Source organism: Scyliorhinus torazame, chromosome 19 (assembly GCF_047496885.1).
Source record: "Scyliorhinus torazame isolate Kashiwa2021f chromosome 19, sScyTor2.1, whole genome shotgun sequence".
Taxonomy (NCBI): domain Eukaryota; kingdom Metazoa; phylum Chordata; class Chondrichthyes; order Carcharhiniformes; family Scyliorhinidae; genus Scyliorhinus; species Scyliorhinus torazame.
The window spans coordinates 50,028,601-50,100,689 of record NC_092725.1 but is presented as its reverse complement, the minus strand read 5'-3'; positions in this window follow the sequence as shown (position 1 = coordinate 50,100,689).

Below are 72,089 nucleotides of genomic sequence, written 5' to 3'. Positions count from 1 at the left end.
TAAAGCTATGTCCCCTCGTGTCAGCCATTTCCATCCGCGGGAGAAGGCTCTCACTGTCCACCCTATCTAACCCCCTGATCATTTTGTATGCCTCTATTAAGTCTCCTCTTAACCTTCTTCTCTCCAACGAAAACAACCTCAAGTCCATCAGCCTTTCCTCATAAGATTTTCCCTCCATACCAGGCAACATCCTGGTAAATCTCCTCTGCACCCGCTCCAAAGCCTCCACGTCCTTCCTATAATGTGGTGACCAGAACTGTACGCAATACTCCAAATGCGGCCGTACCAGAGTTCTGTACAGCTGCAACATGACCTCCTGACTCCGGAACTCAATCCCTCTACCAATAAAGGCCAACACTCCATAGGCCTTCTTCACAACCCTATCAACCTGGGTGGCAACTTTCAGGGATATATGTACATGGACGCCTAGATCCCTCTGCTCATCCACACTTCCAAGAACTTTACCATTAGCCAAATATTCCGTATTCCTGTTATTACTTCCAAAGTGAATCACCTCACACTTCTCTACATTAAACTCCATTTGCCACCTCTCAGCCCAGCTCTGCAGCTTATCTATGTCCCTCTGTAACCTGCTACATCCTTCCACACTGTCGACAACACCACCGACTTTAGTGTCGTCTGCAAATTTACTCACCCACCCCTCTGCGCCTTCCTCTAGGTCATTGATAAAAATGACAAACAGCAACGGCCCCAGAACAGACCCTTGTGGTACGCCACTTGTAACTGAACTCCATTCTGAACATTTCCCATCAACCACCACCCTCTGTCTTCTTTCAGCTAGCCAATTTCTGATCCACATCTCTAAATCACCCTCAATCCCCAGCCTCCGTATTTTTTGCAATAGCCTACCGTGGGGAACCTTATCAAACGCTTTACTGAAATCCATATACACCACATCAACTGCTCTACCCTCATCTACCTGTTCAGTTACCTTCTCAAAGAACTCAATAAGGTTTGTGAGGCATGACCTACCCTTCACAAAGCCATGCTGACTATCCCTGATCATATTATTCCTATCTAGATGATTATAAATCTTGTCTCTTATAATCCCCTCCAAGACTTTACCCACTACAGACGTGAGGCTCACTGGTCTATAGTTGCCGGGGTTGTCTCTGCTCCCCTTTTTGAACAAAGGGACCACATTTGCTATTCTCCAGTACTCTGGCACTATTCCTGTAGCCAATGATGACATAAAAATCAAAGCCAAAGGTCCAGCAATCTCTTCCCTGGCCTCCCAGAGAATCCTAGGATAAATCCCATCAGGCCCCGGGGACTTATCTATTTTCAGCATGTCCAGAATTGCCAACACCTCTTCCCTACGTACCTCAATGTCATCTATTCTAATAGCCTGGGTCTCAGCATTCTCCTCCACAACATTATCTTTTTCCTGAGTGAATACTGACGAAAAATATTCATTTAGTATCTCGCCTATCTCTTCAGACTCCACACACAACTTCCCATCCCTGTCCTTGACTGGTCCTACTCTTACCCTAGTCATTCGCTTATTCCTGACATACCTATAGAAAGCTTTTGGGTTTTCCTTGATCCTACCTGCCAAATACTTCTCATGTCCCCTCCTTGCTCGTCTTAGCTCTCTCGTTAGATCCTTCCTCGCTATCTTGTAACTATCCATCGCCCCAACTGAAACTTCACACCTCATCTTCACATATGCCTCCTTCTTCCTCTTAACAAGAGATTCCACTTCTTTGGTAAACCATGGTTCCCTCGCTCTACGCCTTCCTCCCTGCCTGACACCGGTACATACTTATCAAGAACACGCAGTAGCTGATCCTTGAACAAGCTCCACTTATCCAGTGTGCCCAACACTTGCAGCCTACTTCTCCAACCTATCCCCCCCAAGTCACGTCTAATGGCATCATAATTGCCCTTCCCCCAGCTATAACTCTTGCCCTGCGATGTATACTTATCCCTTTCCATCATTAACGTAAACGTCACCGAATTGTGGTCACTGTCCCCAAAGTGCTCTCCTACCTCCAAATCCAACACCTGGCCTGGTTTATTACCCAAAACCAAATCCAACGTGGCCTCGCCTCTTGTTGGCCTGTCAACATATTGTGTCAGGAAACCCTCCTGCACACACTGTACAAAAAACGACTCATCTAATGTACTTGAACTATATCTTTTCCAGTCAATAATTGGAAAGTTAAAGTCTCCCATAATAACTACCCTGTTACTTTCGCTCTTATCCAGGATCATCCTCGCCATCCTTTCCTCTACATCCCTAGAACTATTTGGAGGCCTATAGAACACTCCCAACAGGGTGACCTCTCCTTTCCTGTTTCTAACCTCAGCCCATACTACCTCGGAAGATGAGTCCCCATCTAGCATCCTCTCCGCCACCGTAATACTGCTCTTGACTAGCAGCGCCACACCTCCCCCTCTTTTGCCTCCTTCTCTGAGCTTACTAAAACACCTAAACCCCGGAACCTGCAACATCCATTCCTGTCCCTGCTCTATCCATGTCTCCGAAATGGCCACAACATCGAAGTCCCAGGTACCAACCCATGCTGCCAGTTCCCCTACCTTATTTCGTATACTCCTGGCATTGAAGTAGACACACTTCAAACCACCTACCTGAACACTGGCCCCCTCCTGCGACGTCAAATCTGTGCTCCTGACCTTTATACTCTCATTCTCCCGTACCCTAAAACTACAATCCAGGTTCCCATGCCCCTACTGCATTAGTTTAAACCCCCCCAAAGAGCACTAACAAATCTCCCCCCCAGGATATTTGTGCCCCTCAGGTTATGATGTAGACCATCCTGTCTGTAGAGGTCCCACCTTCCCCAGAAAGAGCCCCAGTTATCCAGAAATCTGAATCCCTTCCGCCTGCACCATCCCTGCAGCCACGTGTTTAATTGCTCTCTCTCCCTATTCCTCATCTCACTATCACGTGGCACGGGCAACAACCCAGAGATAACAACTCTGTTTGTTCTAGTTCTGAGCTTCCATCCTAGCTCCCTGAAAGCCTGCCTGACATCCTTGTCCCCTTTCCTACCTATGTCGTTAGTGCCAATGTGGACCACGACTTGGGGCTGCTCCCCCTCCCCCTTAAGGACCCGGAAAACACGATCCGAGACATCACGTACCCTTGCACCTGGGAGGCAACATACCAAACTTGAGTCTCTCATGCTCCCACAAAATCTCCTATCTGTGCCCCTGACTATCGAGTCCCCAATTACTGCTCCTCTCCCCCCTTCCCTTCTGAGCAACAGGGACAGACTCCGTGCCAGAGGCCCATACCCCATGGCTTACCCCTGGTAAGTCCCCCCTCCCACAAGTATCCAAAGCGGTATACTTGTTTCTCAGGGGAACGACCGCAGGGGATCCCTGCACTGACTGCTTCTTCCCAGTCCCTCTTACAGTTACCAGCATGTCCACATTGACTCTTACCAATATTTACAGATACATCACGGAAAACATCCTATCTGGCTGCATCACAGCTTGGTATGGCAACTGCTCTGCCCAAGACCACAAGAAACTTCAGAGAGTCGTGAACACAGCCCAGACCATCACGCGAGCCCGTCTCCCATCCATTGACTCTGTCTACACCTCCCGCTGCCTTGGGAAAGCGGGCAGCATAATCACAGATCCCTCTCACCTGAGTTATTCTCTCTTCCAACCTCTTCCATCAGGCAGAAGTTACACTAACAGATTCAAAACAGCTTCTTTCCCACTGTTACCCAATTCCTAAATGACCCTCTTATGGACTGAACTGATCTTTCTATGCACCTTCACTGTTGTAGCACTATTTTCCGATGCTGCACTCAATGTATATGTTTAAGTATTTACACTGTGTATTTATAGCCATGATGTGGAGATGCCGGTGTTGGACTGGTGTGGGCACAGTAAGAAATCTTCCAGCACCAGGTTAAAGTTCAATAGGTTTGTTTCGAATCACTGAGAAAGGAGCTGTGCTCCAAAAGCTAGTGATTCGAAATACACCTGTTGGACTTTAACCTGGTGTTGTAAGACTTTTTACTGTGTGTTTATAGTGTGTCCTATGTTTTTCATGTATGGAGCAATCTGCCTGGACTGTACGCAGAACAATACTTTTCACTGTATCTCGGTACACGTGACAATAAATCTGAATCTAAATCGTAGCAAAAGGCTGAGAGAACGTGGCTGATGACCCTGAACGTACCTGAGTGCACCCTTTCAGAAACAGCAAAGAGTCACCTGCGGAAATGACCATTGATTGTTCAGATGTAGATTCTCTCATCGAAACAGAAATGTTCTCAGTACCACTGGAGATAAAGCATTGACGGAACCTCACTCACCCAATCTCTGCAATGCAGAAAATGTGAGAATGTGTCAAACCACTGAAACTTGTCATGACTTTTGAGCCTTACGGAAAGACACCGGACGGGGTTCTCCATTATGCCGACAGTGCACTCATGCTCATGGATTCCCCTACGCGTGGGGGTGCCCACAATGGGAAACCCTATCGTCTGGCTGGCAGGACAGAGGATCTCGCTGCCGGCAGGGTGCGCTGCACCAGAAAAACGGTGCAGCGGGATGGAGAATACTGCCCACTATTTAATGAATGCTGTAATGGGTGGCACGGTAGCACAGTGGTTAGCACTGTTGCTTCACAGCACCAGTGTCCCAGTTCTATCCCCGGCTTGAGTTACTGTCTGTGCAGAGTCTGCACGTTCTCCCTGTGTCTGCGTGGGTTTCCTCCGGGTGCTCCGGTTTCCTCCCACAGGTCCTGAAAGACGTGCTGTTAGGTAATTTGGACATTCTGAATTCTCCCTCTGTGTACCCAAACAGGCGCTGGAGTTTGCCGACTAGGGACTTTTCACAGTAAATTCATTGCAGTGTTAATGTAAGCCTACTTGTGACAATAATAATAAAGATTAGAAAGATTATTTTATGTCCTATTTGGAGAATGCTCATTGGTTCTCACACAGCAGCAAAACCGCATGTGATTGCCGGCACAAATGCGATTCCTATTACATGCCAACAACACTCTCGAAAACACATGTTGACCGCTTCACTGGTATCGGCAGCCCCCCACCATGTGTGTGCATTAATGGTGACGAATGCCATTTCATTTCGAGAACCAGATTAAAATGTACTTGAACATCTCGTTGACTTTGACATTATTGGGAAAGTTGGTGCAAAGTTTACTCTTTATGTCTCTCTCACACGAGTAGTCAAGAAACCCAAGAATGAGAATCTGCACTGATACGTGGCCATTAAACCAAGCCACGCAACGAGAAAGACAATTGACATCGGCAACTGATGGTATCATAGAGAAATTGAACAGCACTGAACACTCTGCTAAACTTGATCACAATGCAGGATACCATCAGACTGAGTTTGCAGAAGAGCCAATATGCTTTACAATCACATCAACTGTGGAGTCAGTCCAGCAGCTGAGGGATTTCAGCACATGTTTCAGTCTGGTACTTCAGGTCTTGAAGGCAGGTTGAACATCAGTGATGATATTCTCACCTAGGATTGCACTTAAAGTAAACTCGGAACATGTACATCCATGCCTACAAAATGTGGCCAACCAGCTGGTGTAGGAGGGAGGGTTTCCGTTATCTGGACCACTGGGAGCTCTTCCGGGGCAGGTGTGACCTATATAACAAGGACGGGTTGCATCTAAACTGAAGAGGCATAAATATCCTGGCCGTGAGATTTGCTAGTGTCACATGGGAGGGTTTAAACCAGTATGGCGGGGGGGGGGGGGGGGGGGGGGGGGGTAGGGGGGCGGGGCACGGGAGAAATAGGTCAGAAGGTGAGAGCATTGAGGGAGAACTAGGGAATAGGGACAGTATGGCTCTGAGACAGAGCAGGCAGGGTGAAGTTGCTGAACACAGCGGGTCTGGTTAAGAAAAACTTAAAATATATCTAAATCTCCCTCGGCATTTTACCTATCAAGCACTCCCAGAGAAGGTACAGCACGGGGTTAGATACAGAATAAAACTCCTTCTACACTGTCCCCATCAAACAGTTCCAGGTCAGGTACAGAATGGAGTCACGTACAGAATAAATCTCCCCCTACATTGTCTCATCACTGTCTCACCAAGCACTCCCAGCACAGGTACAGCATGGAGTTAGATACAGAGTAAAGCTCCCTCTACTCTGTCCCCATCAAACACTCCCAGCATAGGTACAGCATGGAGTTAGATCCAAAGTAAAACTCCCTTTCCACTGTCCCCATCAAACACTCCCAGGGCAGATACAGCATGGGGTTATGAAGGACTCATCTTTCTGAGGCAGGATTGTGGTTTTTAAATAGGAGCTGATAAATTCCACTTGTTCATTGGTGGTGGGGGTAGGGAATAGTTCCCTCTCAGTATTTGCAGAACGGAAACATACAATAAGTCCACAGCTGGTCAGAGAGATCAATATTTATTCTTTCCCCCCTAATCCTTCAATGTCCTTTTCCCTCTCGTCATTCCTATTCCATTAGATTTGTTTTTTTTGCCTTTTGCCTGTTCCTGATTCTTTCACTAATGAATGTTTCTTTTTATTTTTGGAATTCAAGTCTGATGAGGAGTTTTTGTTTTCGTTCCCGTCGCCCTGACCTAAGTCGAAGTCAGACCGATGTAGGATTTTTATGGTTATTAATGTGGTTCTTCTGGACAATTGCAATGACACTGCACACCTTCCATGACCCCATCCTCCTCCGCCAGCCTGCCTCAGTCCAGCAATCCCCGTAGTTACGAGTCCATCGCGCAATCCAGTTCTCCACTAATTGGGCCCTGGTTCGCCCGGTTCTGTTCTGAGGCTGGCTGGATGAGAAGTGAAAATGTCAAGCTTGTGATCTTTGGAGGTGAAGGTCAAAACTGAAGATGACATTCTCCGAGTGCACTGAACCCAAAAGCTGATTAACACAATCATTTAGAGTGAAGGTGTGAGCAATTTGTACCGCCTGGGCAGCTTACAAACTGATGCCGGTTTCTGTCAGACAAGTTAATTCTTAAAATCATTTTTTGTGCTGTGCTGAGCAACCGGATATTTTTTCTGTGTTTCCCACCCACAGGATTATTACAGCGCAGATGGAAGCCATTTGGCCATCATGCCTGCACCAGCTCTCTAAATAAGCTACTCACCTAATGCCATATCGCCTCTTTCTCTCCGTAACCCTGCACACTCCCCCTTTTCATTTAACATTTGGCACGGTAGCACTGTGGTTAGCACAGTTGCTTCACAGCGCCAGGGTCCCAGGTTCGATTCCCAGCTTGGGTCACTGTCTGTGCGGAGTCTGCACATCCTCCCCGTGTGTGCGTGGGTTTCCTCCGGGTGCTCCGGTTTCCTCCCACAGTCCAAAGATGTGCAGGTTAGATGGATTGGCCATGATAAATTGCCCTTCGTGTCCAAAAGGTTAGAACATAAGAACTAGGAGCAGGAAAAGGCCACTTGGCCCCTCGAGCCTGCTCCGCAATTCAATGAGATCATGACTGATCTTTTGTGCACTTAGCTCCACTTTCCGGCCCGAACACCATAACCCTTAATCCCTTTATTCTTCAAAAAACTATCTATCTTTATCTTAAAAACATTTAATGAAGGAGCCTGTACTGCTTCACTGGGCAAGGAATTCCATAGATTCACAATCCTTTGGATGAAGAAGTTCCTCCTAAACTCAGTCCTAAATCTATTTCCCCTTACTTTGAGTCTATGTCCCCTAGTTCTGCTTTCATCCGCCAGTGGAAACAACCTGCCCGCATCTATCCCATCTATTCCCTTCATAATTTTATATGTTTCTGTAAAATCTCCCCTCATCCTTCTAAATTCCAACGAGTACAGTCCCAGTCTACTCAACCTCTCCTCGTAATTCAACCCTTTCAGCTCTGTGATTAACCTAGTGAATCTCCTCTGCACACCCTCCAATGCCACTACGTCCTTTCTCAAGTAAGGAGACCAAAACTGAACACAATACTCCAGGTGTGGCCTCACTAACAACTTATACAATTGCAGCATAACTTCCCTAGTCTTACACTCCATCCCTCTGGCAATGAAGGACAAAATTCCATTCGCCTTCTTAATCACCTGTTACACCTGTAAACCAACCTTTTGCGACTCATGCACTAGCACACACAGGTCTCTCTGCATAGCAGCATGTTTTAATAATTTATCATTTAACATTTAAATAATAATCCCTTTTGCTGTTATTCCTACCAAAATGGAGTTACTGGGTTACTGGGTTGCGGAGATAGGGTGGAGGTGTGGGCTTAAGTAGGGTGCTCTTTCCAAGGGCCTGTGCAGACTTGATAGGCCGAGTGGCCTCCTTCTGCACTGTAAATTCTATGATTCAAACTTCCTTCTGAGTGTCACGATTGGACCTGCCTTCACCATACAATGCTTCCTTCAATTGCATCTGGTAGAGTTACAATATAGAAAATATTTAAGGTCACATTCTCTTTGTATTACTCCATAATGTGTACTCTTGCAAACCTCAGAAGAGCAATTCACGTCACATAATAAACTTCTCCTATTCCAGCCACCTGGTGAATTTTTCAATCGGAATTAGGGCCCCATGCTTTCTCTCTATTAGGTTGGAGTATGAATACTGCTGCGTGACTGGTCCAAAACCGGTCATGTGGACCACAAACCCCGCCCTCTTAAAGGGACCATGCTATCACATCCCCCCACCCCCTTAAGTCCATCATTACATTTAACAAAGTAACGTATATACAAATGCTCTATACATGGTCGAGAGTCATAAGGGAAAACAGCTCATCACAGAGGTCAGTCTGTCTGGGGACCTTTCTGGCCTTAGTCCCCCAGATGGCTCCCCCCTTCCCTGAAGTAGTCTTGTTGTCTGCAGAAGACGGTCCAGGTGACTCCACCTCTTCTTTAGGGTTGTTCGACTTGCCAACTTCCACTTCGACTGCTGGCGGGGTGGACACTGAAATTCCCGGCTCCCTCTGCTCAGAAACAGCCACAGGAGTGCCAGTGGCACTAGTTGGACCCATCTGATCTGGAAGAGAGGTTACCATCCCCCACCTCCTCACATAGTTGACTGGCCTCTGCACAGTTGTGGGCAGCCTGTGGGCAGCACGGTAGCATAGCGGTTAGCGCAATTGCTTCACAGCTCCAGGGTCCCAGGTTCGATTCCCGGCTGGGTCACTGTCTGTGCGGAGTCTGCACATCCTCCCCGTGTGTGCGTGGGTTTCCTCCGGGTGCTCCGGTTTCCTCCCACAGTCCAAAGATGTGCAGGTTAGGTGGATTGGCCATGCTAAATTGCCCTTAGTGTCCAAAATTGCCCTTAGCGTTGGTTGAGTGGGGTTACTGGGTTATGGGGATAGGGTGGTGTGGGATTGGGTAGGGTGCTCTTTCCAAGAGCCGGTGCAGACTCGATGGGCCGAATGGCCTCCTTCTGCACTGTAAATTCTATGAAATCTATGAAAGTTCTGCCATTGACATCGACCACATATGATACAGGTCCTGATTGGGACACAATCCAACCGGCTAACCAGAGTGGGCCTGAGGTGAAATTCTAAACTAGGGCCAGGTCACTCACCTGAAATGATCTTTCACCCTTTTGTGAAGTATATTGATTTTTCTGGAAGGCCTGTTTTGGAAATATCAAATCCAAACAGGTTCTGAGGTGATGGCCTCTAAGCAATTTAGCCGGTGTGATTTCTGTGGTGGCGTGGAGGGTCATGTTGTCGGACAATAGGAAGTTGGCCAGCCAATGGCACAATGGCCGGTCTGATTACATCCTCAGAGCAAACGTCTACACAGGCATTTTTGCCAACCTGTTGGATGCAGGGTGATATGGGGCTGTCCTGGTATGCCAAATTCCATTTGTCTCATTGAAGATTCGGAAATCATCCTCAATAAAAGGGGTGCCATTATGGGACACAATGGTTTCTCGTATGCCATGTATGGTGAATGAAATGAAAAAATGAAAATTGCTTATTGTCACAAGTAGGCTTCAATGAAGTTACTGTGAAAAGCCCCTAGTTGCCACATTCCGGCGCCTGTTCGGGGAGGCTGGTACGGGAATTGTACCGTGCTGCTGGCCTACCTTGGTCTGCTTTAAAAGCCAGCTATTTAGCCCACTGTGCTAAACCAGCCAATGGACTGTAAGGTGTCCACAGTAGCTGCCGAGGTTGTAGCCCCCATCTCTTCTATGGATAGCCATTTGGATTGATCATTCACCAAGACATGGAACATCCTGCCCAAGAAATGGCCTGCATAGTCGCCGTGTACTCTGGTCCATGGGTGATCTGCCCACTCCCAGGAGTAGCGATTGACCAAAGGAGATAATAGTTGTGGAGTCTGGCAGAGAATGAATTGCTCAATGGCTTTATTGGTTCCCAGGCACCAGATATAACTGCGGCCCAGAAACTTCATCTTTGTTTTGTTCTGATGGGCACTGTGTAATCTTGTAAGAGGGGTTCCCTCGCTGGGGATGGAGTGACAACTCGAGAGCCCCAAAGTATTACTCCAAGCTCGCAGGTGAGTTTGTCTCTGCTCGTTAAGTAGAGCCTCAACTGTTTGGACTTCTCATGCTGCCATCCTGTTTGTATCATGCGTTTCACCTTGGATAATACCTGATCTTGCTCAGTCCAATTTTGTATGTGTTTGGACAACAACAGCAAGGCGTCCAAGAGGTTCAGTGGCTAAGATAATTTCTTGGGGTACTGGCGATGGTGTCAAGTTCTTAGGCAAAGGAAGTTGACACACTGCATCTACATTGGAGATTTGGGTGCCAGGCCTGTGTTAGAAATTATAATTATCGGCCACTAGCAGCAAGGCCCAACTTTGGACCCTGGTGGGGTTTTGGCTTGTCCTTTTTCAATAGACCCAATAACAGCTTATGGTCGGTTATTGTAACAAATCGCTTTACGTAAACATATTGGTCGAACTTTTTAACACCATAGATGACGGCTAGCCCCTTCTTTTTGACTTGAGTGTAATTTCGCTCAGCTTCTGAGGGGGTCCTTGAGGAAAAGGCAATTGCCCGTCCTGATCCGTCCTCCATCTTATGGTATAGAACCTGTATGGCGGCACGTTAAATTTGAGAACAATTAGTTTCTCTGGGTCAAAATGAACTAAATGTTTGACGATTGCAAAGCTTGTTTTACTGAACGGAAAGCTTCCTCTTGCTGCTCCTTCTCTTCCCAACGTTGGTGTTTCTTGGCAAATGGTGTAGTGGTGCCAATGTCGTGGCCAGGTTTGGGATGAACTTGCCATAATAGTTCACCATTCCCAGGAAAGATTTCAGCTCAGCTATATTCTTGTGCTTGGATCTCCCATATGGCTCTGACCTTTTCTTCGAGTGGGTGTAGACCTGTGGCATCCACTCAGAACCCCAAGTACGTGACTTCTATGGCCTGGACGGTACTTTTTTTCTGGCCCTAAAAAACGTTTGTGTCGAGTCTGGATTGACATAAATAATGGCTTTAATGCTCTTGATCCGGCCTAACTCATTACGGAACACTTCCTCGTATCTTCCCCGGACATCTTGGAAACCAATGTTTGAGATGTTAAAGATTTCCAGTCAATTTAGTTAAATCCTCAAACCAGCCCCTTCCCATCAGGCTTGGTCTGTGCTGCTCTACGACAATCTCAGGCAGCTGGGATTCATGTTCTTTGTAAGTTACTGGCGTACTTGTGCTCCCAAGAATCTTCAGGGTTTTCCCCACATAGGTTGACAGCGTGGGCATCGTGCTACCCAAATTCAGGGTCTGAACCCCTTTTCAAATATAATCAAACATCTGCTCCCCCAAATCTGTATCCAATGCCTGGTATTGACCTCCATCTTCAAATGTCTTCCATTCATTTACAGATTTATTTTGATTGGGGCTGTCTCCTTTACTTTGACAACACTAAGTTGATACATTTCATACATTGATAAATGTGAAGTTATCCATTTTGGTAGGAATAACAGCAAAAGGCATTATTATTTAAATGATAAAGTATTAAAACACGCTGCTGTGCAGAGAGACCTGGGTGTCCTTGTGCATGATTCTCAAAAAGTTGGTTTACAGGTGCAACAGGTGATTAAGAAGGCAAATGGAGACTAGGGAGGTCATGCTGCAACTGTATAAGATGTTAGTGAGGCCACAGCTGGAGTATTGTGTTCAGTCTTGGTTTCCTTACCTGAGAAAGGACGTAAGGACAAAGGAGGGTGTGCAGAGGAGATTCACTCGGTTAATCCCAGAGTTGAGGTTGTTTGGATTACGAGGACAGGTTAAGTAGACTGGGACTGTACGCGTTGGAATTTAGAAGGATGAGGGGGGATCTTATAGAAACAGATAAAATTATGAAGGGAATAGATAGGATAGATGCGGGCAGGTTGTTTCCACTGGCGGGTGAAAGCAGAACTAGGGGGCATAGCCTCAAAATAAGGGGAAGTAGATTTAGGATTGAGTTTAGGAGGAACTTCTTCACCCAAAGGGTTGTGAATCTATGGAATTCCATGCCCAGTGAAGCAGTTGAGGCTCCTTCAATAAATGTTTCCAAGATAAAGTTAGATAGTTTTTTGAAGAATAAAGGGATTAAGGGTTATGGCGTTCGGGCCGGCAAGTGGAGCTGAGTCCACAAAAGATCAGCCATGATCTCATTGAATGGCGGAGCAGGCTCGAGGGGCCAGATGGCCTACTCCTGCTCCTAGTTCTTATGTTGTTATGCTCCTCCTCAGAGCTCGTCTCCTCTGGTTTCAGTCATGTTGTGGATTGCCACTTCTGTTGCTATCTTTGCCCCATGTGGACACGTGGATATGACTCTTCGCTTGCAATGAAAACAGACAAACTTGCAACAATCTTCCTGCAGATTGGGATTCAGTTTGGGGGAGGGGGGGAGGCGGGGGGGGGGGGGGGGGGGGGGGGGGCGGGGGAGAGAAGCCCCCAAAGCCAGACGAAAATTTGGAACCATCGATGGTAGCACCCAAAAAGTGAATGAAAATACCAATGATCAGGTAGTTGGACCTATTCGACCAGAGAGTTGAAGACTGGAGCCAGAACATCGAACGTCCTGGGGGTAATCTCCCCAACACTGAAAGCAATCCACCTCTGTCTTGGGCTGCCAACCTATTCTTTTCCTGGTTCTCCAACTTGGATCCATTCCCGATGACCTCTCTACTGTGCTTGTTAAAGTCGTCATGTTCCATAGCGCCCCACAGCTGATTCACTTCCTCTTCCGGCACGCTTTGGATCTCAGATGCTAATTTTTCAGTGCACTCCCGCACCTGAACTGTCTTGATCACTTTGTCTAATGTGATTTCAGTTTCAGCCAGGGGGTTTTCTGGATGCTGAGGTTGTTAATAGCAAACTAGACGGTTGCGCAGCATATCACTGAGCACTGCACCAAACTCACAATGTTCAGACATTTGGAGGAGCTTGGCTATGAAGGCGGAGATGGACTCTTCTGGGTCTCTGACAGCAGAGTTGAATTCATACCTGTGAAGGATGATTGAGCGCCTGGAGTTAAATGTTCCTTGACGGATGCGACTAACTGGTCGAATGGCTTTGAGTCAAGCGCCTCCGGGGACGTAATGTTTCTTATCAGGTTGTAGGTTTGAGGCCCACAAACTGTCAAATGTATCACCTCTGCTTGTCTTCCGCTGCTATTGCATTCGCTGGGAAGAAGTAGTGGAGTAGTTCGATGTTCTGGCTCCAGTTTTCAACTCTCTGGTCGAATAGGTCCAACTACCTGATCATTGGTCTTTTCATTCACTTTTGGGTGCTACCATCGATGGTTCCCAATTCTCGTCTGTCTTTGTGGGTTTCTTCCCGCCCCCCCCACCGAATCCCAATCTGCTGAAGGTGAACAATTGAACCATTTACCTCATCCCCAATGTGGTGGCACAAGACAATTCGCTGGGGACTTCCACTGCCCACAAATGGTGTTTATTATCAGTTGGCAAAAGCAACTATACGTAGACATAGAGCGATGCTTGATCGGTCTTGACTCTCCAGCTCTGGTTTCCACACTGTCCGGGGCCCTGCTACCCGTGTCCCACATTTTCTCTCTATTGGTTGGGGTTCGTGCGCTTCCACACGATTGGTCCCTTACTGGTCACGTGGATCGCAAAGACCGCCCCCTTGAAAGGGGCTGTGCTACCTCACTTCCTGTATCAATAACCTCGGCATTTAGCAAAACTCCTCTCTTCACTCCCCAGGGTGTTTCTCCCTCTCCTATTGGCTGTTCTGCAGGATTCTCATCAGTGGCAGCCTCCGCTTCACTGGCAGCGCACCCCCACCCGGGGGTTTCCCGATTGGCTGGCTGAGGGAATGGAGAATCCTGCCCGCACGCCATGCCGGAAAATGTGGCTGGCGGGTGGGAAAATCCCACCCATTAATTTTACAGAGCTTCAGACCTGCCAATATGTCGAGGGGTCACTATTGAGGCCAGCAGGATGCATTGTCAAGATGACTGACCAGAGGCAGCATCACAACCAAAATGCGCCCTACAATCAACCCACCTGCAATTTCAGGCGGAGGCCACTTGATGGCGATACCCCTGAGCGATTTTGCCCTTCTTGGCCCCGAGACATTGGGCAAAACGTTCTGACTGTTCCCACCAGCAGGATCTTCCAGACCTGCTGACGTCTTGAGCAGGTCAACCGTCAATCTTCAAGCTCAATTCACATGTTCTGCTGAATTATAAACCAGAGACAATGAGTGATAAATTCGAGAACCCCCCCCCCCCCCCCCCCAACATGGCCATGGGGATCATAATTGGGATGCCGACTGGAAGCATTGGAGGTAGCACATCATCTTGGTGCTGCCTGCACATTAGTGTGCACCCAATGCTAACCACACTATGTGCACCAGTAAGGGAAGGCAAATCAACACTTACTCAAACTACATGAAGCTATTCTGCACCTTTTAAAGGGGAAGCGCATTGTATCTGGGGTAAGTGTGACGAATGTGATATAAAATAGTTACTTGAGAGATATTAGTTACTGTAATGTAGAGATAGGCCAGTCTCATTCTGGTGAGTTCACAGACAAAGGATTTCAGACCGCATGGCAAAGCAGGAAGAGGTGTGTCCACCAAAGGAGGAGAAAAGGATGCTGGGTAATAGGGGCCAGAGGAAGGGATAGGAAGTGAGCCAATCAGAATGTCTGACCAGGTCAGGAGGGGTATAGGGTGACCTATGGGAATCGTGTATGTGAAACCTGATACCATTTGAATTGATTTGCAGAGATCCCTTTGTCTCTTTGTTCATTCGCTTTCTGGGGTGTAGGAGACTGGATGTGTCTTATGCCTCTGAGATGAATCAGGCTTGCAAGCCAAATAAAATAACTAATGCTGTACCTGCAAATCCATCTCGACTTTTATTGAGGCCAGACTGACGGGTAAAGAATTTTGGGATTTGTCATTTGGTGCCGAAACCCCGGGATTTCTCAAGACGGTTCTGACCAACTGCGAAATCAGAATTAGACTGATTATGAACAGGGAGAGTGGGAAGAAGGGGCCCACAATGTATAGCTGGAAAATCACCGCGCATTGCTTTTTCCCCTCTTCTTATCGTCTGATTAGTCTGGTCACTCGCGGTTGGTCCGGAAAGATCGTCTCGACGAAATCAAAGGTCAGTCTGGGGATTAGCAAATTAAACTGATGGGATATCATAATTGATAGTTCAGTTTTGGGTTAATTGTGTTGTTGACGACTGATGTGATTTCAGCAGATGAGGGGTCAGTTAAACAAGTGTTTTTAAATCTGAAGATGGTTCAACTCCATGTGTGAGTTCTGATTCGGCTTGGATTAGGTTATGGGTTGATGTGACATCCAAAACAGATGGTTCAACTCCATGTGTGAGTTCTGATTCGGCTTGGGTTAGGTTATAGGTTGATGTGACATCTAAAACAGATGGTTCAACTCCATGTGTGAGTGTTTTAAATCTATAGTTGATTAAGCTAAAATTGTACCCTTGGACTGTGGTGGCGAAGGGCGCAGTTCTGAGGACTAGTTGAGATTGTGGGGAATGCTGCATATTGGTTGAAGCAGAAGTCTCTCAAAGGGTTAACAGCAGCAGCCAAAGTTAAAGACGACAGACAGTGCTTCTCACTCAGGCCTTGAGATAACAGCAGCAGCCTGTAGTGTAATCGGATACCTTTCCTTTGAGTCAGTGAACTCCAGCAAATTTACGTTTTGAATTAATTAAAGGAAACCAGTGGGTTTCTCCACCTCTTTGATAAAAGTTATTATTTTCGAAAGCAATTGATTGAAATTGCCAGAATCTTAAGTTTTACTTACTTGAAATAATGTTTATCTCATTTTATTTGTGAATTAATAGAAACTTAAAGAAGATCCCTGACACCATTTTAAAAAGTGTAAATCTGGACATGACAGTTGACTTTGCCAACATTTTTGAGAATGTAAGAAAAACTTGTTGAAAGAAAAATTGTTAAGAAAAAGAATTAATTAAGTTGTAAATGTTATACAAGTTTGTGTTAAGCAAATCGTAAATTTAGTTCTGAGTTGAGATCAGAGCTAAGCTTGCAAGTTGCAGTAATTCAATTTGAATTTTCAAACATTTTTAAGTTTTAAAAGAACACTGTTAGAACCTTTTCAATCGTTTTGCCAAGGGGGGAAAAAAAATTGCCATTGGTTATAAATAAGCAAATAAATATATATATATATAATTAAAAAAAAAGAAAGAGCCAAAGTATTAAAGCTAAAGAATTAATTGGATTATGGAGACAATATTGTCAAGAGGAAAAAGATAAGATCATGTTATCAAGTTGGCAGGACAATGCTCTTAAAATGGGAATTCCAATTAGTGAACAGGGTAACAAAAAAAACATTACAGGTCTTGAAAAAGGAATGTGCATTCAAAAAAACGCGCAAGTAGAGACAGGAAAGGCTCGGGTCAAACAAAAGATGAGCTACGTAGTTCAATGGCTGGCCTTGAATTGACAGAAAATGATCAATTCAATAATTTAAAAATGTCAGTAAAAGTTTCGACTGCACCTGTAGCATTGTCTGCACTAATTCCAGAACCACAAGAGTATAATAATTTATATCCAGTCACTGCTCCCCAGATTCCAACCATGCCAGTAACTCCAGCCCTTTTGGTTGATAGTGTGGGTCCCGATTTACCATCTTCACGATCAGTAGAGAAAGAGGAGCTCTGTTCCGCAAGCCCAGTTAGCTCTAGGACCAGATCTCGGACAGCGAGAGAAGGGCTTGATCCTAACCAGAAACAATTAAGCATACCACCTAAATCCCTCCAGACCAAGGGGAAACCGCAAATTTCGAGAACAAAGGGAGCTGCAACAGATGATTTTGAAGAGAAAGAACTCCCTCTAGTGACAGCGAGGGACGTTGAAGTCTTGGAAGAACCAGAGGAAATAGCTTGAGTGCCCCCTGGTGAGACTCGGAGACAGTTGCTGATTAGGAAGATACCAAACCCGGACGCGGTGACTGCCGGGGCGCAGCCCACGATAGACATTTACTTCCCATGGACACCCAGTGAGATGATGGCTATTCTGGCTACAATCCCAGATAGAAAAAAATCTCCTGCTGCTTTCGTGGATTCCTTGAGAACTACCATCTCAATTTATCACGCTGATTCTAGGGACCTCTGGGCCTTAGTCCAGCAGGTTTTAACCCCAGCAGAGTACCGCAATTATTTTAATCACTTGAATTATGCTAGCCACGTCGCACTTCAGCAAGCCCATGCGTTAGATGACGATAGACGGACACAGATCCTGAATGCGTTGAATAGCACATTTCAAAAGCCCATAAATATTTCTGCTATCTTAGACCTAAAACCTAAGAAGACTGAAGAGCCAGAGGAATTTCTGGAGCGTTTTAATGAAATCTACCATGGGCAGTCAGGCGACTTGCCATATCAAAATGGTCAGAATTCCCCTCAATATTGTGCTATGTTAATGCATTGCCTACCACCTTCTGTGGCTACTGCTGTGAAATGTAATAACATGAATTGGACAGAGAACGACCCTTCCCAGGTGGCAAGGGCAGTCAGATTTTATTGGAAGGAGGGTGTAGGCCAGGAAGGAGGCTCAGTTACAAAGGTTAAGACTGAGTATGTAATGAAAAAGGATGATCTGCGACCCCAACAAGCAGCAGAAATGGTAGTTTACCAGCAGGAGCCCCAATATTGTGACTTTGGGTGGGTGGATCAGCGAGGGGGAGGATATCAAACCCACCCAAAGGGACCCTCAGCTCCTTTTTATGGCCCACCGTATGCATCAACAGCTTTACAACCGCCGACCCTCTGAGGGGCCATTGGTCTACTGGAGACGAGGACGGGGCAGATATAGAGGGAGCAATGCATGTTTTAATTGCGGCCGTGCAGATCACTGGCAACAGGAATGCCCCTTTAAAAGACAGGCAGCAGAAGGAGATTATCCGACCCAAAGGAGGGGATACCCACCAAGGGGAGGACAGACGAGATACACTGACTTCTCCCAGGCAAACCCTTTCCCAACACAGGATTGACTAGCTAATTTAGTCATAAGGACTCTCCAATCGGACAGGGAACCTATTATCTCTCTGCAGATAGGAGATTAACATCACTCATTTGTAATCGACACTGGAGCAGCCATGTCTTCTATGCAATCAGAACTTCGACTACCATTATCCGACCACACGCAGCAACTGTCGGGGTTCCAAGGACAGGTGTGTGAGTATCCTATTTCTGAACCTGTGACAGTCACTTACGAGAATAAGTCTGCAGATCATCAGTTTGTAGTGACTACTGGATTGGACTGTAATTTGTTGGCCCGAGATTTACTGTGTATCTTCCAGCTACAGCTAGAGTACGGAGACAAAGGGGTAACGGTCCAATCATGGAGGATGAGACAACAGTGCTATATTTCTATCACCCCCAGTGGTGGACGTTAGACATTGAACATTCACTGCATCACGTTACCCTGGCCTATGACAGAACCGGACAAAACAGGGAGTTGGAGGACAAATACCGGCCATTAATTGGGACCGAATGGCCAGTCAAAGTTACAGCCACAGTCACGGGAAAAGAAGGTACAGCCGATTTTGTTACAATACCACCACATTTATGGCCACAGTCAGCTTCGGTAAGCCCTCATATTACACGTCAGGTCCACGGCCAGTACCATGCCAGGGATCTGGGGCAAATGGTAAGGAGGGCAGTGGATCATTCGGATCCAACAGAGTACGCACTTCAAGTCATGCCTGACGGCACTGCCATAAAATATTTTGAGGTCCCTGAAACAATTAACACTCGACTGCAGCATCACTGGGGACATGATGTTTTGGAATATGTCAATCCACAGGTCTGGGCGAAATACCCATCACAAGTGGGAAAGACAAATGTTACACCTATAAAGGTAACGATTAAGGATCATGTAAAGCTACCTTCCATTCGGCAATACCCCCTGAAATCCCAAGCTGCTCCGTCTATAGACAAATTAATTCAAGAGCTGTTGCAACAGGGTATTTTGGTCCCTTGCCAATCAGACCAGTACCGATTAGTACAGGATTTACGTTCAATCAATGCCATCGCATAGCCGTTACATGCTCTCACCCTCCAACAGGATATTACGGTGTATAGCTTCCACTCGGTCATCGCACTACTGAGGCAACTGCAGACTCAGCATCTTACCGCAGCTCGTCAGAATAGGTATGAGATATACCTTTTGAATAATCCACGTCTGACATTTAAACACTGTACCACTATCAATCCAGCCTGTTTTCTTAGTGGTCCCCCTGTCCATGAAGATGCACCTGGCCACGACTGTTTAGCCTTGATTCAGGAAACTACCACAATAAGGGACGATTTGAGTGATATTTCGTCAGAACAACCTGACATGATTATGTGTGGTCAAATATCCCACCGGGGTTTAGTTAATGACCTACTGCAGGCCCTTCTTATGCCCACGCAGATTTCCGTTATTAACTGCGCTGCCCACACAAATGGTAAGACCCTAGTCGACGTTGGTAATGAACAAGCAGATTGTGCAGCGCGGACAGCCGCGCAAATTCAGCAAGTGATGGTGCCTAAAATGGTAAGTCAGACTAAACGATCTACTATAAATATGTCTGCTTCTGACAAGTCAATGCCAACCATCCAAGACGTCATAAGGTTACAGGAGGACGCTCCTGAGAGTGATAAACAAATGTGGAAACGGTTAGGTTGTACATATGATTCTGTTTCCTCTTTATGGACCACGCCAGCACATCAGACTTGTATGTCTGATGTACTGGCTTTATGGGTCATCGAATGTGTACACTTTGCAACTCATTGTGGGGCTCGGGGGACTAGTGATTGTTGCTGGACACTTGGTGGCACCCTAAAATGCAGGGGTTGGCCCAGAGTATCAGTAATCAGTGTTTGATTTGTCAGCAATATAACACCGGAAAAGGTATCCCTTGTGGGATGGGGCAAACCCCGTTGCCCAGTGGTCCCTTTGAGACGCTACAAATGGATTACATTGAGTTGGAAAGGTGTCAATGTTATAAATATGTTTTGGTCATTGTGGATGGGTTCAGCATATGGGTTGAGGCGTATCCGACTACCGATAATAAAGCTGCTACTGTGGTTAAAGTTCTGATGCGGGAAATCATTCCCCGGTACAGTATACCAGCTCAGTTGAGTTCTGATAACGGACCTCATTTTCTTGGACAGATTAACATGCCTCCCTTCCCCAGTGCTATTTTACAGGTGTGGAGCATGATGGGGTGGCTACGCACCGTCTGTGTGATATTCGGCCTCACCTCGCTTGGAGTGTTATTGGCGACGGACATGGAAAAGGGAAATATTATCTACATTTGTAACCCCAACCAAGCTACAAGGATATTTCAGTATGCAAAGGTGATGTTCTTCGCTGCCCCCATATACGAGGACATGGTATCGACTCATGGAAGGTCGTCAAAGTTAAGGAGAATGCAGGACTCATGAAGCAATTGCACCGGTCCCGGCGATGGGAAGGGAACATTATATGGACATTGCCTTGTTTTTGGAATACATGTAAATTTGATTTTGGATGTGTTAAGATTGGTGCAATAAAGGTAACATCAGGCCGTCAGGAGAGCGTAGGAAGAGGCTGTGAGAGAGAGAGAGGGACTAGAGAGAGGACGGGGCGTGTGAGAAGGGAAGTACAGCTAGAACGTAGGTTACCGGGAGATACACTTAATTTAGTTAAAGGCCAAACTGAGGAAAACCTGGGTAGTATGAATATCTTCTACCAGATTTACCACCGCTTGTATGGCCACGGACGGGTTGTCTGCTACCCGAACCCCGCAGCGGTGTCTAGGTTATTTTCTGTTTCACCGCTTTGGGGCACTCCCCAAACGGTGGTTCATTGTCAGCGTTCCGAGCCACCGCCCGAGCAAGTCACTCTTCCTTACGATCCGGGTTCAGCACCACCGGCTATTTGCCCTCCCCTTCCTCGGGATAATTCCCATTCACAGTATGATAGGCTGCAACGGTGGAGGGCACATATACCTAGCCACTTCACTCCCAATAGGGATTCCCGGTCGTACGAGAATTGTTTCAGTAGTGAAGGATACGGCTGTTTGCTTGTAGAGGTGGAAACGAATATAACATGTCTGTTCCCCCCCTGTACGGACAGGAGGTGCCATATCACCCAGGCGTCTGACCAATGCGTTTGTTACAACACCACTTGCGTTCCATTGAACGCCGGCCTCCAGCTCCTTTGTGGCTGGGCGAATGTCTCTCATATCACTGTTGGGACTAGGGCTTTCAGCATTGCTAGGTGGCTCGAATGGGCGTTTCGAAGCTAGATAACCTGGGGTACTGGGGGGTTCCTTGGCTGTCAGCAATAGGAATTATTTTATTTGTGGCCTTACCATCTTGGGAAATGAAACCTTGGGAGCCCTCGGGGCAATAACCAAGGAATTGTCTCAGCTACGGTTGTTTGCAATGCAGAACCGGTATGCTCTTGACTATCTTCTGGCCCGTGAGGGTGGGGTATGCGCCATAGTGCAGGGCAAGTGTATCATGGGAGTTCAGGACTTGACCACTAACATCACTAAATTTATGGATCACATACGGGATCACCTGGACGGAATGCAGGATCCTGGCGCTTGGGGTAACTGGGGATTTGGAGGTTGGAAGGACTGGTTGATAAATATGGTCATGTATTTAGTGGTGGCTATCGGCTGCATTTTTGTGGGCCTAGCCATCCTTAAATGTGTGATGGGTAGAATGCGGGGTGCACTGGAACAGATCAACGCCCCTAAAATCTTAGCTGTCAAAATCCATGAGGGTGCAGCAGATGAAGGGGGGCTACGCCAGGAATTGGATATGCAGTGACGGATCTTTTTAGATGAGGGACCGTAGCTATGGATTGGATAGTTCGGTTATCATGGAATGATAAAAGGAGGGAATGACGAATGTGATATAAAATAGTTACTTTAGAGATATTAGTTACTGTAATGTAGAGATAGGCCAGTCTCATTCTGGTGAGTTCACAGACAAAGGATTTCAGACCGCATGGCAAGAGGAGGTGTGTCCACCAAAGGAGGAGAAAAGGATGCTGGGTAATAGGGGCCAGAGGAAGGGATAGGAAGTGAGCCAATCAGAATGTCTGACCAGGTCAGGAGGGGTATAGGATGACCTATGGGAATCGTGTATGTGAAACTTGATACCATTTGAATTGATTTGCAGAGATCCCTTTGTCTCTTTGTTCATTCGTTTTCCGGGGTGTAGGAGACTGGATGTGTCTTATGCCTCTGAGATGAATCAGGCTTGCAAGCCAAATAAAATAACTAATGCTGTACCTGCAAATCCATCTCGACTTTTATTGAGGCCAGACTGACGGGTAAAGAAATTTGGGATTTGTCAAGTGCAAGGTGCATCCATAGAATCCCTAAAGTACTGAAGGAGGCCATTCAACCCATCAAGTCTGCACTGACCCTCTGAGAGCACCCAAACTAGGCCCACTCCACCGTTCTATTTACCTAATCCTGTAACCCACCTAACTTGCACATCCCTGGACGCTAACTAAGGGACAATTTAGCAAGGCCAAACACCTAACCTGCACATCTTTGGACTGTGGGAGGAAACTGGACCCAGAGAAAACCCATGCAGACACGGTGAGAATGTACAAACATCACAGTCACCCAAGGCCGGAATTGAACTCGGGTCCCAGGCGCTGTGAGACAGCAGTGCTGGGCAAAGCAGCACTTTGTATGCAGAATGTGACCAGCCGAAGGAAGATGCAAACTGTAGTCACCATCATCCTCCCAGAGAGTCCGGCCAATCGCTTTAGCCCCCTGCCAATGAATTAGACACCATCAAGAGTCCCACCGCTGGCACCGCAGTAATGATGAGATGTCACACCCCATGGTAGGAAGCTCTTCACTCCCTAGTCCTGCTCAAATCAAAAGGCTATGAGGACGTCCCTAACACTTCATCTCATGTTTGCCCTGGCAATGGCCCAAGCTCCGTCCTCCTCCTCCATGGATCGCCCCTCGCCTTGCTCCTTGACCTCCTCCTTATCCACACTTCCATCTCCTCCGGGTCCAACTGGTCTCCCCTCTGCAATGCCAAGTTGAAGAGAGTGCAATCCTTCGCAGTTCATGAATTGCAGCTTATGCCGCGATAGTGACCACAGGGCCACATGTGTGCCGTCTATCACACCGTGCCCTGGGGCAAGCCTGCTAAGTGGACGAAACCCATGTCTCTGCCGTCCTGGCTTATCTGGTCCCAGTCATAGAATCATAGAATTTACAGTGCAGAAGGAGGCCATTCGGCCCGTCGAGGCTGCACCAGCTCTTGGAAAGAGCACCCTACCCAGGCCCACACCTCCAACCCATCCCCATAAACCAGTAACCCAACACTAAGGGAAATTTTGGACACTAAGGGCAATTTAGCATGACCAATCCACCTAACCTGAACATCTTTGGACTGTGGGAGGAAACCGGAGCCCCCGGAGGAAACCCACGCAGACACGGGGAGGACGTGCAAACTGCGCACAGACAGTGACCCAAGCCGGGAATCGATCCTGGGACCCTGGAGCTGTGAAGCAATTGTGCTAACCACTATGCTACCGTGCTGCCCAAGTTTATATACAGTCCAAGTTTATATACATGTGGGCCCTCACATGAAGGGCGCGATTAAAAAACTGAACCCGGACACGAGTTGAAGTTATCCATGCCCCACACTTCCTCTTCGGTGCACCCTGAGCATTTAACACTCTGGAGCGCGATGGTGGACTGAGAGCGCACCCCGAAATCCTCCTCGAAGGTGAGACCCCCAGGTTCACGCTTATGTAAACCTGTTGTAAATGGTGTCAGAGTGTCGTCGTCTGCGCCCGCCGTATATTCCGTGAGGGGCAAGTCCCGGAGTGAGTGCTCTCTAATGACATGCTACTGTATTAAAATGAGGTTCCCGGGCTCCTGCGGCGAGTTTCACATTACTCGGTGAGGGTGGTTCCAATCAGAGATTGCGATCCAGCCGGAGAAAATCCCGTTTTCCGATTCTCTTCGGATTTTGTACCTGCATCACTGACCTGAGTGATGGTTAACACAGGTTCAAAATCAACCCTGATAAGTTTATGCCTACACTTTAGAAGCACCTACTGAATTTTACATATCCATGTCCTAAGGAATTCTCCTCTTTGTCTGTCTGAAGGGCTTCTAGTCCTAATCCCTAACCCCAACACTAATCCCAGAGTCCATTTTGGAACAATGCAAGGTTTACAATCGGTGACCTGGAAAACAGTTTTCCTGTGGACAGTAACAATGTCAAAGTGGACAATATGCCCCAGCAACAATACGACAGGCGACATCAGATCAGTTTATAAATGTGTATATGTGCAGACATTGAATAGAAGTAAGAACAGCAGTAGGCCAGCCTGCTCCTCAAGTTTATTCCACCAGTCAATTAGACTCCGTGTTAAAATCCCGATCAAGACCCCAATTCACGTAGGAAACCGCACGAGGCCCCAACAATATTTTAATTTATAAAACTGTGAGGCAAGGATGCTTCACCCCAGAAAGAAATTCCAGTGACAAATAGGGATCTTTTATATTTAAACAAACAATATTAACCACATTACCATCACAGAAAATAGCTTTTCAATTCATAGTTAAACAATTAAAAGGAAACACTTTAACTACAACCTTATACCTTCACTGTTTCCAATTAAGCAAAGCCTATTATAGATCAAAAGCCACATACAAATAAAGTTGGAAAACACAGGGTTACTTTTTGTGTGCTTGTGTAGAGACTTCCTTTCTGAAAAGTAGAAAGAGACACTTTCAGGAACAGCCTGCAGATCCTTCTGCCTTTATCAGACTAAAACATCCGACAGCCAAAACTGATTGCTACAGACCTGACTCCTCCCATTAATTAGATCATCTCTATCCAATAAGATCCCATGATCTGCTTACTTAATTCAAAACACAATGTCTCAAATTATTTAATTTCCAGGCAATTTCCAACAATCATTAGAAAAGTTCCATTAGGCATCTCTGTGTAAACAAGTAAATAGCTAAAATTAATAATTATCACACTTATACACATCTTAATTACATCATTAGCAGACACAGTCTGGATACCTTAAAAAAAAATTCCAATTAAGGGGCAATTTTATCGTGGCCAATCCACCTATCCTGCACATGCTTGGATTGTGGGGGTGAGATCCACACAGTCAGGGGAAGAATGTGCAAACTCCACATGGACAGTAACCTGTGTCTTCAGCGCCACGAGTCAGCAATGCACCACTGTGCAGTCCTTTCAGTCTGGATGCATTAACCTAGGTTATTAATAATATTACTGCAACAGATATATATATAAATACAATCTAGATAAAACCTTCCTACATTCACCACAGTAGGCAGCTCTCACAGCTCTGCTGGAAGCAGTTGGTTTTAGAAAGCTAAAAAGGGAACATCTTTCTCAGCCTTGCTAGAAGAAAAGCCATACTATTGAGTAATGGTTAAGAAAACAGATGCCAGGAATCTAAAGTCCAACTATTAAGAAAATCAGAGAAATCAGTAGAAGTTTGCAAGAACCCTGGAGTTAACAAAAGAGGAACACAGAACATAGAACATAGAAAATAGAAAATACAGCACAGAACATTGGTCGGGAAATTACTGGAGAGAATTCTTCGAGACAGGATCTACTCCCATTTGGAAGCAAGTGGACCTATCAGCACGGTTTCGTGAAAGGGAGGTCGTGTCTCACTAACTTGATAGAGTTTTTGAGGAGGTCACAAAAATGATTGATGCAGGTAGGGCAATGGATGTTGTCTATATGTACTTCAGTAAGGCCTTTGACAAGGTCCCCCATGGCAGTCTGGTACAAAATGTGAAGTCACACGGGATCAGAGGTAAGCTTTAAGATGGATACAGAACTGGCTCGGTCATAGAAGGCAGAGAGTAGCAATGGAATGGTGCTTTTCTGATTGGAGGGCTGTGACTAGTGGTGTTCCACAGGGATCAGTGCTGGGACCATTGCTGTTCGTCGTATATATAAATGATTTGGAGGAAAATGTAACTGGTTTGATTCGTAAGTTTGCGGACGACACAAAGGTTGGTTGAATTGCAGATAGCGATGACTACTGTCAGAGGATACAGCAGGATTTAGAGCGTTTAGAAACTTGGGAGGAGAGATGGCAGATGGAGTTTAATCCGAACAAATGTGAGGTAATGCATTTTGGAAGGTCTAATACAGGTTGGGAATACACAGTGAATGATAGAACCCTCAAGAGTACTGACAGTCAGAGCGATCTAGGTGTACAGGTCCACAGGTCACTGAAAGGGGCAACACAGGTGGAGAAGGTAGTCAAGAAGGCATATGGCATGCTTGCCTTCATTGTCCGGGGCATTGAGTATCAAAATTGGCAAGTCATGTTGCAGCTGCATAGAACCTTAGTTAAGCCACACTTGGAGTATAGTGTTCAATTCTGGTCGCCACACTACCAGATGGATGTGGAGGTTTTAGAGAGGGTGCAGAAGAGATTTACCAGGATGTTGCCTGGTATGGAGGGCATTAGCTATGAGGAGGGGTTGAATAAACTTGGTTTATTCTCACATGGATCAACGGAGGTTGAGTGGTGACCTGCTAGTGATCTACAAAATTATGAGGGGCATAGACAGGGTGGATAGTCAGAGAATTTTTCCCAGGGTAGAGAGGTAAATTACTAGGGGGCACAGGTTTAAGGTGCGAGGGGCAAGGTTTAGAGGAGATATACGAGGCAAGTGTTTTGACACAGAGGGTAGTGGGTGCCTGGAACTCGCTGCCGGAGGAGGTGGTGGAAGCAGGGACGATAGTGACGTTTAAGGGGCATCTTGACAAATACATGAATAGGATGGGAATAGAGGGATACGGACCCCGGAAATGTAGAAGATTTTAGTTTAGATGGGTAGCATGATCGGCACAGGCTTGGAGGGCCAAAGGGCCTGTTCCTGTACTTTTCTTTGTTCTTCGTTCTTATTCGCCAGAAGGATATCAAGCAAAGAGGGCTGAGATTCTGGGGAAACCTTTCACAGACTAGACGCAATTCCTTGAGGATAAAAGAGGAAGGATGAATCCAATTAGTGGGATAGAAAAACATTTCCTGTCATTGAGGATAGGATGTCCAGCACAATGGGCATAGCCTTAAAATAAGAATTAGGCCATTTAGGTTCATTGTAAGGAAACACTACGTCACACACAATGTGTACTGGAAATGTGGAATTCTCTCCAGGCTAGGGATGAATTGAAAATGACAACATGGTGACCGATTACCTTTTTGTTTGGTAATGTTAAAGCTTATGGAAGCAATGTGGGTGGATGGAGTGAGCATAAAAATCCCCGTGTTTAATATATGTAAGGAATCGGTACACAGATTGTAGTGTATATATCTGTTGTGTAATGTTATTAAAAGCCTGGGTGAAAGTATGTATATCTGATGCAGTAATATTTTCAAAAATCCTCTTTTAACCTACAGGCATACTCTGTCTGCAAAAGATGCAATTACGATGTCGTAAAAGTGAGATCAACATTCATGCCAACTATGTAATTGCCTACCTATATACAGCCTCATGGGATTCTACTATGATTTCTGGGGATTCCCTGGAGAGTAATTATTTGAGATATTGGGTGCAATTTAACAGGACAGAAACAGACTCCTGTTTTGGGTGCATTTTTTAGGTTGTTTATCAGCGCTTGCAGTGTCAAGAAAGACATTGCTATTTAATGGCACTTTGCCTTTTGTTTTGGCCTAGCCAAGCGTGATGATTGCGACCATTGTGCTTCGACTTAGGTAAGCAGGTCAGAGGATATGAGTGGGATAGAGGTGATGAAATTAATGTGAGGAGCCAGGTGCATAACAGGCAGTTCAGTTTTTAGTTTTACTGGGAACTTTGAGCCAAGCAGCAGCTTTTGCCAAAGTTTGTCAGGTTAAGCAGTAGTCTGACACAAGGATCTGCAGGTGGTTTCCCTGTGCTTGCTAACTTTATTTATGAGTGGCTTTTGACCTGTGATGGTTTTTACTTGGTTGGAGATAGAGAAAGTAACAAGTGGAAAGTGCTAAGAATTGTTGAACTGTTAATTGTAAAGCTATTTTCTGTGATGTTAATATTTTTAAATCTTGTGTTAATAATACAATTTGTTTTAATACACCATATCCCTATTGGTCTGTAGAATCACCCCTGGAGCAAAGTATCCTTTCCTCACAGTTTTACAAATTTTAAAAAAGTATTGGGGTTCTTGCCTGGTGTGCTAACATATGTTGGAGTCTGGTTTGGGATCTTAACACATACCCGAACTGAATGGTGGAATAGACTTGTGGAGCAGACTGGCCTACTGCTGTTCTTACTTCTATATCGTAAAATTTCTCTCTCACTACCTATCTCCAACTGTATTAAAATTAGCTAACTAAAACATAAAAGCTTCTCTCCCTTGCAAGACCTCAGTTGCTGAGCAACAGCTTCTTGTTTGCTTACTCTTCACACCGTAGCCCTCTCCAAGCACAATAGAATCACAGTTGGAATCGAAACCAACCCCCACACATACAGACACATTTGTTCAGCATGAATCTAACAATAGGTTTTACCCTTCCAGGCACATAAATTTTAAATTAGAACCACTTAAAACAAAACCTTATTTCTAATGTTGTTAAATGCAAACACATTTCTTAGAGCTACCTTTGTTTTCCAAACAAACAGGGTGAATCCTTTTTGACCTTTAGTCAACAATTGGGTAGCACGGTAGCACAAGTGGATAGCACTGTGGCTTCACAGCGCCAGGCCCCAGGTTCGATTCACCGCTGGGTCACTGTCTGTGCGGAGTCTGCACATTCTCCCCGTGTCTGCGTAGGTTTCCTCTGGGTGCTCCTGTTTCCTCCCACAGTCCAAAGACTTGCAAGCTAGGTGAATTGGCCATGATAAATTGCCCTTAGCCCGGTGCAGACTCATAGATTATCATAGAATCATAGAAATTACAGTGCAGTAGGAGGCCATTCGGCCCATCGAGTCTGCACCGGCTCTTGGAAAGAGCACCCCACCCAAGGTCAACACCTCCACCCTATCCCCATAACCCAGTAACCTCACCCAACACTAAGGGCAATTTTGGACACTAAGGGCAATTTATCATGGCCAATCCACCTAACCTGCACATCTTTGGACTGTGGGAGGAAACCAGAACACCCGGAGGAAACCCACGCACACACGGGGAGGATGTGCAGACTCCGCACAGACAGTGACCCAAGCCGGAATCGAACCTGGGACCCTGGAGCTGTGAAGCAATTGTGCTATCCACAATGCTACCGTGCTGCCCACGATGGGCCAAATGGGCTCCTTCACGATGGGCCGAATGGCCTCCTTCTGCACTGTAAATTCTATGATAATCTATGATGTCTGAGGTAGGTTCTTTACTCAGAGAGTGGTTAGGGTGTGGAATGAACTGCCTGCTGTGATAGTGGAGTCGGACACTTTAGGAACTTTCAAGTGGTTATTGGATAGGCACATGGACCAGAGTGACAGGGAGTGGGATAGCTTGATCTTGGTTTCGGACAATGCTCGGCACATCATCGAGGGCCGAAGGGCCTGTTCTGTGCTGTACTGTTCTATGTTCTATGCGGTTGTAACAGTACCTTCCGAAAGATGTATTATACGTACAGAGCTTCCTGCTGGACTCGTCCAGTGGTATCTGCCAGGAACCATACGATGCATCTAGCTTCGTGAATCCACGTTGAGGATAGATAGGCATGTTGCTGAATTTGAGGAGGCCTTGTCACACGTAGTAATGATGTCCACACAATATGGGGACTCCAGGCTGTCGTCCTCTGGATCCGTGGTGCTACCAGGATCAGAATCCAGCAGCCCTTGCTGCACACTTCGAACGCATTTGTGTTGGAACTGGGATCGCTGGGCCACGACCGGTGGTGCAGACCTGCACAAGGCTGCATAATGTCCAGGCTTCCCACATTTTAAACATTGCCTGCCTCTTGCAGAGATTTGCTACTTTAAGTGGGCGGTGCCGCAGCTCGGGCATGTCATGACGTTGACGTCGTAACGCTCCGTGCGCCATCGCACATGCGCAGTGCGGTCAGCCACCGCTCGCACCTGCGCAGTGTGGTCTTTGGCTGCTTCGTTCTCCCGTCCGTGGTGCGCATGCGTGGGACCCCGGGAAAAGCACGGAAAATGGCCGCCTTCATCGATCGCATTTGGGCAATGGCCTGTACACTCTCTGCCTCGTGGGAGGCAAGTTGGTTCCATTCTGCTGATTTAAGGCGGGAGTAGCGACTTTACGCCTGTTCATGCACTTTGCATGTCTCGATGGCGACTGGCAGGGTCATGTTTTTATTTTTAGGAGCTGCTCCCACAGGGCGTTGGAGTGGACCCCAAACACGATCTGCTCCCTGATGAGGGAATCAACGGTGTCACCGTAGATGCAGGATTGCGCTAATATGCGGTGATGAGTTAGAAAGGATTGGAAAGGCTCATCCTTACCCTGAAGGCATTGCTGGAAGGCATAGCGCTCAAAGCTCTCATTCATTTCAACTTCACAGTGACTGTCGAATTTGGCTAAAACGGTCTGGAACTTGGTATTGTCCTCGCCGTCAGCAAAAGTCAGCGAATTGAAGATTTGGATGGCCTGGTCCCCCGCAGTCGATAGGAGCAGCGTGATGTTTCTGGCATCGGACGCATCCTCGAGGCCCGAGGCCTCAATGTAGAGACTGAACTTCTGCTTGAACACCCGCCAGTTGGCGCTGAGATTGCCGGAGATCCGTAGCTGTGGAGGGGCCTGGATCTTCTCCATGCCGCTAGAAAGCACTTGCTGGTCGTCACTGAATTATTCAAGGTAAATTACTTAGATGAAGTAGACTCCTGGTATCATGTCGTGTTATCTACCCTGGGGTAACACGGACTGCAACTGGATGCAGTTGGACTGTAAAGCATACACCAAACTTAGACGTTGGTTCAATACAATTTATTGAACTTCTGTAACAATGCACACAGTTGGCTGTGGGTTGACACTCTACTACTCTAAGTGTACTAACTCTAACTAACTAGACCAGACTAGCTCTGATCCACGTGTAGAAGGTGCTGACTGATATATACACCCTGACTGTCACTACAGTTGGCACCAGTGGAAAGAGGCAGAGTGCTGATGCCTCGTGTGCTTTATAGTAGGAAGCCCCCCCTCTAGTGTTCTGTCTGGTGATTGGTTGTGTTCTGTCCTGTGTGTTGATTGGCTAACCTGGGTGTCTGTCACTGCCTGTCTTTACCTCATGATGTGCATGGGTGCGTATTATGACAACCTCCAGTTCTGAATGTGCTGCTCCAATCTCACACCACTGGCACTTTGGAAAGTGTAGCTTCACTACTGGACACCAAATATTCCCCCCCCCCCACCCTCCAAATGAAAGCTTTGAATCTTTAAAATCTGGCAGCATTGCCACACCTAACCCACACTGAGAACTCTCAATCGCTGGCAGATTACATCTTGGGAGCTTCCCCTGCAAGTGTAATGAGGCCAGAGGCCAAACAATTAATCACAGTTGGAATGTAGGTTTGTCAGCCTGTGTGCAGTTCAACAAAGTATTGAGGATAACCACAGTTTAAATAAGCAATCGGAACATGCGCGGGTTTAGCATGTGTTGAGTCAATGTGCAGCTAGAGAGGGGCAGTTAAATCTAGGGGACAGATAGGCAATCGTACATCAAATAAAGAATTTTCTAAAAAAAATTTTAATTAAAAAATTTTTTTTAAAAAAATTCTTTCTCAGAGTTACAAAGCCAATGCACAGAGTGGGCAAGGCAAGGCCTCACTTGCTTCCAAAAAGCAGCTGGATTTTCCGTTTCTGTGTTTATGTGCTGTATCTCCGATTTGTGCGGCTATGTCCGGAGGAAGTGTCGACCAAAATGTCGGCGGCACCCCCGCACCTGCACTGATGCTCCGCCCAGTGGGGGGGGGGGGCTGGCAGCCGCGCTGCGTAAAGCCCTCAGCTTTACCTGCAGATGTTGCCGCAGAATGGTCAGGTCCGTGGCCGCGCACATGCACGACAGCGGCCTGCAGCGGCCAGGCCATACAACATGGCGCCAGCCGCGCGCAGATCCGGCCTGCCAGATAGTGTCCCCCTGCAACCCCCCTCGCCACCCCCGGACCACCTCCCACCAGTCCCCCCAGCTCCCGCCGAAGCCTCCCCCCCCCCCCCCCCCACCGCCAGCGAAACGTAGTACGCCGTTTTTGAGGGGGCGGAGCATCTGAAAACTGGCACCACCCCCGGTTTTGGTGTAAAAACGGATTCTCCGGCCAATCGGCGAAAGCGATTTCGGCGTCGCCAATCAGAGAATCCAGCCCGTTGTGTCAACAATAATTAATAATCTTTATTAGTGTCATATGTAGGCTTACATTAGCACTGCAATGAAGTTACTGTGAAAATCCCCCAGTCCCCACACTATGGCGCCTATTGGGGTACACTGAGGGATAATTCAGAATGTCTAACCACTGTACTACCGTGCCGCCCATATTGTTGATGTTGGGGCAAGATTAGTGGAGTTCTATGACAGCAAAACTGGCGTTGCACCTGGACTGATCCAGTGACTGTTGAGGGGCTAGCACTGGCGCCATGTGGAACACAATCGATTGCAATGGAAAACTGTGTCGGATTCACCGGGATCAGGCTTGGCCCTCAAGAAGCTGACAAGCTGCAGCCGCCTATTATCACTCCACTCCCACACACACTCTCCCAGCCGCCAACATGGTACTGGGTGCGCTGGAGCACGCCCATCCCGGTGATGGGCCAGCTCGGGCCAGAGGGTTCCGAGGGTGGATCGCGGAGGGCCCAGAGACTACTGGGTCTGGCCCACTTATGATATGCCAACACCGTTTAGTGTACATGCGGAGTGGAACGCACTGACACCGCTGTCGAGGGACTGGAGAATTGTGAACTTGGCGCCCGCCACGTTTTTGGCGTCAAGACCGATTCCCCACCCAATCACCATTCGCAATTCCAGCGTCGGCCAGCAGAGAATCCCGCCCGCATTTAAATTCAAATTGAATCCAATTCATGTCCCAACAAGAGAGGCATAGGCTTGATCGTAACCATCAACTAAGGGATTCAGAAGAAACTACTTTATTCAGAAAATGTGGAAACTCGCTGCCACATGGGATAGTTGATGTTTTGGGTCAAGTTGCCCACTATTGTGCTATATCTTCTATGTCATTCTACATTCTAAGAATAGTCGAATTATACACAAATTCCATAATTAAGTCAGCTAATGCCTAACCTTAATAAGTGGTCAGGCAGCAGAATTCAAATAAGTAGTCAGAACGTGCATTATTGTGATAAGTAGCCAGCCAAAGTACAGCTATAAATAGCTTGATTGCTCACAGCTCCAATATGTCTATGCAGAGCTCTAATATAGTCAGATTAGACACAACTCATTTTCATTTTCATTTCAACTCTAATAACCAGCCAGACAATGCACAGATCAAAGGAGCAGTCAATCAACACGTGGTTCTAACAAGCAACTTAATCTAAGCACAACATGAAGAAATAGCCATTCAATGTAGAATTTAAATAATTATCCAGTTTTGCACAGTTTATTAGAATCCAGTACAGCCACTCCCCACCGCACCCCAAAGGCACGCACTTAATATTCCTTTGATAAGCCAGACAAAGTTAGAGGAGAAACAGAACAATGTAATAAAATACCCAAAAATATGCTTTAGCATTGCATAGGACACAGTTTATTCAGCCGGATTCTACACTGACACTACCACTGACTATTCCTATGAATTCTATACTGACAGTCCCATTGACGAGCCCTATGGATTCTATATTGACACTCTTTAGAATTGAATATCTACAGTGCAGAAGGAGACCATTCGGCCCATTGAATCTGCACCAGCCCTTGCCAAGGGTATCCTACCTAGGCCAATGCCCTGACCCTATCCTCGTAACCCAATAACACCACCCAACCTTTTGGACACTAAGGGGCAATTTAGCATGGCCAATCCACCTAACCTGCACATCTTTGGTCTGTGGGAGGAAACTGGAGCATCCGGAGGAAACCCACGCAGACACGGGGAGAAAGTCCAAACTCCAAATACAGTCACCCGAGGTTGGAAACAAACCCGGGTCCTGGCACTGTGAGACAGCAGTACAAACCCCTCTGCCACTGTGCCACCCCGACTCACACTGACTATCCCAATAATTCAATGCTGACACTCCTACTGACTATCCCTGTGGATTATATACTGACCCTCCCACTAACTCCCTATGGATTCTATACTGACCATACCACTAACTGTCCATATGGATTATATGTTAACCATTCCATTAATTATGCCTATGAATTCTATATTGACCCTCCCATTAAATGTCCCTAGGGAATCTATACTGATCCTCCACCGAAATTTCCTATGGGTTCTATACTGACATGGCACTGACTGTCTGTCCTATGGCAGGATCACCCATGATGGCCAGGTGGGAGGGGAGGAACCAGACAAAGCCCAATCCAAAACAAGTCTCAACGATGGATTAGGCAGAAGATGTATGATGTCAACGGCTGTGAGGTTGCAACAATGGGAGATCCCCAGTCGTCAACGTTTCCTTGTCACTAGATCTGGACCTACCCTCGATCAAGGATTTTGTGTGGGGGAAGGCTAATTATAGCAATATTAGGCAGGAACTGAAGGATCTAGATTGGGGGCGAATGTTTGAGGGTAAATAAACACCTGGCATGTGGGAGGCTTTCAACTGTCAGTTGATAGGAATTCAGGACCGGCATGTTCCTGTGAGGAAAAAGGATAAGTACGGCAAGTTTCGGGAACCTTGGATAATGAGGCATATTGTGAGCCGAGTCCAAAAGAAAAAGGAAGCATTTGTAAAGTCACACGGTTTCAGAGGTGAACTGGCAAGATGGATACAGAACTGGCTCGGTCATAGAAAACATAGGGTAGCAGTGGAAGAGTGCTTTTCTAAATGGAGGACTGTGACTTGTGGTGTTCCGTGGGAATCAGTGCTGGGACCTTTGCTTTTTATAGTATATATGAATGATGTGTAGGAAAATGTAACTGGTCTATTAGTAAGTTTGCGGATGACACAAAGGTTGGTACAATTGCGGATAGCGGTCAGGACTGTCAGAGGGTACAGATCAGTTGGAGATTTGGGCGGAGAGATGGCAGATGGAATTTAATCCGGACAAATTTGACGTAATGCAGTTTGGAAGGTCTAACATAGGTGGGAAATATGCAGTATATGGCAGAACCCGAAAGAGTATTGACAGGCAGAGGGATTTGGGTGTACAGGTCCTCAGGTCACTGAAAGTGGCAAGGCAGATAGAGAAGCTAGTTAAGTAGTACAGTGGTTAGCACTGTTGCTTCATAATGACAAGGTCCCAGGTGAGATTCCCAGCTTGCGTCACTATCTATGTGAAGTCTCGATGTTCTTCCTGCGTCTGTGCGGGTTTCTTCCGGGTGCTCCGGTTTCCTCCCGCAAGTGCCGAAAGACGTGCTTGTTAGGTGAATTGGACATTCTGAATTCTCCCGCTGTGTACCCGAAGAGGCGCCAGAATGTGGCGTCTTGGAGATTTTCACAGTACCTTCATTGTAGTGTTAATGTAAGCCTACTTGTGACAATAATAAAGATTGTTATTATTTTAAAAAAAAATTTAGAGTACCCAATTAATTTTTTCCAATTAAGGGGCAATTTAGCGTGACCAATCCACCTACCCTGCACAGCTTTGGGTTGTGGGGGCGAAACCCACACAGACACGGGGAGAATGTGCAAACTCCACACAGACAGTGACCCAGAGCCGGGATCGAACTTGGGACCTCGGCTCCGTGAGGCAACAGGGCTAACCCACTGCGCCACCGTGCTGCCCTAGGATTGTTATTATAGAGGGCATATGGCAGGTGGCACAGTGAGCAATGGTTAGCACTGCTGCCTCATGATGCCGAGGATCCGGGTTCGATTCCAACCCGAGGTCCACGTGGAGTTTGCACATTCTCGCTGTGTCTGCGTGGGTCTCTACCCCACAACCCAAAGATGTGCAGGGTAGGTTAATTGGTAACGCTAAATTGCCCCACAATTGGAAAAAAAAAGAATTGCGTACTCTAAATTTAAAAATTATTTTTAAAAAGAAGGCATATGGCATGCTTGCCTTCATCGGCTGGGGCATTTAGTATAAAAATTGGCAAGTCATGCTGCAGCTGTATAGAACCTTAGTTCTGCCACACTTGGAACATAGTGTTCAATTATGGTTGCCACACTACAGCACAACCCCCACGCAGTCAAGCCCTGCGGCTGATCGCTGAGAGGTGACGGCGACAGGACCATGAAATCTGGAAGTCTCTAGCTTCGGACCTGCATGTAGGCAGTGGAGTTTGATTCAGTTATATCGCTCTTGGTGTAGGAACAGGAGCACAATTCGACAGCGTTCTTCACAGTTGAAAACCCTCTTCAGGATCCACTCTGCTCATCCTGCAAGGGGAAAGTGCTGGACAAGACGCCCTAAAAATGGTCTGCTCCATCACCAACCTGGATGGGAAACCACATCCAGCGGGCTCATCTACCTGCAGTCAAAAAATTAAAGTTAAATTGAGTTTTGGAATCTGGAATGTACATACAGTCAGGGAAAATGAGCAAAATATTCAACCGGAATGGAGAACTGCACTTGTTATCTGTGAACTCAGGCACTTCAACGTTGACATCGCTGCGTGCAATAGACCCGAAGAGCAGGCGAAGGGCAGCTGAGGGAAGATGGCGGTGGTTACATCTTCTTCTGGAGAGGAACACCCGAGGATCAGCCCAGGATGCATAGAATTGGTTTCGCCATCAAGAACAAGCTCAACTGGCCCTCAGAGCTCCATGTTGGAATGAAAAAGTGCCTCATGATCCTCCGTCTACAACTTGACAAAAACCAACAGGCAATGGTCGTGAGTGCCAACACCCAAACCCTTGATGCCAATGATGAGTCCTAAGGAAGATCCTCCTTGGGGACTTTAACACCAGGGCTGGAAAGGACTCCCATATCTGGAAAGGAAGGGATTGGGATTTACAGCTCAATGGAATTCTCCTGCTCACCAAAGCCACAGAACCCCAGCTTGTCATCAGCAACACACTGTTCCAGCAAAAGGACAAGTTCATGACTTCTTGGAGTCATCCATCAAAGCACTGGCACATGATCCATTTTGTCATCGTCCAATCCTGATACCAAAAGGATGCCCTCATCACCACTGTAGATGATGGCTGGACAGATTTACAAGCTCATCCATTCCTCTATGTCCATCAAACTCCACCAGAAACAGCGGAAGCTGAAGAAATATCTCCCAAAAGAGTTCAACATCGAGTATCTTCAAGAACCAAGCATACTAGTGAACTTCTGTTATGACACACTGGGCTAGTGTGCAGTCAGTTCTAGCCCCACTTGATCCAGAGTCGCAACTCAATTAAATTTAATAAATAAATCTTAGAAAAACACTCAAAGTCCTTGGCCCTTGGTTAACCAATAACTACAGTCACCAGGTTTGTAAATTTAAGCACAATTAATTAAATTAATAACAATAACTGTAATTAAATATGCAGCAAATACACCAGGTAAAATATTACCTAATTCCTAACCTCTCCCCCTTTAACTTGCCCCAATCCTCTACACACACTCTCTCTCTCACCCACACACACATGAGACAGACAAGCAAACACAGGGGGGAAAAGAGAGGTGTAATAATAATAAGTAAAATGGATGAGTCTTTTTTTAAATGATTGTCTTCTTGCACACCTGTCTTCAATCTAGGCTTTCAGTCCGAGGTTTCTGCTTTCAGGCTGTAATGATTTTCAATGTAAATTCATTCAGTTCTCTGTTGTTTCAGAAATACAGCAGCTATTCAGCTTTCCTGGAGAAAACAAGAGAGAAAGAGAGAGAGCACCTCCTTTCCTCTCGGTGTCCATGACCTGACTGTCCTTCCCTTGCATCTCTGAAAATCATCCCACTCATGTAGGATCCAATCACCTCCTGTTACCGGGAGGAATACAGCCTTTTGGACAATTCATTGGCTACCAGCCAATCACTTGAACTGAGCCCCACCAATCTATTGGGTGCCAAAAAGTCTGAGTTCTGCTGTCCGAAGGCTAGTACAGTGTACTATGTTGTAACCTTTGTGTTCCTCACCCCCTCTACTCGACTTAAAGATATAAATCAATTAAACATCCACGGACTACAATGATAGCGGCAAAAATAAAGAAAGGGGAAATAAGGGAATTCAACAGGAAGAGACCTTACACTTCCAATAATGGCTTCTCCAAAATCTCAAATGTGTCATTCTAATGGAGTGGGGGAACGCTGGAACGAGCTGAAGACAGCCATCATCTCAAGCTGTGAAGAAACCATTGGTTATAAGACCAGGAAACACCAAAACTGGATCAATGAGATTGACCACATCATACAAGACCTCATCGACAAGAAGAGGAAAGCTCTCCATGCCTGTAAAATAACAAACCTGCAAGGCAAAGGGGAGAACTCATCCATCAGCCAAGGTGGAGGTCCAAAGAAGAATTAGGGATATCAAGACCAATGATGGACTGAGAAAGCTAAGGAGCTGCTACTCTTTGCTGCCAAGCACGACACCCAGGACTTCATCAGTGTCACCGAAGAAATATTTGGACTCTATGCTCTAGGCCTCAAACCGGTGCGGAGTAAAGACAGAATCCTCTTGAGAGACAGACACAACATCGGCCTTCGATTGAGAGAACACTTAAAAAGCTCTTATACCTTGATACAATCATAGATGAAGACGTATTTGAGGAAATCCACCAACTCCCCATCAAAGGTGATCTTGGACTCCCACCAAGTGTGGATGAAATGAAAAATGAAATGAAATAAAAATCGCTTATTGTCACAAGTAGGCTTCAATGAAGTTACTGTGAAAAGCCCCTAGTCGCCACAGTCAAGCGCCTGTTCGGGGAGGCTGGTACGGGAATTGAACCCGCGCTGCTGGCCTGCCTTGGTCTGCTTTAAAAGCCAGCTATTTAGACCTGTGCTAAACCAGCCCCTGAAGTCGAAGCCAAAGCCACCATTAAACCATGTGAAGAATGGAAAGGCCGCAGGAGTGAACGGGATTCCAGTGGAGCTTTTCAAACTTGATGGAGAAGATTTCAGCCATCATCTCCATCAGCTGCTCTTGAAAATCTGGGACCGAGATGAATTCCTGCTGACCTCAGGGATGTCACCATCACCGCCACCTTCAAGAAAGGAGACAAAGCGGACTGTGGGAATTTTCCGGGGAATCTCCCTATTCTCCATCACTGGGAAGACCATTTCTCGAATCCTCGCTGGGCACCTTCCCACAGTCTCTGAAGAAATCCTTCCAGAAAGCCAGTGCAACCTCTGACCAATCCATGGAACAGCGGACATGATTTTCACTGCTCGACAATTTCAAGAGAAATTCCAGGAGCAACATTAACCACTCTACATGGTCTTCATCGATCTGACCAAGGCTTTTGACTCAGTCAGTTGGGAAGTACTATGGAAGATCCTGCCAAAGGCTGGTTGTCTAGAGAAATTCATTCGCATCCTCCGACTCCTCCACGACAAGCTGTCGGCGACAGTCCTCACCAACGGAAATAAGGTGATGTCAAGGCTGGAGTCAAGCAGGGATGTCATCGTCGCCACCCTTTTTTCATCTTTATCGCCACCACCCTTCACCTTGTCAACTGCCAGATTCCCAGTGACATGGACATCATCTACAGGGTGGATAGAAAATCTTTCACCCACAACCGGTTGAAATACAGTAAGAAAATGACACTGGCATCATTCATGGATTTTCAGTATTCGGGTGACATTGCCATCTCCGCTCTCAGAAGAGAATCTCCAAGCCATGCTCGACACATTTGCAGAAGCGTACCAAAGAACTAGTCTCAGGTTCAACATGAAGACTCAAATCCTACCAACCTGCCCCAGAGCAAGATCCAGTCTCTCACTCCATCAAAAACAATGGAGAAACCCTACCAAAAGTGGAACATTTCCCTTACCCAGGGGGTCACCTCTCATCTAAGGTCGACATCGATGTGGAGATCCAATCTGCAGGCACCTACTTTGGACTCCTAAGGACGAGAGTCTTTGACAATAGCAGCATTCGTGCTGACACCAAGATCCTCGTGTACAAGGTGGTCATCCTCCTAACTTATCTGTACCGCTCAGAAACTCGGACTACAGGCCCTCAAGGCCCTGGACACATACCATCAGCACTGTCCGAGATGGAGTCTCCACATCAGCTGGGAGGGCAGACGTACCAATGTCAGTATCCTTAAAGGGGTCAAGAGAAGTAGTATCAAGGCCATGAGCACCCAAAACCAACCCCACTGGGCTGGCCATGTGCTTAGCATATCAGAGTCCAGACCAGCAAAGCAAATCTTCTTCGCCCAGCTCAAGGCAGGCTCCCGAACAAGAGGAGGACAAAGGAAACACTTCAAGGACACCCTGAAGACTTACCTCAAGAAATTCAACATATGCGTCAATGTCTGGGGGACCCTTCTTCAGTTCAGAAGAGACCTACTTCGAGGAACCTCTTGATGGAAAGGACAGAATTGTTCGAGAACACCCAACGGCAAAAGATGGCCTGGAAATGGAACCTGAGAAAGGAGTACTAGCAATCTCCAGTCCAAGTACCGATCCCCCCCCCCAGAAACACCTTCTAAGAACGTGGTCGATGATACGAGTCTAGGATCGGGTTCCTCAGCCATGCAAGGACACTCAGAACCCATGACTAGTGACACAGAGTTTATTCGGTGGACAATCCTACTCATTAGCAAGCGATCGCCAAAGAAAAAAAGAAGACACCGGCAATTCCATGAACAACCCCTGTGGATTGTTACAATTCCCATGGGTTGTGCGCGGTCAATTCTAGCTCAACTTGACCTGGAGTCGCAACACAATTGATTTAACAATAATTCTTAGAAAAATACTTGAAGTCTTTGGCCCTTTACTGCCCCTCCCACTGACTATCACTATGGATTTTATATTGACCCTCCCACTGACTATCACTGTGGATTCTATACTGACCTTCCCACTGACTATCACTGTGGATTCTATATTGACCCTCCCACTGACTATCACTGTGGATTCTATATTGACCCTCCCACTGACTATCACTGGATCCTATACTGACCCTTCCACTGACTATACCTAGGTATTCTATACTGATCCTCCAACTGACTACCCCTATGGATTCTATACTGGCATTCCACTTTCTATCCCTATGGAATCTATACTGCCCTCTCATTGTCTATCCCGATGTATTCCATATCTTCCTCCCACTCACTAGCCCTAATGATTGTATACTGCCCTTCCCACTGATTAGCCTTATGGATTTATACTTCTCCTATTTCCTATCTTTGGGTTGTTTATTTCCATTCCACTGATTATTCCTATTGATTCTTTACTACACCCCCCTGAATATCCTTATGGAATTTATATTTCCCTCCCACTGACTAAAACTATTGGGTTTTCCTTTCCATTTTGCGGATTATTCCTTTGGATTCTATACTTTGCTCCTACCAACTATCCCTATAGGTTGTTTATTTCCTGCCACTGATTATTTCTATGGATTCCAAACATCTCTCCCACTGAACATCCATATGGATTATATGCTTCCTTCCCACTGACTATCCCTATAAGTTGTTTATTTCCTTCTGCTGGTTATTCTGATGGATTCTATACATCACTTTCACGGAATATTCTTATGGATTCTATACTTCCCTCCTACTGACTATCCCTATAGGCATTGCTTATTTCCCTTCCGCTGATTATTCCTATGGATTCTTTACATCTCACCACTGAATATCCTTATGAATTATATACTTCCTTCCGACTGACCATCCCTACAGGTTGTTTATTTCCCTTCCATTTATTATCCTGATGGAATGGCTTCCCTCCTACTGACTATCCCTATGGATTCTATACATAATTTCCCACTGTGTATTCTGCTGAAATCCGTCATATTCAATGTGGTTCCCCTTCTATTTGGGAGGTTCTGATTTCATCCTCTAATGCTTCCTCATATGCCTGTCTGTGGAAACCTTTGAAAAGCCCATACCTCTGTGTGCAATTTGCAATCTATTATTCAACTCTTTAATTTATAAACTGCCCAATTATGGAATTTGCTGCATTTATGCACTTGCTCCTGACTGCTTCCTCTGTTTGGCTCATACCCTCTGCATGTCCACTACCATTGGCAGGATATATTCCAGGAGGTTTTTGACGGTGCACTGGGTTCAGGAGCCCTGCAGTCAGGCAGCACCGAGATCCACCTCTCACTGGGTAGCCCAGGGAGAAAATAAACGCCCATGCGGACTGGCCAGCCTGAATGGCCTGTTTCCCTATTGTAGCCTCGACAACAGTGGACTGCAAAGTCGGAAGCAGTCAAACCCAAGAGCAAAGAATGATTGGAGATACTGCAAAAGTGCAAATTCTCTGATTGCCAGCTTCCCACAAACAACCTCACTTTAGGAGTGTTTACCAGGAGATCGCAAGTGCATCGCCCCCACGTTTAATCATCTTAATTTGAAAGTACCTGCGTGTGCAAGTTGAACATAGCCGTCTCCAAATAACCTGATTAATCTCGAAAGGGCAGTCCCTATGGAATATCTCAGAACGTTCCTAATGTTATCATACAGCATTTATACATGCACCTCCCTAACCTCAATGCATTTGCTCGTATTGTTAAAGTATGTGAAACCAGTTCTGCTCAGCAATTTCTGAGCAACATAATCGCTTCACTCGCTAATTGTTCAATGGAGGAAGCACTGGAAAATTGATCAATTTTTTATTCACAACACAAGTTGCAAATGAAAATGATCCTGGTGCATGTAAACAGCAAGCACTGGTATCCATCTCCAAATGTAATACCGTGAAATGTGTGAACAATGGGCACTGAGGGGACTAGCATCCACTGTCCATCTTTTCTAAATGGTCATTGTACTCTATGTAGTTTTAGCTAGAATGTATGTAGATCGGCAACAGTTCACTTTTAAATAGCCCGCTTGTAAATAGCCCAACTCGGGAAGGGGCCATATTAGACCTGGTGTTGGTAAATGAGCCCGGCCAGGTGATCTAAGTTTCAGTCGGAGATCATTTTGGGAACAGTGATCATAATTCTGTAAGCTTTAGGCTGCTAATGGATAAGGACAAGAGTGGTACTCAGGTGAAGGTGTTAGACTGGGGGAAGGGTAATTACATCAGCATTAGGCAGGATCTGGAGAGTGTTGACTGGGCGAGGCTGTTTGGGGGAAATTCAACATCTGGCATGTGGGAGGCTTTCAAATGTCAGTTGATTAGAATTCAGGACCGGCATGTAACTGTGAGGATGAAAGATAAGGGTGGCAAGTATAGGGAACCCTGGATAATGAGGGATATTATGAACCTTGTCAAAAAGAAAAAGGAAACATTTGTAAGGTCTCAAAGGCTCAGGACAGATGACGCCCTTGAAGAATATAAAGAATGTAGGAAGGAACTTAAGATAGGAGTTAGGAAGGCTAAAATCAGTCATGAATTGTCATTGGCAAACAGGATTAAGGAAAATCCTAAGGTGTTTTATACATATGTAAAGAGCAAGAGGGTAACCAGACAAAGGGTTGGTCCATTCAAGGATATTGGAGGAAATCCAAGTCTGGAACCAGAGGAAATGGGAGAGGTATGAAATGAACACTTTGCCTCAGTATTCACCAAAGAGAAGGACTTGGTGAATGTGGAGTATAAGGTAGAGTGTGTAGATATTCTGAGTCATGTTGATATTAATAAAGAGGAGGTATGGGCGGCACAGTAGCACAGTAGTTAGCACTGATGCTTCACAGCACCAGGGTCTCAGGTTCGACTCCCGGCTTGGGTCACTGTCTGTGCGGAGTCTGCACGTTCTCCCCGTGTCTGCGTGAGTTTCCTCCGGGTGCTCCGGTTTCCTCCCACAGTCCAAAGATGTGCAGGTTAGTTGGATTGGCCATGATAAATTGCCCATAGTATCCAAAAAGGTTAGGTGGGGTTACTGGGTTATGGGGATAGGATGGAGGTGTGGGCTTAGGGAGGGTGCACTTTCCAAGGGTAGGTGCAGACTCCATGGGTCGTATGGCCTATTTCTACACTGTAAATATGATTCTAATTCTATAAACTTAAAAAGCATTAAAGTAGATAAGTCCCCTGGGCCTGATGGGATCTACCTTAAAATACTGAGGGAGGCAAGGGAGGAAATTGCTGGGGCCTTGACAGTCATCTTTGCATCCTCATTGGCTACAGGTGAAGCGCCAGAGGACTGGAGAGTAGCCAATGTTGTTCCATTGTTTAAGAAGGGCCGCAGGGATAATCCAGGAAATTATAGGCAGATGAGTCTTAGGTCAGTGGGAGGGAAATTATTGGAAAAAATTCTTAGAGACAGGATTCTCACATTTGGATACAAATGGACTTATTAGTGATAGACAGCATGGTTTTGTGACGGGGAGGTCGTGCCTCACTAATTTGATTGATTTTTTGAAGAAATTACAAAGATGATAGATGTGGGAAAGGCAGTAGATGTTGTGTACATGGACTTCAGTAAAGCCTTTGACAAGGTACCTCATGGTAGGCTGGTACAAAAGGTGAAGTCCCATGGGATCAGAGAAGAGCTGGCAAGTTGGATCCAGAACTGGCTTGGGCACAGAAGACAGAGGGTAGCAGTAGAAGGGTGCTTTTCTGAATGGAAGGCTATGACTAGCAGTGTTCCACAGGGATCAGATCTGGGGCCTTTGTTGTTCATAGTGTATATATATGATTTGGAAGAAAATGTAGCTGGTCTGATTAGTAAGTTCGCAAACAACACAAAAATTGGTGGAGTGTGGATAATGAAGAGGATTGTCAGGGGATACAGCAGGATATAAACTGGTTGGAGTCTTGGGCGGAGAAATGGCAGATGGAGTTTAATCCGGACAAGTGTGAGGTAACGCACTTTGAACATAGAACATACAGTGCAGAAGAAGGCCATTTGGCCCATCAAGTCTGCACCGAACCACTTAAGCCCTCACTTCAACCCCATCCACTTAACCCTATAATCCCGCCTAACCTTTATTGGACACTAAGGGCAATTTATCATGGCCAATCCATCTAACCTGCACGCATTTGGACTGTGGAAGGAAATCGGAGCACCCGGAGGAAACCCACGCAGACACGGGGAGAACGTACAGACTCCGCACAGACAGTGACCCAGCAGGGAATCGAACATGGGACCCTGGTGCTGTGAAGCCACAGTGCTAACCATTATGCTACCTTGCTGCCCAGACTTTGGAAGAGCCAATGCACGTAGGAATTACACAGTAAATGGTAGAACCCTTGCGAGTATTGACAGGCAGAGAGATCTGGGTGTGCATATCCACCGATCACTGAAAGTGACAACACATGTGGATAAGGTGGTCAGGTAGGCATATGGCATACTGGCCTTCATCGGTGGGGCATTAAATATAAAACTTGTCAAGTTATGTTGCAGCTGTACAGAACCTTAGTTAGGCCTCATTTGGAATATTGTGCACAATTCTGGTCGCCACACTACCAGAAGGATGTGGATGCTTTGGAGAGGGTACAGAAGCGGTTTACTAGGATGTTGCCTGGTATGGAGGGCATTAGCTATGAGGCGAGGTTAGATAAACTAGGTCTGTCCTCACTGGAGAGACGAAGGTTGAAAGGCGACCTGATAGAGGTCTACAAAATTATGAGGCCTGGACAGAGTGGATCGTCAGATGCTCTTTCCTAGGGTAGGAGAGTCAAGTACTAGGGGACACAGATTTAAAGTGTGTAGGGAAAAATTTAGAACAGATGTGCAAGGCACGTTTTTTACACAGAGGGTGGTAAATACATGGAATGCACTACCTGGGGAGGTGGTGGGAGCAGGTACGAGAGCGGTACAATAGTAGCATTTATGGGACATCTAGACAAATATATGAATAGGATGGAAGGATACGGACTCCATAGGTGCATACCGTTTTAGTTTAGGCAGGTACCATGGTTGGCGCAGGCTTGGAGGGCCGACGGGCCTGTTCCTGTGCTGTATTGTTTTTGTTCTTTGTTGTTTTTTGTTCCGCTCTCTTCATATAATGGAAATTTTATTTCCATAAAATCATCAATTAATAAGTGCAAATAATTCATTCAATCTGTTATTCATCCATGCACTCATGCAAATAAATGACATCCATTCATCATTGGTCTGGAGTCAGTGATTGATGCTTGTAAGGCACTGGGCTTCTGACCACCATGTGGAGGCCACTTAACATATGAGATTCTGAAGGCGGCACTGATAGATTACTGGTCGGGGAATCTAGAACCTGGAGTCACAGCCTCGGGATAAGGGCCAGATCATTTAGGACTGAGGCGAGGAGCAATTATTTCACTCACAGGGCGATGAATCTTTTGAATTCTCTACCCCAGAGGTTACGGATGGTCCATTGCTGAATATATTTTAGGTTGTTCGCATCGATAGTGCAACTAGTGGAATTTAAGTTCAATGAATAAATCCGGAATACAAAGCTAGTGCCCGTGTGAATGTGGAACCATCACGGATTGTTGTAAAAACACTGAACCCTCAAAGCCATTCAGTTCAAGGGCAATTAGGGATGGGCAGAGAATGTTGTTCTTGCCAGTGATGCCTAGGTCCCATGAAAGAATTTTTAAAAAACTGATGACCTTCAGCACGATATCACAGTGGTTAGCACAATTGCTTCACAGCTCCAGGGTCCCAGGTTCGATTCCCAGCTTAGGTCACTGTCTGTGCGGAGTCTGCACGTTCTCCCCGTGTCTGCGTGGGTTTCCTCCGGGTACTCCGGTTTCCTCCCGCATTCCAAAGATGTGCAAGTTAGGTGGATTGGCCACGCTAAAATTACCCTTAGGTTAGGTGGGGTTGCTGGGTTACGGGAAAGGGTGGAGGTGTGAGCTTAAATAGGGTGCTCTTTCCAAGAGCGGGGTAGACTCGATGGGCCGAATGGCCTCGTTCTGCACTGTAAATTCTATGATTTTATGAAAATCTGCTACTCTTAGCTGGTCTGGCCTCCGCGTGACTTTGGACTCATAGGAATGTAATTGACTTTTAACTGCCCTCTGAAATGGCCGAGCAAACCATTCAGTTCCATTCGCATTGCGGGATGCTGCATTGTGGGATGGGTAACAAATGCTGGCCTAGCCAGCGACGCCCACATCCCATGGACGAATGTGTTGAGTAGGGTAGGAAAGTGAATTTGAAGTCGAGGATGGGCTGGGATTTTTCGGATGGCAGGGTTTCCCGTGCCCCAGCGGAAGAGTCGGTGGACACATTACTGCCGATCCTGGCTTCCCCATAGCTATTCGCCACACAAAACTGCAGATGCCCCCCCAACCCCACCCCCTGCACCCTCACTGGAGAGGAAGTCCCGCTTCAGAGAGCTGCTAGCCAATATGATTGTCCAGGGAGAACAGAAAGGTACAGTGGACAGAATTGTGATTGCGAGCAGTCCCCAGAATCCAGGACCGGGTAAGTGTGGAGTCCCAGAGAGGGAGGAGAAGTGAAGCCCGGGAGTAGGGTTTGGTCAAGAAGGGAGCCCTCTGCAGGGGGATTGCTCAATGTTGAAAGGCAGCCTTTGATGAAGGTGCCCACCCCCACCCCTCCCCACCCCCCAGGAGGAAGGGCAGGTATGCTAGACTAGGCCTCAGCCTGTCCCACTGTAAATTTACAGAGAGGCTTGCGTGGGCAGGAGACGGGTGGAAAGGCTTTCCAAGAGATTTTACGCCTCCACTCCCCCCTCCCCAACAGAGTGATGTAAAACTCTGCCCTTGATCATACTGAATGATCGAGTAGGATTATCTGATCATCTGGTTTACACCCTTTAATTTTTCTTGTGCTTTTATGTTCATCTGTGCTAATATGCAAGAGCAATCTGCTGTAGACCTCGGAGGAGGCAAATAACTACATTTCTGACATAATGGAGACTTCTTTGCAAGCTGGGATCTCCTGTCTATTTCCTCTTTAGCTAGTTCTGCTCTATGAAAAAGAGATCCACCACTCAAACTTGCAAAGTTCTCCTGAAGATAGGAATATCCCAGGCTCTTTAGTTGGGCAGAAGAGCATATTTTTATTCGTTCGTGGGGTGTGGACCTCGCTGGGTAGGCGAGCATTCATTGTCCACCCCTAAATGCCATTGAAAAGGTGGTGGTGAGTCACCTTCTTGAACCGCTGCAGTTCCCAAGGTGTAGGTGTATCCGCTGTGCTGCTAGAGAGGGAGTTCCAGAATTCTGACGCAGCGACTGTGAAGGAATGGTGGGTGGCCTGGAGGGAAACCTGCTGGTGGTGGTGTTCCCATGGGTCTGCTTCCCTTGTCCTTCTGGATGGTAGTTGTCGTGGGTTTGGCAGGTGCTGTCTAAAGGAGCCTTGGTGAATTCCTGCAGTGCATCTTATAGATGGTACACACGACTGCTACCGTGCATCAGTGGTGGAGTGAATGGTTATGGATTTGGTGTGAATCAAGTGGACTGTTTTGTGCTGGATGGTGTCGAGCTTCTTGTGTTGTTGGAGCTGCTCTGATCCAGACAAGTGGAGAGTATTGTATCACACTCCTGATTTATGCCTTGTCGATAATGGATAGGCTTTGGGAGTCAGGAGGTGAATTCCCTACCACAGGGTTCCCATCCTTTGACCTGCTCTTGTGGCCACAGTATTTATATGGCTAGTTCAGTTCAGTTTCTGGTCAATGATGACCCCCAGAATGTTGATCGTGGAGACTTTAGCGAAGGTAATTCCATTGAATGTCAAGGGGTGATGGTTAAATCCTCTCTTGTTCGAGATGGCTATCGCCTGGCACTTGTGTAGCACTTGTCAGCCCAAAGGTATTGTTCAGGTCTTGCTGCATTTGGACATGGTTGGTTTCAGTGTCTGAGGAGTCGCAAATGGTGTCGAACATTGTTTAATCATCAACGAACATCCCCACTTCTGACCTTATGATGGAAGGAAGGTCATTGATGAAGCAGCTGAAGATGGTAGGGCCTAGGGTACTACGCCGAGGAACTCCTGCAATTCTGTCCTGAGAATATGATGATCAATGTTCGACAACTACAACCATCTTTCTTTTTGCTGGGTATGACTGCAACCAGTGGAGAGTTTCCCCTGGTTCCCATCAACTCCAGTTTTGTTAGGGCGCCTCGATACCACATTCAATCAAATGCTGCCTTGCTGTCATGGCCAGTCATTCTCATCTTACCTGGGGTCTGCAAGTAATGAAGGACAAGTTGAAAAGAAATTCCAGCAAACAAAAGTAAAATGATTTCAATTCTAGGTTAAATTTTAGTTTTACCTTAAGACTTAATCATGTTCAGGATTTCATCAATATTCCTCAATCAACTTTCAGGGTGGATCAATTGGTAGAACTTTCACCTCTTAAGGCAGGAGGTTTGTAAATTCAAATCCTACTCTAGAGACCAATAGCCTTGGCTGTAACAGAAGGACTTCTGCACTGTTGCGGGTGTTGTGATGAATGTCGAAAATTATCATAGATTATCATAGAATTTACAGTGCAGAAGGAGGCCATTCGGCCCATCGAGTCTGCACCGGCTCTTGGAAAGAGCACCCGACCCAAGGTCAACACCGCCGCCCTATCCCCATAACCCAGTAACCCCACCCAACACTAAGGGCAATTTTGGACACTAAGGGCAATTTATCATGGCCAATCCACCTAACCCGCACATCTTTGGACTGTGGGAGGAAACCGGAGCACCCGGAGGAAACCCACGCACACAAGGGGAGGATGTGCAGACTCCGCACAGACAAATGTTATTATATATTACATTTTGTTGGAGTAATGTTAATTAAAAACACTGGGTTCAAAAACATACAGGCAGTATGTTGGCTAAATATGTGATTAAAGGGTCATAAAGATGAATTAATTATAGATTTTAACCATTTACTTGTTCACATATCGATGGCTAATGGAATATTGTTTACCTTTAAGAGGTTCTCTGGGATTTAGATAATTTACGGTGGCACAGTGGTTCGCATTGCTGCCTCATAGCGCCGGGGACCTGACTTCAATTCTAACCATGGGTGACATGTTTGTGTGGAGTTTGCATGTACTTCCTGTGTATGCATGGATTTCCTCCGGAAGCTCCGGTTTCCTCCCACAGTCTACAGATGTGCAGGTTAAGTTGATTGGCCTTGTCCCTTCATGTGCAAAGGATTTGCATGTTAGCTGGGGTTATGGAGATAGAGCAGGGGACTGGGATTAGGTAGGATGCTCTTTCAGAAGGTCAATGCAGACTCAATGGACTGAATAGCCTCCTTCTGCACTGTAGGGATTCTGTGATTCAATGATTGTAATAGTCCTAGCTAAGTAGGTTGTGGGACATCTTAATCGAAAGAGACTGGAAAAAGCCTTTTATTTGGGATACAGATCTTATCATTAGTGGGAGGAGCCAGTACTGCCTGTAGTTTTGCAAACTGCTCCAAGATTTAGCAATTTCCCATAGGATTTGATTCTGACAAGTAGGATTTTCAGGTTGTTCCTGAAAGGGTCACGCTTCAAAGGTCTGCTTAGAGACAAGTAACCCTGATTGTCAACTGTATTTATAAGTGACATTTGAACTGTACTGGGTTGCTTAATTGGATTAAGTGGCGGGTGTAGATAGGGAGTTAATTTTCCTTTCCTTTGACTTAGGAAATGATTTATCTGTTGATTGGAAAACTCTTACTGTATTGCTAATTGATTCTGTGTTTAAATTAAAGTTTGTTTTAACTTAAAAGATACCGATTGGTCAGAGTTATCACTCCTCTGGTTTGGTAGTCTTCCCTCACAGTCTTACTAATTATAAATTATTGGGATTCTCATACAGGAGTCTTACCAGTGTTGTCTTTCAGATTAGACTTTTAAATTGAGGCCTGTTGAAATGGGTGAAATACACTGTTCAAGTAAGAGCAGAAAGTCCTTCCAGCATCTGACCAAAGTTCCTCTGTAGGTGAAAATATTCACAAATAGACCTTTGAGTGAGTAAAGAAGCAATTTATTAATTTTCAGAGGTCTGGGAGAAAAGGCCTTTGACCCCCACGGCCTGTGCAGCACCTTTTCTCTCCTGAGCTGAGGTCGCACTGGGTTAATGTACAGAAGGAAAGCGGAATTAGTTTGCATTCGCATTTACATATACCCAATCAATTCTGTTGGTGTCACAATTCATAACATGCATCTTCAATGCCATAAATGGCTACAAGTTAGCTCCTATAGCCTCTAATTGGCAGTTTGCCTTACCCGATCAATTCATTACATAGATAACGGTTACATAAAGTCATGGGGTCAATAGTTCATCCACGTTGAACATGTCCTTCCTCATTCCTTGATAGTTCCTTAATTTGGGACCCCTTTGTCAGTTACAAGTAGGTAAGAGTACAGACATTGGGCAAAGGTTGTCAACGGCTCATTGTCTCTCCGGATGCATCTGGTTGTGGATCACTTGTTTTGCACAAAGCTTTACTACTTCAGCAGCAGACACTGATAATAACATAGGGTCAAGAACACTGACAGAGTCCATTTTATAACAGGCGGCATCCATTTTGTATCTTCTGTAGTTCGTTCGGAATTTTACCTCTTCACCTCCCTCAACCAAGAGTAGTCCATTTCTCTTTACCCAACCATGCTGTGAGTATAGTAACTAAAATGTAACCATTATTCAATGCATTGTAATGATTTGCTTTGATTTGATTTGATTTATTATTGTCACATGTATTAGTATACAGTGAAAAGTATTGTTTCTTGCATGCTGTACAAACAATGCATACCTTACATTGGGAAGGAAGGAGATACTGCAGAATATAATGTTAAAGTTGTAGCCAGGTGTAGAGAAAAGATCAACTTAATACGAGGTAGGTCCATTCAAAGTCTGATGGCAGTAGGGAAGAAGTTGTTCTTGAGTCGGTTGGTACATGACCTCAAACTTTGGTATCTTTTTCCTGATGGAAGAAGGTGGAAGAGAGTCTGTCCGGTGTGCGTGGGGTCCTTAATTATGCTGGCTGCCTTTCTGAGGCAGTAGGAATTATAGAGAGTGTCAATGGATGGGAGGCTGGTTTGCGTGATGGACTGGGCTACATTCACAACCTTTTGTAGTTTCCTGCGGTCTTGGGCAGAGCAGGCTCCATACAAGCTGTGATACAACCAGAAAGAATGCTTTCTATGGCGCATCTGCAGAAGTTGGTGAGAGTCGTAGCTGACATGCCTTAGTCTTCTGAGAAAGTAGAGTCGTTGGTGGGCTTTCTTAACTATAGTGACGGCATGGGGGGACCAGGACAGGCTGTTGGTGATCTGTACACCTAAAAACTTGAAGCTCTCGATCCTTTCTACTTCGTTCCCATTGATGTAGACAGGGGCATGTTCTCCACTACGCTTCCTGAAGTTGATGACAATCTCCTTCATTTTGTTGACATTGAGGGAGAGATTATTGTCGTCGCAGCAGTTCACCAGATTCTCTATCTCATTCCTGTACTCTGTCTCATCATTGTTTGAAATTCGACCCACTACGGTAGTGTCATCAGCAAATTTGAAAATCGAGTTGGAGGGGAATTTGGCCACACAGTCATAGGTGGATAAGGAGTATAGTATGGGGCTGAGGACACAGCCTTGTGGGGTACCGGTGTTGAGGATGATCGTGTAGGAAGTGTTGTTGCCTATCTTTACTGATTGTGGCCTGTGGGTTAAAAAGTTCAGGATCCAGTCGCAGAGGGAAGAGCCGAGGCCAAGGCCACGGAATTTGGAGATGAATTTCATATGAATGGTGGTGTTGAAGGCTGAGCTGTAGTCGATAAATAGGAGTCTGACATAGGTGCCTTTGTTATCTAGGTGTTCCAGGGTAGAATGCAGGGCGATGGAAATGGCGTCTGCTGTGGACCTGCTGCAGCGGTAGGCGAACTGTAGTGGATCAACGCAATCCGGGAGGCTGGAGTTGATTCGTGCCATGACTAACCTTTTGAAGCACTTCATGATGATGGATGTCAGAGCCACTGGACCACAGTCATTAAGGCACGCTGCTTGGCTTTTCTTTGGTCATCTTCTTGAAGCAGATAGGGACCTCAGATTGTTGTAAAGAGAGGTTGAAGATGTCTGCGAATACCCCTGCCAGCTGATCCGCGCAATACCCGAGTGCCCGTCCGGGTACTCCATCTGAGCCAGTGGCTTTCCGTGGGTTGACCTTCGAGAAGGCTGCTCTGACGTCTGCAGTGGCGATCTCAGATACAAGTTCACCCGTGGCTTCTGGGGTGGAGGGCTCGCTCTCGCTGACCTCTTGCTCAAAGCGGGCATAGAATGCGTTGAGCTCATCAGGGCGGGGTGCGTTAGAGCCGGCGATTTTACATGCCTTCATCTTGTAGCCCGTTATGTCTTCCAGACCTTGCCATAGACGGTGGGGATCCGTGTGGCTAGCCTGGGACTCGAGCTTGGTCCCGTACGGTCTTTTGGCATCTTTAATGGATTTCTTTAGATCATATCTGGCTTTCTTGTAGAGATCAGGGACGCCTGACTTGAACGCCTCAGACCTAGACTTCAGCAAGCAGTGGATATCCCTGTTCATCCAGGGTTTCCGGTTGGGAAACACGCGGATTGTCTTCTTTAGCACACAGTCTTCTACACACTTACTAATGAAGTCAGTTACTGTTGTGACGGCCTAAAGATGTTTTGCACGAGGTAAGTGGGGCAGTTGAACATAGTTGCAAATGGGCAGGTACGCACTGCAAACCTGCACGTATAGGGGTGGCGGTGGGGTAGTGGTATTGTCACTGGATTAGTAAACCAGAAACCCAGGGAAACTCTGCGGCCCGGGTTCGAATCCTGCCACCGAAGATGGTGAAATTTGAATTCAATAAAAATCTGGCATTAAAAGTCTAATGATGGCCATGAAACCATTGCCCATTGTTGTAAAACCCCATCTGATTCACTCATGTCCTTTAGGGAAGGAAATCTGCCGACCTTACCTGGTCTGGCCTACATGTAACTCCAGACCCACAACAATGTGGTTGACTCTCAATTACCCCTTCAAGGGCAATTAGGGACGGGCAATAAATGCTGGCACAGCCTGCGATGCCCGTGATCCATGAACAAAAAAAAATACTCTGACACAGGATGGTTTGTGAGGGACATCATTCTTCTCCGAATCCCTCGATTTGGTATCCGGATAGGGATATTATCGGCATTTATCATCAAAATGTATTTGCCCTTTAGGTAGTCAGTCGCATTAAGCACCCTCTTTCAAACCGCTTCAGTCTGTAAGGTGAAGATTCTCCCTTCAGTATCATCTCCCACTCTAGTGAACACATTAATGAAAAATTGAGAAAACAAGGGAGAGCGTTTGACGGAAAGAGGATTGTAATGATGTGAATTACAATCCTGCTACTCATCACAGATCAAGCAGTGAATGCGGAAAGAATAGATTAACTTTACGGGTACACCCACTTCTACTGCTGCAATGGTCATCAATAAAACAATCAGGCAAGACAGGGAGAAGCTGATTAACACAAGGAGATTAATGAGAAGAAGCCGGGATGAGAGGCGTGCGTTCACTGTCGAAAGGTCGTTGCAGGACTGGTGCATTTACAATCAGAACCTGATGGGTTGGAAATTGATTGGAGGAGCTCCTGAGGGGCCAATTAGATAATCAGCCTGTTTGTTGAATTCGTATTCTGTACAAACACAGAACTGGAACATTTTACTTCTCACACTGCTGAGCTCCAATGATAGGGTGGAAAGGTTCGGAATAATGGACCCAGTTTCTCCCCTGTGCTCCAGAGCAAAATAACCAAGAGCTTTGCAACTAAACCATGCAAGTTAGAAGGTCCCGAGTGACTCCAAGTCTGTGCTGATTTAAGTGATTTCAATCAGGGCGTACAAAACTAGGATTTGAGAGAAAGACAGAATGTAATTTAATGACCTCCAAACACCCAAAAGAATTTACAGGCATTGTTTCATTTTTGAATTATAGTCACCGTAACAGAGAGGGGAGAGACGGTCGGGATGGTTCCCACTTTTCCACCTCTCGAATGATTGAAGACAGCGAGCAGAATTTTCCGGTCAGACTTACCTTACGGTCCCGACGAAGTCAGTGGACTCTTGTCTGGATCGTCGCATCTGCTGGGGTGGGATCAGAGTGTTTACCGAGGACGCGGGATCGATCCCGGCACGGGCTCACTGTCCGTGTGGAGTTTGCACATTCTCCCCGTGTCTGCATGGGTCTCACCCCCCACAATCCAAAAATGTGCAGGTTAGGTGGATTAGCCACACTAAATTACCCCTTAATTGGAAAATTTTATAAATGAAATAAAATAAACTAAAAAATAAAAGAAAGATAAATGTTTATTAGTCAAAATCCGGATACATATGAAATCACACACTCAGCTTCAGAAATACTGACTACCTTCAGTAGCCGAGGCGTAGAGTTTTAGAGCAGGGAGATAATGGTGGAACTGTTAAATCGTTGGTTAGGCCGCAGCTAGAATATTGTGCGTAATTCTGGAATCCACATTATAGGAGGGATGTGATAGCACTGGAAAGGGTGCAGAGGAGATTTACCAGGATGTTGCCGGGCCTGGAGAGTTTTAGCTATGAAGAGAGGTTGGATAGACTGGGGTTGTTTTACTTGGAGCAGAGGAGACTGAGAGGGGAACATGATTGAGATGTATAAAATTATGAGGGGCATGCATCGAGTGGACAGTGTCATGATATTCGAACACACACATCATGATAGACACACCAACAGACAAATCAGAACACACAACACCACAACCAATGACAGAAAGATATAAAAGCACAGACACGACCCCCGGTGGTCAGTATTAGCTGCAGAGGAGGACCAGGACAGATCTGTTACCAAACACACTCAGGGAGACAGCACGTGCAGAGTATCCAGAACGAACTGTATTATAAGAGTGAAAATAAAATAGAGTTGTACCACATACAACTGTGTTGGCTCATCTGTGCACCAGAGCACCAACACCACATGGTACAGGAGTGGATCGATACCTGCCGGCATACCTCAGTGTACAGAGACAACCAGCAGTGCCCAGGCAAAATGATAGAGCTCCCGGTTCCACAACCGCTCCAGTGCTACGGCGATCTCCGCGAAAACTGGCGGCGATTCCGGCAATGGTTCGAATTGTTCCTGGTGGCAGCTGAACTCCAAGACCTGGATGATAGCGAAAAAATTGAATTTCTCCTCACCATCGCCGGTGCAAGGGCAAGAGAAATATTCACAAGGTTCAGGTTCTTCAGGAGGCAGCAAAGGTACGATTACCAGGCAGTCCTGGACAAATTCTCCAAGTACTGTGAAGAAAACGCAATCCAATCGGCAAGTAAAGGTAAGAAAAGCTGCAGTACTCACCTCGTGGCTGGGATCCCGGAGCCCGAATTCCCAGAGGCCGAAATCCCGGGCCTGAGAGAGGGCTGGGTCGAGGTTGGCGGCCATCTTGCTAAAGGTATCACGCTAGCACAGTTGCGCGAGCAGTGCGCAGAACCGGAAGTTTCGTTTGCGCATGCGCGAGATGCTGCGCATGCGCAGTCAAGAAAACGGCCATCGGTAAAGGAACAGCGATCTGAGCATGCGCAGTCGCTTCCTACGTGCTACATACCGAGCGTCAGGATGTCAGAGGCCCCAGACTGCACCCATTTAAAGGGGAAATGTCCCAAATCCAATTTAAAAGGGAAACGTCCCAAATCAAAAAAACAAAAATCTGTTAAAGCTGTAAAACAACCTTCCCTCACCTGGAATGACAGCACATTGCCGCAAATTGACCCAGGAGATGAATTTGACCTCCGAAGAACCCTCCGACAAGCAGTTACCTACGCACAAGCCGATGATTCCGACCTCGAATACTTCGATGACGATCTTTACAGTGTTTCCGGACCTCGCGAGCCCAATGATAGCTCCGTGGTCCTATACGACTATGACTCGGACGAACCTTTCGTGTTGCACATTGGCGGCCCCCACATTGAATCCGACGCAGATGCGGATTCATTTTTCGGATTTGAGGATCTTCAATCCAGCAGATATGACGTTCCAACTTATCAGTACCGGATGATGCTGCAGCCTGACATTAACAGACAGGGAGCGGTGCAAGCACACGGAGAGCGCCCTGCTGCCACACAGAGCGTGGTCCACGTCCCGCTCAACGTTCCCGACTCTATGAAAGAAGACATGCAAGACTCCAGAGTGCAGTCCTCGCATGAACCAGAAGTGACTCCAGTGTCACAAGCTTCCACAGCAAGCTCGTGGACAGACTCCACAATTGCAGAAATGCAAGACTCCAGAGCGCAGTCCTTGCACGGACAAGAAGTGACTCCAGTGTCACAAGCCTCCACAGAGAGCTCGTGGACAGCCTCCACGATAGAAGCAACGCAAGACTCCAGAGCGCAGTCCTTGCACGAACAAGAAGTGACTCCAGTGTCACAAGCCTCCACAGAGAGCTCGTGGACAGCCTCCACGATAGAAGCAACGCAAGACTCCAGAGCGCAGTCCTTGCACGAACAAGAAGTGACTCCAGTGTCACAAGCCTCCACAGAGAGCTCGTGGACAGCCTCCACGATAGAAGCAACGCAAGACTCCAATGTGCAGTCCTTGCACGAACAAGACCATGAGGGTCTAGCAACCTCTCCTGACCAACCAGCGGCAGACGATGCAAGTCTGCCATGCTCACGTGAACAGCAAGAAGGCTATAACAGCCTACCATGCTCCACTACACAGCAGCATGACCATGACGGTCTCTCATGCTACAATGAAGGGCACAGCGCTGAAGACTGTTCAACCCCAACTGAAGACAAGCCAAAGGAATCGCCTCGTCCAAGCCCGAAGAAAAAAGGTTTATGCGCTGACCTTCAGGATCATTATAACCGAACAGAGATTAATAATGCTGCACGGCCACAGAAGGATGCTGAGGATTTGCTAACGAAATTAATTGAATGTTTAACTTGCAAGGAGCAGACTGAGAATTGCCAGTGTTTTAGTACGGATCGAAAAAATGGACAAGACATTGATCCTCAGGTAATGGAAATAACACAACCTGAATCATATCTACAGCAGGGACAAATGTCTCCCTTCAACACAACGCCGCAAAATCCCAACTTCGGAGACCAGCAGTTAGTCAGTAATGACTCTTCAAACCTTGAGGGGAACATTAATTGCATTGAACCTATACACACTCCACTGATTATTGAGCAGAACATTGGAGCAAGAATCCTGAGGACACCGACATCGAGTAGCCAGATAACGAATTTAAAACCCACAGCAGTTTCAAGTGAACCAAGTGTGCTTTCCACTAATGGTGAAGATGCAGATAAGGTCGACCCGATTATCCATTGTACCACACTAACCCCAGTGATTAAGCAGTTATGTATGGGGAGTATAATGTGGGCAATTGAGAACAGTAAAAGAGAGACTGTGACCATGCCAGTCCCAGCAAAATCAGACCCAGAGACCATGAAGGCATGTACATTAGACAAAGATACATATGAGGCACCTGAGAAGAAAAGTGAAACGGAATGTTCTTTGGAAAATAGTACAATGTCGATAGAAACATTGGATCCTATATTCGAGACCATACATATGGGAGAATTTGGGGGTAATAAACAAGGTTCTGCAATGTCTGGGGGAAGATTTAAAATTCCAAAGAAGAAAAGCCCAAATGAAGGACAACGGCAAGACAATGACAGTCCACCGACATGGTGTGCACCACCAGATGAAAACTCTGACAATTTACCCAACCCTAGTGAACAGCAAGCTGCTAATGAGGATCTATCCACGGGATGTGAGACGAGTGACGACAGCATCCCACTTCCCATGCAAAAGGTGCAAGGTGACAGACCTCGCCTAGTGCGTACCGAGGCACTCGACGATCACGGTGGGACCACTGACGACTGCGGTGGCAGCGCACCGCTTCCACCCTCGATGGCTCGACCCTCTCCACTGGTTGGTGCATTCCTGCATGTTCCGACTCCAGAAGTGCAGCTTCAGGGAATCTCGGCTGCCTCCAGTGAACCTGTTGGGACTCCGGACGGGGGGCATCGACGGAAGGCAGACCGGACTCCAGATGGGGAGCAGCCAAGCGCCGACTCTGATTTGCGCACGCCAGACCTTGCTCCGGACGGGCGGTGTCGCGGCCTCGGTGATGGCACGCTCAGGGTGACGGCGGATGCCACGGCGACAGGGAATGGATCGCGTGGCAGTCCCACTGGGTCGGCAGTGGCAACCAGCACCGGCGGTCCAAGATGGACACACCAATTCGCGCCATCGCCAGACGTTGATGCGAGCAACAATTCTCTCTCCAAGGCAACATGCTTCGACGTTTCTCTGCGGAGTCGCCCTTCCGGCACAGCAGGTGGCCGGAACCAGCGTGCACGGTCTCGGCCAACTTCCACATCTGGCACAGTCATCGCCTTGCATGATATTAGTGATGGTGCTACTTCGATGGCAACGACCCATCGGCTACAAGATGCCGTCCACCACAAACATAAAAAGAAAAAAGACTCCACCTTGTTCCTGGCATGCAGGGCGGATGGATTGGTGCGTAGGCGCAATCAGCGAGCTTTGCGCCGCCTTCCACGCTCGCAACCAAACCGTACGCACACGCCGGATCCTCCACTGGTTCCCAAGGATGACTTTGTGGAGATGCCACGGATCATGCCCCTTCCATCGCCACCAGAACCAAACCACAGCCAAGGCACCACTAACAAAGATGTTGAATGTTATATTTGCACGAATGAAAAAACCAAGCACTGCACGAAGTACAACAAATGGTGAAGTAGAGACTTCGGCAACAGCATCACCTCCAACAGTCCAAGGTGAACCAGTGTGACCTCAAATCTCCACAGCTGAACCGGCTTGAGGACCAGCCCATTCTTGAGGCGGTCACCCATTAGACTGGACTTATAACGCTGTTCATACGTTCAAAAAGTCAAACACTTCTGTATTATAACCTGTTGTTGTTTATTGTTCCAGATATCATCTGACCGGACCAATGTTCAAGTTTTTTTTTCTCTCGCATCCAAGTTTTGTTATGGTACAACCTTGTTAGTGTGACGCACCCGACATCGCCCCATGTAAATAGTTACGTCATAAACACACGCTGTACACAACACACACACACACTCTTAGATGCACTCACGACACAATTATATTTATAACCACGTAGGCACATATCTTTGTAAAAAGGGGGATGTCATGATATTCAAACACACACATCATGATAGACACACCAACAGACAAATCAGAACACACAACACCACAACCAATGACAGAAAGATATAAAAGCACAGACACGACCCCCGGTGGTGAGTATTAGCTGCAGAGGAGGACCAGGACAGATCTGTTACCAAACACACTCAGGGAGACAGCACGTGCAGAGTATCCAGAACGAACTGTATTATAAGAGTTAAAATAAAATAGAGTTGTACCACATACAACTGTGTTGGCTCATCTGTGCACCAGAGCACCCAACACCACAGACAGGAAGGAACTTTTCCCCTTGGTGGAGGGATCAATGACCAAGGGGCATAGATTTAAGATAAGGGACAGGAGGTTTTGAGGGATGTGAGGAAAAACCTTTTCACCAGAGGGTGGTGGGTGTCTGGAACTCGCTGCCTGAAAGGCTGGTGGAGGCAGAGACCCTCATAACAGTGAAGAAATATTTAGATGTGCACTTGCGATGCCAAGGCAAACAAGACCAAGTGCTGCAAAATGGGATTAGAATACCTCGGTGGTTGCGATGGTGGTGGCAGATGAGATGGACTGAAGGGTCTTTTCTGTGCTGTAGACCATTATGACAAGTGGAGGGAACAGAGAATCCTACAGTCAGCAAACGGCATGCCGTTGAGGAACACCCGGCTGGGTGTCCGCAAAATCCAGGCCTAACAAAGCCTTTAAATCGCTAACTTCAGTTAGTTAGTTCTACCAGTTTTACACTAATAGTTACTCTAAAAGACACACACAAATTACCGCTGTGGCCCTTAATGGACAGTACTCTCTCCCATGGGAATTCAAATTGTAGGCACCCCACGTCACCAGGAAACCCGCGGACCGGGGTGCATTGCCGGCGGTTACACGGAATCCCAACGGCCGGAGAATTCCGGACAGTCTTTCACCTCCGGTGCTGCTTCCTCGTCAGTATTTCTATGGTGCGTCCCACAGCATCTGTATTAGATACGAGTTGTCAGCGACAGCTCAGGTGGGAGCAGACTTGCCTCTCAGCTTTAAAGGCCGTGAGTTCAACGTCGCCTTCAGAGACATCAGCACAAAACCTCGGCTGATATCCCAATGCGGTATTGATGGAGCTCTGCTTGCATCTTTCAGATAAACTGAAGCCCCTGTCTGTCCTCTCAGCTGGATGTAAAAGATGTCATCCTTCAAAGGCCTGTTGTATAGGTCAATATATTTCCCTCTAACAACACCCTATCAGGTCGCTGTTTCTGGGAGATTGCTGTGTGAAGATTTGCTGCCACCTTTCCCACAAGAGAATGCAGCATTTCAAAAGTACTTAATTGACTGAAAAATACTTTGGAACACCCTAAGGTTATGAAAAGTGATATAGAAATGGTAAGTTCTTTTTTTGCTGTACCTATGATGCAATTTGTGCTGTTGAACACCCTCCCTCCCCCACTGAGTGCATTGATTGTCCCGCAATTTATCCACTGATTTTTCCTGTCTGTTGCCTTGAGCACTCATCAGACACTCGAAACGCAGACAGTTTTGGTTCAATCCTGAGCGGCTGGACATTGTAACTATGTAGAAGAACGATAGAGATTATATCATAATTGGGGATAATTCATCCGTTGCACCATGCGGTGAAGACTTTCTGGGTGAACCTGTCAAACCCAATCTCATTATCCTGCCTTTTCCGGCCTCCTGCTAGATCTTGCCTTTCAAATACTTGTCCAATTCATTTTCAAAGCGGAGCTTCTGAATTCCATCTGCAGATAATCATTGCCTCATTGCCCCTGGGTTTGATTAGAGTGGATAGAAATCATAGCTTGTGTTTCCACCATTTTCCAACAAGAAGCTTTCAAGGCAGGTAAACAGTGATAAAATCGGCTTTACGCTCTGCTTCACTGGCTTCAGTGCAAATAAACCTTGTTTCATTTCCTTCCACATTATTGTGATGGCAATTCTCAGTCTAAAAACTCTTGTTACTGATCCGCATATATACTTGTAGCGATTGCGTTTATCGTGTGTTTGATCCCAAATTTTTGCAAAGGTTGTCTCCCCCCCCACTTCCCTCCCTCCGCCTCGCACTACTGCGTGTTTAACGGCACAGGGGGCCAGCCATTAGTTGCTGATGGGATCTTCTCGTTCCGCAGATGTCTACGGTCTGTTGCATGGCTCGCTCCCTCCACTGTCTGGAAACCCGCCCCGGGGGGGGATGGTGCATGGGAGGGTGGGAGGAGGGTCATCATCGGCTGGATTGGAAGAACATGGCAGCGGGAGTGGCCGGAAAATTCAGCCCATTTGTTTGTGACCCCAACAAAGAATCCTAATGTCCCTGATTGTTTCATTTCTTTGCATGCTGGCCACTCCTGGAGGCCATTCCTGAGCAGCACGGTGGCTCAGTGCCAGGGACTCGGGTGACTGTCTGGATGGAGTTTGCACTTTCTTCCCGTGTCTGCGTGGGTTTCCTTTGGATGCTCTGCTTTCCTCCCACAGTCCAAAGATGGGCAGGTTAGCTGGATTGGCCATGCTAAATTGCCCCTCCGTGTCCAAAGATGCGCAGGTGAGGTGGGGTTACGGGCATAGTGTGGGGGGAGTGGGCCAACATAGGGTGCTCCTTCGGAGGGTCGGTGTATACTCGATGGGCCGAATGGCCTCCTTCTGCACTGTAGCGATTCTATGGATACTTCTGCATTTCCAAGCAGCAAGCTGATTAATTGAGGGGCACCGAACCAACTTATGTGCCGTGATTTTGCTATGAGGCAGGGTACAGGGGCAAGCCCCAAGATTACCTCAGCTGGAATGAGGAGTGAACCCTAAATTGCTGGCATTTGTTCTCAATTATGGGGCGATGGTGGCACCATGGTAATGTCACTGGGCTCGTAATCCAGAGGCCCCAGGCTAATGCGTTGGGGACGCGGGTTCGAATCCCAGTATGGCAGTTGATGAAATTTAAATCAATTTATAATTAGGAATATAAAGCTTGTGTCAGAAATGATGACCATGGCAACCATCATTGATTGTCAGAAAAGTCCACCTGGTTCCCTAATGCCCCTTTAGGGGGGCAATCTACCAACCTTACCCGGTCCGGCAGGGATGGGCAACAAATGCTGGACAAGCCAGCAAAGCCCACATCCACAAAAGAATAAATATAAAAATAAATGCTATCTGTTTAATGCTTAACTGGCACTCCTCTGGAAGGTTCCTGCTCCGAAAAATTAAACAGAAATATTCACTGCTATATTACACAATCCAGGAGAGGCCCAAATTCCTCCTTCACCAAGACAATCACCTGCACATCATCTTGACACTTGGCAAATATAACCACCGAACCTTTTAGATTGTGGAACTCTGAGGCGAAAAGTATAGATGCATTAAAATGAAGGTAGTGCACTTTACCAAGACGCATTTGAGCGAGTTCTTCCCGGAGGTGGAGGATAGGTATGAGCGGTGTCAGGGGGTCCAGCCAACCACATCCACATGTTCTAGTCCTGCCCCAGACTCATGGAATTCTGGACGGCTATCTTCGAGGCTACGTCCAAGGGGGTGGGGGATCGAGATGGAGCCGTGCCCATCTGCGGCAGCCTTCGCGTTGTCAAAGCACCCAGAGCTCTGGGCAGGGAAAGGGGCGGATGCCCTGCCGTTCGCCTCACAAATCGCCAGGTGGAGACTTCTACTAGGGTGGAAGTCAACAGCTCCATCCTAGGCCTCGGAATGGCTCCCAGATCTAGCCGAATTCCTGAGGCTAGAAAAGCTAAATTTCAAAATAAGAGGGTCTGTGAAGAAATTCCACGGCACGTGGAACATATTCGCAAGGCTCTTCACAGACCTGTTTGCAACCAGCAGCCAACTGCGAGGGAGCTAGGATGTTGGAGCTAGCTAGAGTAGGGTGGAGGGGTAGGAAGGGGTGGACAAAAAGGGGGGAACAGGGAAAGCTGTCCAGAGGAAGGTCACCTCGGGAGAAACAGGGAAAGAATGTGGAAGAGGGCCACTCACTGGAGGAATCACGGGCCTCCCCCACACAGGGAGAAACCGGGGTAACGAAAGGACCGACCCTTCCCTTGAAAGCTCAAGCACAAGGGGGAGGGGGACATAACCGCCCCCCCCCACCTTCCCCACCAACGGAAAGGAGTTTACCAATGAGCAAGGGGAAGGACCCCAACGACACCTGGATATATATATGGATAAAGCTGGGCCACCCCTGACGCCAAGTGGCAGGAGCTGAGGCTGAAACCCGACAAACCACTGTAAATACCGAACACTAATTTATAGATGTAAACATTAAGTAGCATTGGAGCCCCAGTCACAGTCATGGTGACAGTGGTGGGCTCAGATCTTGTTATTCCTAATGTTATTTATCATTACTGCTGTTGCATTGCCTGTTACATGAAAAACTCCACTTCTTTCATTTTCCTGTATCCATAACTCCAAACACCAATAAACATGTTTGGCGCTCAGCCAAATCCCCATTCCGTACAGCGGGAGCGGAGGATCCCACTGACGTGAATGGATGGAGAATCCCACCTTCTTTCCCTATTCAAGACCAGGCGACATACATTTAACTGATTAAGGAACCAAGTCTACAAAATTATGAGAAGTATGGACAGGGTGGATAGCAACAAGCTTTTTCCAAGAGTGGGGGTGTCAATTACAAGGGGTCATGATTTCAAGGTGAGAGGGGGAAAATTTAAGGGAGATGTGCGTGGAACGTTTTTATCGCAGAGGGTGATGGGTGCCTGGAACGCTTTGCCAGCGGAGGTGGTAGAGACGGGCACGATAGCATAATTTAAGATGCATCTAGACAGATATATGAACGGGCGGGGAACAGAGGGAAGTAGATCCTTGGAAAATGGCCATGATGGGTTTTATGGCAATGGCAACGGATTTGCAATGGTCACCGGCGGGATCTCCAATTCCACTGAAGTCAATGGCCATTTGCATTGTCACTGGCTGAGTTGCCAGGGATCCCGCTGTAGGGGTCAACTTCGACGGGACCGGAAGATCCCGCCGGCCGGAAGGGCTGGAGAATCTCAATGAGACTCTTTAGTGGTGGCTACGGAGAAGGTGCTCCATACTGCAGCAACTCTGCAGTAAGTGTGTCGGAGAGGGAATCAACCTGACAACCTCGATACTGTAGCCCATCAAGAGAGACTAAAGAAAGGCTGACTGTTAAATAGCACCACACACAACGTCAGGGAGTCCCAAAGTCTCTTACCACCAATGGAGTGCAACCACTCTTCTAATGTAGGAAATACAGCAGCCAATTGTTACAAAGCAAGATCCCATAAAGAGCACTGTGTTTACGATCAGACAACCTGGGCAGTGATTTTGTTTGAGAGATAAATATGGGTCAGCATAGACAGGAAGAACCTCTCTTGTTCTCTTTTGGGATCTCTCTCGTCTCCATATAATGGCAGATGGGTCTCAATATTATGTGAAAATCTCTGGCTGAAATAGTCGATGCTGTTTCAGCAGCATTGGACCTCCACATCCAGATCATCAAGGTGGCTTCCGCAAAGCTCATCGTGGGACCTTCCAACACCCCAAAAGCAGATACCCATTGGTAATTGGGATGGCAGATTCTGGAAGGACGAGTATAAAAGTGCTGGCCTATATATCCAAAGATCGGTGCCTCCTTATGATTTGGTTGTGACCTTAAGACCATAAGACGTAGGAGCAGAAGTAGACCATTCAGCCCATTGAGTCTACTCCTTGACTGACCTGATGTGATGATCCTCAACTCCAATTTCATATCCCCATTGCCCCGATTCACTTACTGATTAAAAACCTGTCTATCTCAGCCTGGAATATATTTAATGATCCAGCCTCAGCAGCCTCTGCGGTAAAGAATTCCTGATTCACTGCCGCCTGAGAGAAGAAATTCCTCCTCATCTCTGCCTTAAATAGGCGACCCCTTATCCTGAGATTCTGCCCTCTGGTCCTGGACTCTCCCACAAGGGGAAACAACCTCTCAGCATCTACCCTGTCAATCCCCCTGAGAATCCTATCTGTCTCAATAAGGTCGCCTCTCATCCTTCTAAGCTCCAATGAGCACAAGCCCAACCTACTCAACCCCTGCTCATAAGAAAATCTCTCCATCCACGGGATCAACGTAGTGAACCTTCTTTGAACTGCCTCTAGAGGCAGACAGATGCTGCTGTAGCTCCCTGCCTCCAACTCGTGAAAAATGGGTGTCCATGCGGTGGTCAAGAGGATGATCAGAGTGAGTTCACCTGCCTGATGGGTGAATTGGCTACTTCAACCCCACTGTTCATGAAGGGTTCTGGAAACCTGCTTTTTATTGACTGAGAGTCCAAACCAGGCCATTCAGCCCATAACATTTCCACCTGTTCCCTCAATTAATTGAATCCAAGCTGGTTGGTGAAGTCAAAACCAAGGCTTTTATTTACTGGGAGAGTTTGTTGACTTTGTTCAGTCTGGTAGTTCTCCTCTCATACACCCAGTGTCCTAGCTGTCCCCTATTTATACTCTTTTAGAAAACCAAATATCAATACTTCAACAGAAATGAGAGGGGGTGACAATCCCTGTTGTGACACTGCAACCAAAACAAAATGTCAAAGGGAAACTTAACTAACTGACCCACAATATTGTTCCCGGGGGTGATAATGAATCCCAGCCCCCGCGGTGCCCGCCAGTCATGGAAAGCCTGAAGAATGCCAGTGACACTGCACGCTCCCTCTCCAAGGCCAACCTGCCTGAACATAGCTGCGGTCGAGGAGCAGACAGTCAGGTCGGACAACACCCTCGACTATCCTGGACCTGTTGATGGCCAATTTGGCCAGGTTGTGGAGCAGGCTTACAAGAGGGTTCTTTTCCCTTCCCATCCCCCCTCCGCACTGGGTGGTCCCCTATTTATATGTGCTGAATGCACCTAATTAAACAACGTTCTTCACCCGCGTGCCATAACAATCTAATTAACACACCGTGAACATCCTCCACGTGAGGAAATAACCCCACTAATATTTACCCGCCATGTTCCCATATCCAATCATCCGCTTTTCTGGAATGCCCCCACTATATTGAATCTTTTATGCTGAATTGCTTCTCCCTCAACCATTAACTTGGGAAGTGAATTTTACAGTTTCACAAACTCTCTGTTGTGAAGATTATTTTTTCTGATTTCTGTTCTCACTGACGTTTAATCCTGTATTAATGCTGACTTGTTACTGAGCCCTCAAACAGGGGCAACCATCTGCTACTATCAGCTTTGTCCCCATCCCAATGCTGCTAATGTATCACCCCATAATCAGCGTTGCTCCAACCTTTCTTCGCATTCATAGTTTGTGTTATTAGACAGCATTCTAAGGAATATTCATTGTACCCTCTCAATACTCGTCCGAAAGCGTGATGTCCATTGCTGCCCTCTAACTGAGCACTTATTAAGAGTTTACAGGAGCTCATCATTGCCTCTTATTTTTTTATAGTCCCGACCGTGTGTGGTAAAATATAATATTCATGGTCTTTTATTTAACAGCCTTATCAGCCCAAGGTTTGGCTCTTCATAGCCAATCTACTTCCATTCAGAGCAGAAATACTGCTGTTATTTTTTTCCTCGCAAAGCTTATCACCTCACACTTAATGGCATTGAATGGTATCTGTCACCCTTTAGCTCATTCCTCCTTCTCATCTTAGCCATGGAGTTATAATCCTGGAGCCATTCGCCTGCAGAATGATCAGTATCATACAATGAACAATGAGGAATATCATCACCCCACTTCCATCCCCTCTAATCTGCCCAATTCATTCATTTCTCACTTCGAACCGAATTTCATCCACTTTGCCTCGCCCATTATTCCCCTTCATTCCCTCTTGGGATGTGGTCATTCCTAATTGCTCCTTGACATGGCTTGCTAGGCCATTTCAGAGGGCAGTTATGTGTCACATTAGGCCGGACAGGGAACATTTCCATTCGTGAGCCAGATGGGGTTTCTATGACAGTTGGCTGTTATGGTCACCATTACTGAGACTCTCTTTTCAATTAAATTTCACCAGCTGCCATGGTGAGATCTGAATCCATGTCCTCAGAGTATTAGCCTGGGCCTCTGGATTTATCAGGTACTGTCTGCCCCTGATATTTTCTCTCATAATCTCAATGTTAAAGGTGGTAAGAAATTCCATATTCAACCCTTCATTCAAATGCAACCCCTGAATTTGCCCCCCAAAACCATGTCTGTTACCTCCTGAAAGAATTCAGTTAAATTTGTCATGAATGATCACCCCTTTTGAAAACCCTACTGGCTATAGTTGTTTCATCTCAATATTACGGGAATTTCATCCTCAATTAAAAGCCGTAACATTTTCCAATCACAGATGTTAAGTTAAGTGGCCTGTAATTACCCAGATTAGATTTGTGTCCCTTTTCAAAAATGAGCCTTACTCCAGTCCTCTGACACATGGCCACACTCAATAAAGCCTAAAATTTAAATGCCACACTGGCAACTGTAAAGACCCTGGGTGGGATTCTGTGATCCTGAGGCTAAGTGTTGACACTGTCGGAAACACTGTTGTGTTTCTCGACGGCGTCAACACACCCTCAGGATCACCAATTCTGGCCCCTACAGGGGGCCAGCACGACACTGGAGCGGTTCATGCCGCTCCAGCAGCTGATCCCGGCACCAACTGGGTGCCGTGGAATCCGCACATGCGCAGTGGCACCGGCGCCAACCGCACGCATGTGCAGTGGCTTCCTTCAACGTGCCGGCCCCGATGCAACATGGCGCAGGGCTACAGGGGCCGGCGCGGAAGAAAGGAGGCCCCCAGCCAGAGAGGCCGGCCCACCGATCTGTGGGTCCCGATCGCAGGCCAGGCCACACCGGAGGCCATCCCCGGGGTCAGACACCCTCCTCCCCCACAGGCTGCCCCCCGACCCTTCCACGCTGAGTTCCTGCCGGCTGTGAGCAGGTGTGGACGACGCCGGCGGGGCTCAGCTTTTTTACGACGGCCGCTCGGCCCATCCCGGGCCAAGAATCGGTGAGCTGGCTGCATAGAGCGGCCCCCGACCGGCGGCGTGCCAACCACGCCAGCGCCAATGGCGCCAATTCTCCGCTCTGTGGAGAATCGCGAGCCGGCAACGGGACATCGTGGCGCGATTCGCCCCGGTCGCGGGGATTCTCCGGCCCGACCGCAGGCTGAGAGAATCCCGCCCCCTAAGACCATAAGATAGAGGAGCAGAATTAGGCCATTCGACCCAAATGAATGCTCCACCATTCGATCATTGTACATATATTACTCATCTCCATTCTCTTCTCCTGCTTTCTCCCAATGGTTGGCACGGTGGCACAGTGGTTAACACTGTTGCTTCACAGTGCCTGGGATCCGGGTCCGATTTCCGGCTTGGGTCACTGTCTGTGTGGAATCTGCACGTTCTCCCCGTGCCTGCGTGGGTTTCCTGTGGGTGCTCAGATTTCCTCCCACAAGTCCCGAAAGACGTGCTGTTAGGTGAATTGGACATTCTGAATTCTCCCTCAGTGTACCCGAACAGGCGCCGGAGTGTGGCGACATGGGTATTTTCACACTAACGTCATTGCAGTGTTAACGTAAGCCTACTTGTGACAATAATAAAGATTATTAAGATTATTAACCCCTGATCCCATTATTAATCAAGATACCTCCTGATTAATCAAGAACACCATAGTTGTTCTTGAGATGCTGTTACCTACAGAGCAAGAGCTGGAAGGTGGTATTAGTCAGAATAATTTTAGAACATAAGAATATATGAACTAGGAACAGGTGGAGGAAATTTAGCCCTTCAGGTCTGCTCCACCGTTCAATACAATCATGACCGATCTCATCATGGCCTCATCTACACTGTCCTGCCTGTTCTCCGTAACCCCTCAACCCCTAACAAATTCAAAATCTGTCTAACTCCTCCTTAAATTTACTCACTGCCCCAGCATCCACAGTACTCTGAGGTGGTGAATTCCACAGATTCCCGACCACAACTTATTTTCGGAATTTCTTTAATCGATCGCTATATTGCTCATCTCTCTTTCTTACTGTCTCTCTCTCAGCCATTTCAAGATTCAAGTCTGGTTCAATATTCTTCACTTACTTCCAAGGGTTTTTTTTTCATGAACCTCTACAAATTGAGAATTCTCTTTGAATATTTACTTTTTACTGATTTTTTAAATTTTCCTCTCCCACTCTCTTAGTTTATTCTTCTTGTGCCATTCTGTCTTTATTTGTTTGTTATCTTCCTTCAGTTTTCTGACTGCTTTCTAACACCTATATTTATCCATGGCCTCAAACTACAGGTAGCTTTCTTCTTTTCAATTGGAGCGAACTGATTCTGAACTATTCATGAAAAGAAATCTCCCTTTGCTGTTGTACAATGCTGTGTGTCCATTTCTCCAGGTATAGTTATTGATTGAATTGGCAGCCTGGCTCATTATTGTGACCCAGGAGGGAAGTTCCACTATTGGATTTCAGAATCCATTTCAGACAAGTCCGATACCACAGGGAATCCCTCTTTTGTACATGTAAGCTGTGAACTTTCAAATAAAACCAAAACACAGCGGATGCTGGAAATCTGAAATAGAAAGAGAAAATGCGGGATAAATTTCGCAGATCTGGCAGCAGTTGTGGAAACAGAAACAGGGTATTAAAATTTTTAAAAAAAAATTAATTAAGGGGCAATTTTGTATGGCCAATCTACCTGGGCTGATTTAACACAGTGGGCTAAGCAGCTGGCTTGTAACGAAAAATCAACGCCAGCAGCGTGGGTTCAATTCCTGGACCGGCCTCTCCAAACAGGCACTGGAATGTAGCAACTAGGGGCTTTTTGCAGTAACTTCATTGAAGCCTACTTGTGACAATAAGTGATTATTATTATTACCCTGTACATCTTTGGGTTGTGTGAAGGTGAGACCCACACAAATATCAGGAGAATGTGCAAACTCCACACGGACAGTGACCCAGGGTTGGGATCAAGCCCACGCCTTGGTGCTGTGAGGCAGCAGTGCTAACCACTGTGTCGACCACCCAGAGTTAACATGACTGTGAACTTTCCCCTCTATCATGACCCCCCCGCCCCTTTTTTATTTTTTTGTTCCCTTGGCTTGCCCCAATACAACTCCACCCCGTCCCCCACATGCCCACCTGTCCCTTGGTGTTCAGATATGCTCCCACTGAGCACCGACGTTTGTTCGCCTATTAATAAATTCCGCTACCCTACCTTTTGCCGCTATTAATACTCTTTGGTCCGTAATAGCACCATTAACACACTCCTTTGTCTTATGTCCCTGATATCTTGGTCAATCTCTCCTTTGTATGACCTATCTGACCTATTCTATTCTTCCTACCTCTTCTATCCGCCTCTCCAACTATATAGTTCATTACAGTTCTACGCCTCCTGAGTTCCGTGGGAGTGTCATATGGACTCAAACTGTTGACTCTGTTTCACTCTCCACAGATTCTGCCAGACCTGCTGAGTTTTCTGTTTTTATTTATTATTATAGCTGTGAACTTTTGGCTGGTCGAATGCCAGCAGCAGCATATCTGTGAAGGAGTCTTG